Raw genomic sequence first — 67,465 nt, 5'->3', positions numbered from 1 at the left:
AGCCATATTTGATGGCTTTGAAAGGAATTACCTGAAGGAATTACTGTGTGCACTTCTTGCCAGCTGAATAAGACTGATTTGAACCCATGTCGCTGAATGTCCTGTGTCCAAATTGTTTAAAGGACTATACCAGTGGTTTAGCACAATGTCTACAAAATATCATGTTTCTTAGAACTGTGATATTTTCCTCCCTTCTATCGAGCCATTGGTTTCCATCCACGGTATGGATGGTATTCCATCATTGTAATAAAGTCCTCCACATTAGTTTTCCTAAAAGCAGCAGCACTGTTGTGTTTTGTCGACTTGAAATTGGGTGTGAAACGCTCCCTCCTCTAGGGAAAATAGTCTTCACAGAAACATTTGCTTTCCATAGATAATTATCCGTCCTGTGGTTTATGAATGCTGATGACTTTGTTAGCCACAGAGGAAGAACATTGTACGGTGGCTATTTCAACCAAACATTCAGGATTTGAAAATTTGATAATATGTTTTGAAATATTTAATACCCTTGAGAGATTTGCAAATGGTTTGTCGCGATGTAAAATGTGGGGAAATTGTAGTAAACAGGCCAAAAATTCTCAATCACTGGGATGGTCCTTCAGCCTTTTCACATGACAAACAGGTCAACATGGTGTGTCCTTTTTGTGCTGTTATCACATAATGAGGTGAAGAAATGTAGAGCTCACATAATTTTATCTACAACACATAATCTTTATTTCAGAGTTCATGCTCAGTTCTCAAAATATCACGAGGTTGATACAGAGGATGAGGCTGACAGCACAGCCCAACATAATGAGAGAAATTTAAGCCAAGACTGGAGTGTGGATTCTCTCTCCAGCATGAGGATCATGGTTTTGACGGGCAGCTCTGCTGTCTCATGGACACTCAGGAGCTGCCACAGAAGGCTGTCTGGAAACTCATTTGATCAGAGAGTGATGCCAGCTCAACTGGAACTGCTGACACTGAGATACTCCCTCATGTCCACATGGCTGACCGCCTGTACACAGGGCCTTGTCGTACAAACTAGAGTGCATACTTGGAGAGGAAAACCGTATTTTTGAAAGAATAAAAAGGCAAACTACTAAACACATGGACATTTGCCTGCTGTTTTTAATTTTACCACAGAAATGTCACAGCTTTCCAAATATCTCTTCAAACCTGTGTTTGAGATTTAGATTTTCTAAATCATAGATGGAAACAGTAGATGAAATTATATTTATCCATTTCAACTGAAAGCTTGTTAGCCTTCTCTGAGACCCCCCAAAGAAACAGAACATGACATTTTTGGGCGAAATATGGCAGAAACTATGCATGGTTTCACTGGTTTATCCAAGAGACAGAGACATGGGTCAGGCAGCTGAGGCAGCCGTGCCTCAAAGAAGCTGGCAGCCCGAGTGGATGGTGCAGCTGGAAGGCTCGCTTAAAATTCAAAATGGGGAATTACAAAGCAAAGCTTTCGATGTGCAGAGGTGTCACTTAATGCAGGAAAGAGGAGCAGAAACAGCCCTGACAGCAAGACGCCCTGCAGCAACATTATGAAATCCAGATGAGCTGCACTGAGCTACCTGCCCAACTTTTTGAGGCAAGGAAGTCAAATCAGTCTGGAGCAGCTGAGACTAACAGGTAGGAGAAGAAGCAGAAGAAGCAGAGAGCTGCCTCATGCAGAAAACCTTGGCCCTTCATTGTCAAGACATCATGAAGCAAGAGAGTTCTCAGAGAAAGATGGGTTTTTAAACATTTTTATGATGTGGACCCCCAAGTTGACTATCAAGAAGCTGCAAACCCCATGATGAACTGATTTTGCCCTATAGAGACCCTTTCATCACGAGACATATATGGTTTGTGTTCAGTATTAAATACTGGTGAAATGCAGCCCAAACACAAGAAATCTGATCCAGCATCACTGATCTGGCCTTAAAATATGTCATTTTAATCATTATAAATAGAATTTTCTTGTAATTTGTTTGTTCTCTCTCTCTCTCTCTCTCTCTCTCTCTCTCTCTCTCTCTCTCTCTATATATATATATATATATATATATAAATTCTATATAAATACTCGTAATTAATATTATTTATTATTAGGCGAGTATTTTTGCCTATATTAATAATACTTTCGGCAAATAAATACTGTATATTTCTATTTTTTTATATTAATTTTTTTTACTTTTTCTCCATGCTTTTGAAAGAAATCAAGGGAATCTGCTCAGGTTTCAAACAAATAGATTCTTTCAGTGTCATACTTGAACACAGACTGATCATGGTGTGATTAAAAAAAGGAAATGTTCAAATGATCCTTCATATGTTTTCTGCATTCCAACAGTTTCAGTTTCTACAGAATTAAATTACTGTGAAATTAAACTATCCCTCGTTTTTCTGAGTTCCCCCTGGAAGACCCTCAAGGACCCATGGGGTCCCCAGACCACACTTTGAAAACCAGTGTCTCAGAGAACTGGCCTTCCTTTCTCTTGCATTGAACTTTTCTTGTTTGTCTTTAAGTGTCTTTGAGTGTGTGCAACCTTCCACTGCATTACTAACATCAAGTTGTGGACTACTGGCCGACAAACACCACAGATGCTGGCTTTTTACCGCCTTTCACCAGCGGCTGAGCATGAGCAAGACATTTGAGAGGATAAAGTGAAGTAAAAGCTGAAAACATGCTCTGCATGTTTACCTTTTGCACAGAAATAAAAATGGTTCAGGGTTGGCTGAACCAAGCCACGATGATCACTCATACCTGTCTGTCACCATCTGTCTTTAAGTGATTTTCAATGACAATGTGTTCATCCCCAATGGATTTGGGTCAATTTTGATGTACAGAAAAGTCTGCAGAGGCTGAACATTTTGGCAACTGGCAAGATGCCATATCATGTGTTTAGCCAACAGCTAAAAGATATTTCCTGTTGTCCATGTTGGTGTGTTCTTATTCTGACACTATCAAAGGAATTCCATGGCGTGTTTTTTTTTTTTTTTTTTTTTTTTTTTGAAGGGCAACTGTTAGAGCGCCCAGTGTCATTTCACCAGGACTTACACTTCTATAATCTGACCTATAACAGCACCGACTCACTCTCACTCTCACTCTCTCTCTCTCTATACACTGTCCCATTAATTTAATTTAATTTAACATCCCATTAATTTATGCCACCACCCACCAATGCACACTGACAGTGAATAAAAGTGAATAAAAGAAGCATTCATCCACTCAGGGGGGCGACAAATTTTTCGTTTACGTAAAAACACGACTTGGCTGACATACACAAATACTTTTCACATTTCGTCATCTTTAAAACCAGGTCAAACGGTCGACATAATAAGACAACAACAAAACAAGCCAGCAGCAACAGCTGTAAACACCGGCCGCACACGGCTGCTGTCCGTGGTGCTAGTTTTGTCAGCATAAACAATCGCAATAAACAACAACTTCAGTGGACTGACAGCTACAACCGGGCGAACAAGGCCACAACACGCAATATATTCACATCAGAAATAACACACATAGCTACATGCGCACTTCAGTAATCAGGAAAGCCTCCAGAAATAATGTGTGCATTCTACTCACCCTGTTTGTAGAGGAAGGCCATCGTCCTGTCTTCCATGGTGGCGAAGCGGTCAATAACCATGTCGTAGAAATTCCCAATGGCCCTTAGGTTCTCCTCAAACGCTGAAGTTTAGCGTTAGCAGCTAGCCGCTCCGTGCAGACATAACTCTCCTCATTGAAAGTCAAGTCGAAAACCTTTCTTCCTCTCCGTACGCAGGTCAAGCTGCGGCGCTGGCCAGCCGTCACTTTTCATTTTAAGTTGCCGCTGTAGTGGTAGCTTAGTAAAAATAGTTTTTACTAAATACTCCAAATTTCCACCTTCCAGAACTGCACTTGCTAATTTCCTTTTTCTCCTTCTTCTTCGAACTTGCTAATTTTGCTAACGAGTTAGCAAAACCTGTCTATCTCGCTTCATTTGATTACGATGCTATGATTTAATTGTTGTGAGGCCAAGCAGCGCGTGGCTTCCCTTGGCACAGGCCTGACTAATCACAGGTGTGCAGTGCCATGACGGCCTCTCCTGATTGGTTGATTGTTTTGGTTTGGTTTGGTTTTTTTTCACTAAGGGATGCCAACTTGGCCTGGCCTCCTTGTGGACATTGGGGGTCTGTCTCAATCGAAGGGCTAGATGACTACTAGGTCGCAGCCTATGGTGCCCACGTAGGAGGCGTCCGACGGAGGTGCCGATATCAAGTTTACCGGAACTAAAAGTTTAGTGAATTGGGACGGTGTAGCCTGCGGAGGATTCCTACGTCATTATTATCGAGGCTTCCCGAAGCTCATTCGAGTGATGCAGCGTAAAATGCCGATGTAGTTTCGGAGGTGTGTCAGTGAACACCTGTGCATGAAACCAAACGATAAGCAGCTTCAACTCTTTAAATATGGACAACATTGATTCTGTAGTTTTATGTATTTTATTTTATTTTGTCTTCGTGAATATGCAGCAAATTAAGATAATTGTTACACCTCACAAACTGCAACAGACTATCCCAATTAAAGTAATTGTACACATGGCTACATTGTAACATACCTGATGCGCTGATGGTTGCTATGGAAACATCATGCAAAATGCCTATCTAACTCATCTAACTAAACTTGCATTTACAGGCATTGTTCGGATACAGTTAACAGCTAAACCCAATCTATGGTGGTAGTTATAGGCATGAAAACTTATCAAAATGTCATGATATAAACATGAAGACGGTCTAAAACATGCTTCATAATTCCAGCAATGGTAGCTGATCCAGAAATTCAAATGGACCGAAAGGTAACCTGGGAAGTAGGCTGTGATGTCGGCCGTGAAGCATCGTGGAGGTGTATCCTGCAAATTAGTCAAAAATAGGCTGGATCTGTCGGCTGCATTTGAAGGACCCTGCGCAGTAAAATTGAATTGGGACAGCACTTGTCGCGCCACCGTGACGTAAGCAGCCTACAAATACGGCCTCGGTAGCGTACAGCCTTTGAATTGGGACACAGCCACAGTGTGCAGTCACGTTTCCCAGCTCATTCACCACGGAACATGTAGGGGGCGCCATTTTACACATGGTAAAATGCTCAGTAAGGAAGAAATGACGGTAACACGGCACAGAAGTACCTAAACTTTTAAAAGAAGGATTTTATCAAATAACAACAAGGCTACAATCTGAAAAAAAAAAAAAAAAAAAAACAGAGGAAGCCTGCTTTCCCTTGGCCTCCAGCAGAAAATGCCACTGCCATGTTGTCTCCTCTGAGAAATTGATTTAATTTAGCAAAATCCGAAATTCTTCCTCAGGCAAATGCAGACAAGAAACCCTTGTCACAGCGGCCATACTGACATGAAATAGCAGGTAAACACAGCTGGTACCAATGATATCCATAAACGTTCTGTTCCACGGAGACAGGAGAAGCAGAACCTGGTTCTGTTGGACCGAAATGGAGCAGAACCTCAGTCACATGTCAAAGTGGCCACTGTGAAAAAAGTTCAGGAGAACAAACATTTCTTACTAAGGCAGCAAAGGAAGCAAGGAAAAAACTCCACAAGATGGAAGCCACAAAAAATATATACATATTTTATGGGAGAACTTCAGAGAATACAATCACAGAAATATGTTGTTGTTTTTTTTTTTGTTTTTGTTTTTTTTTTGAATGAGTGAGTGATTGTCAGCCAGGACTGAATTTTTTTGTGCATCAACAACAACTCCATTTATAACAGCACATAGCAAAAAAGAAATGAAGACATAATACAGAAAATGCATACATTTTCATAACACTACAATCACAGATGACAAAGTTTCGTGCAGATGTCAGGGCGCTTCAGCGTACATTTGATTTGGAGTTGCTTTCTTCAACTGATTGACACACAAAGGAGTGTTTCAATATGACCATACTGAAACGTGGAACCCTGTATCTCCGGTTTGATGGCAGCTGTACATCATCATTGTGCAACATGAAAATGCAATAAAATAAATAAATAAATAAATAAATAAAATAGGACAATGTGTAGAAAAATAAGTGGAAAATGTGTAGAAAACTAAGGCTGATGCCTTCACACTATGTGTTGACATTTTTTGTCTTGCACCTGGAAGGTTTGGCTAGATGGTTCCACTTTCTCATTTAGCAATAGCCAAGTCTGCCTTTCGTGTGTCAACAACCAACCAAATGCCACCAGACTGCAGCCCAGTTTTCCATAGTATGCGTACAATCTTGCCAATCATGAACAGGCTCATCACGCCATCTAGCCAAGTGCTGCTGGACCCGTCAGAGTCCTGGAATATTGCAATAACATGCTCTATTTCCCACAGACAAACACAGAATGGAGCCAGTGGCCTTGACATGGAAGACAAGTAGCGATGTGGCAGTCATGGGGCTGCTGGATCTGCAACGTTTGACATTACTGAAGGTTCACCGCACTGGGGCACTGGACTAGCATGGAGTGTGTACATATACAAACGCACAACTTTATTTGCGTCTTTAAAGCAATTAAATCCACTCAGGATGTTAAATGTTACAGAGGTTCACCATGTATTCAGATTTCAGAAGCCAGTTTACTGGAATTAGTCGCTAAAAACAGCCTGGAATCTAGAGGGTATTCCTCAAAATGCAATATCTTAGCCAATTTCAGCAGTGTGGGGAAAGTGGTAAAAAAAAAAAAAAAAAAAAAAAAAAAAAAATCCTTTTATTGGTTTTCAAGATTTTGGTCATACTTCTGGGCCTTAGGGTTACAGAACTGTAAACGCTGAAATAACCATAATGCCTCGCCTTACCTCTGCATGACCTACGGCCTTAGGGTCAAGATGTTTTATGGGTCAAATATTGTTTTAGGGTTTCCTGCAATTTTAAGCTGAGCAAAATTTACAAACAAATTTCATTCAGTCAATCCGATCTTCTATCATAATTCAGAGACATGTATACCAAAGGAGAGGTCAGACCCTAACCCTAGCTTATAGTTGAGTTCAGACTGCGTTCTCACTTGAAACGAACCGCACCGTGGTTCACTTGGAACCGGACCAAGTCCCAACTTGTCAAGCAGACTGCGGTTGTTTGGCCTGAACCAGAATTCAAATGCATGCTCTCACCTCTCCAAACAAACCAACCTATCCAAGAAAACGGACCAAACAGAGCATGCGTGAAAGTCACCTTATAGGATTGTGTCAAACAAGACATAAGAAACTCTTCAGTAAAGCAGCTGATGAGCTGTTGGTCAGAATCCGTCGATGGGATAAAAAATAACGGCACAATCAGTCAAGGTTGAAAATTGCCAGAGTTATGCTTAAGGGAAATAAGGCATTTCCATTTTCAGCGGAAGCCTACACCATGAACGGACACTGGACACACAGCCCTGCGTGACAGCTGCTGATCCTTGCCGTGAGCCAGTTTCCTCTACTTTTTACCCCAACCATGTATATTCAAATGCACAACGGCTAGCTGTGCAACGTTATTTAACTCATTTAGGTTAAGCTGAAGATAATTGTAAATTCATGGAACACAACAAGCTCATTATGACATTAATCCCATCACCCAGTGCTTGAGCGACACTTCGACCATGCTTGGAGGTTTTGTAGCTTTGTGGCCTGTTGCCGGAACACACAGTAAGGTTACCAAGTGCTACACACAGTAAGAGCTGATGCCAGGTCAGTTTGTCTGAGCAGGCTCGCCCACCAGAAAGGTGAAAAGGCCAGAGCTATCTTTGGTGAGAAAAAATGACATCAGGACTGCTGGGAATACTGGGAGAAATAACTTGAGTGGCTCCGAGCCATTCTGATATCACACATGAATGCACTGACATACACACTGGTAACAGTTCTCTGACAGCCGCAGCAAGCACATCATCATACACACTCACACACACACACACACACACACACACTGTATATACACTTTGTCAGGACTTTGTCAGAGACAGATACACCCAGGCAGATAATATTTATCGAAAGAAAGAAAGAAAGAAAAAGAAAGAGAGAAACTTTGAAGTTAGATCTGTCTGTTCCAGCTCAGTAGTCATGACTCTCAGCCTCTCGGTACTCTGGGTTCCCAAATTGACAATTTTGTCAAAGTGTTATCCTCAAAGACAAGAGGCTGCTATACGAAGGCCTAGAGAAATGGCTTTCCAAACATTAAACAGGCATTTACACACACATACACACACGTTTGGTTTTTCTGTCTTTGTGGGAACATTATAGCCTACTGGTTGCCATTCATTTCCTGTGGCCTTCCGCAGCTTTTGCCTAATCTTAACCATAACCAACACATACTGACCTAAAACCCTACCCTAATCTAATCCTAATTCTGTAATCCAACTCTAATTCGAACCTTAACCAATGATCTGAAATTTGTCTTTGTATTTGTGAGGACTGGACAAAATGTTTCCCAAAATTGTCCCCACTTTGTTCGTTAAAAATGTGCTCTGGTATCAAGTACAGGAGCAAACACACACAGTAAATTCATGAGATAAAATGAAAAAATAAGTAAATAAATGAATGAATGAGTTGGTTTTTGAAGGCAAACAGAACAGGCTTCTTGTCTAAAATTTGGTTGAAACAACGCCTGTGTGTGTGTGTGTGTGTGTGTGTGTGTCCAACAGGATGTGTGACATGATTGCCAAGGAGAAAAGATGAACAGTTGGCTAGATTTTGCTTGCTTCTCCAACTAATGACAGTTGCTATATTTGCAAAAGGCTGTCATCACAGTCTGTGACCACTACAACTGCTTCTGTAGCACTGTTGAGTGCAGCCTGGTTCTGCAGTGGAGTTGTGTATGTACGCCGGTTACATGTAATATGGAGAAAATGATTCAACTGTGTGTGTGATTGCATGTGTGAGTGGGAATCTTAAATTTTTGCTTGTCGGCAAGTGAGAGGTAGCTGGACTTCATCACCCAGTAATCCTATAAGGTGACAGAAGAGAAGGTAAGATGAAGAGGACCATACCAATGGTTTTTCACGTATAGCATAATATATACAAAATGTATTCACATTTCTGCTAATCTGTACCCAAAGCAAGCAGTCATGTTCTCCTATATCATTTTTCCTCCCTTTTATCCAGACGTTGGTTTCCTTCATTTCACTATGACATGAAAATGAACTTTCAGAGGCTTCAAACTTTCTTCATACCAGTATTCCATCACTATAATAAAGTCGTCCACTTGTGTTTTGATGACTTGAAATTGTGCGGAGTGAAACAGTCTCTCTGCTGGAAAATAGTCCCGGGGAAACATTTGCTTTCCACAGCCAATTATCAGTTCTGTGGTTTATGAATGGTGATGACTCTGTTAACCGCATAAGCAGAAAATTACAAGGTGGATGTTTCAACCAAAAATTCAAAATTGAAAATGGAGGGCTTCGGATTGTATGTTGTGAATTCTTTAGACTTGCAAAAATGGTTTGTTGCAGCGTAAAATGTGGGTCAAACTTTCAAACTGACTGTCCTTTAACAAATCTGGCATGCGGACTGAATCCATTCTTCAGCAGCTGGCTCTCAGAACCTGGGTGTTACAGTAACAGGTAGGTGGCGAAAGCCCTGATTAACATCAAAACAGCTAAGAGGAAGAGATGTTGTATAACAGGTAGCTTTTATTTGAAACAGAATAGAAAGTGAGTGAGGAAGCATAAAAGCAGCCTGGCTCCCTGTGGAACTTCTCCCTTTAAACTTGGTTGGCTCTTCTGCCTCTGAGGATCAAACATTGAGCAGTTTGATCAGTTACCGTAATGAAGCTCCAGTCAGGATTAATCGGGCTTCGGTGGGGTAACCTGAAGCTTTCACTTTGTTCATACCTGGTAGGTTTTAGCACTGTGCACTTTTTTTTTCGAGCCGAGCGAGGTTATGCATGAAAATAAACATTCAAAACACACGCCGCTGTCTTTTCCCATTGCTCTTGACAGATTTTAAAGGGCGCGGCGTACGTCAACGGCTTTTTTCCCATCAGAGGGGATGATATCCAGTGATGCTGTCTGCGCTTCTCAGCCTCTGGAAAGCTCTTGACTGAGGAAAGCCTTGCTCTTGACAGGCAGTCTCATTTAAAGTTATAATTGGCGACATTTTCAGATGAATACATGTCTGCTTTGAATATAGTAATATTTGATTGGGCACACTGACAAATAACATCAGGCGAAGTGAAGCTGGTCGCACTTTAAGTGGTGTGAAAAACATATCGCATATACACAGAGCATAGAAAAACAGTTTGGAAAAATATTGCATGTTTTAAATATTTTAAATGCTGATAAAAACATCCTTAAAGGGAAAGTTCACCCAGTCTGAAAAGGCTGATAATATTTCACATCCCCCTAGCTGTTATGTAGGACAGTAGTGATGCTATCATCCTCTCATTGTTACTGAGTGCTGAATAAGGTGGTTATCTTCAAGACTGTTAGCTGGGGGGATGTTCACCTCAATGGCAGGAGGCTAACAGTTAGCATTAGCCAGTATCCAGCACTCAGTAACGAATCACCACTGTTCTACATGACAGCGAGGGGGGGAGTGAAATAAAATCACATTTTTCAAAATGGGTAAACTATCCCTTTAACTGCTAATTAAGAAAAGAGAGATTTCCCTCAGCAGTGCACGTACACTCTCTGCTAAAATAAAGATTATTCATTTGTTACATCAACAAAATTTTGGAAATCAAGCAGCATCTCATTTCCAGCCGCATAGTCGGTAAATCACAGCTGAGCAGCAGTTTGAACGAGCATTCACTGGAGCTGAATGGGCCGTGCTTAATGACAGTGACTCCGTTTCCATGCACACAATACACTAATCATTGCTTTTGCTTTTGATTATTGCAATAATTAGCTGAGGCTGTTTGCATGCACCGTAGACGGCGTTTCTGCAAATATTCTGCTTTTCATTCCCTCTCGTTTATTGTTATTGACTGAATGGTTTGCTGTGCGCCTTACCGCTAGAAGCAATGTCAGATGCCTCCTTCCTGGCATAAACTGCAGATCTAAAGCAAGAATGCGGAATGTATACGAAATGTGGAAAAAAAAAAAAAAAACATCATTGCATCTTAATTTATGTACAGACCATGCATGAACCATATGTGTGTTAATACATTTTTAAGACAGCCATGCAACATTTGCACATTTTAAGGAAATTTAGACATTATAATGTCAGGAAAGACATCTTACAGATGGTTTGTAAAAGTCTCATGGAGAGCATTTTATCTTTAATCCGACAGTCTGCCGTGGTAACCTGGGGGCCAGAAATAGAAATAAATTAACCAGAATTATAATACAGCTAAGAAATTATGGGCAAAGACCAAAAACAGTTGTTTTGCATTCATCAGGGCCAGAGCAGATGCAAGACACAACAAATTATACACACCCACTGTTTGTTGAAATGGAGATGCTGCCCCTCTGGGAGGCGTTACAGAGTTAATATAAAACAAATCACATCATAGAGAGTGCTTGAAATTGTGAGACAATCATGCATCACAGAATCAAAATAAGAGCCACCTATAGACATTCCTGCTGGGATCAAAGCAAGTGATTAATTAATACTGACAAAGTTAGGTCTATTTGAGCTGGAAAAAACCCTCCACCACCAATGATAATGGTAATGACGATTATAATGTCTCTCATTTTTGAATCAGTTTCAGTTCCCTGTTGAGGAGGCAGGTCAGTTTTAAATGGTTTCCATGGTTTTCATAGTCAAAACAGTCCCATCATATCAGAGCATAGTCCCAAAATAGTCCCGGAGATATCAGTTCTCCTTAAGTAAGCGCTCTCAGAGTTTAGGGGCCTTACAAATGCTTTCTGAGCTTCTGAGACTTTAAAACAGGCAGGAACTGAGTGAACTGGTTTCCGAATAGAAAACTGACCACCATTTTACAGTTTACGATGCACAAAAAAACACTAGACGTCCACTTGACAGAAAACCTGGACCCAGAGTAGATTAGACCAGGGATTTTAATTATTATTATTATTATTATTATTATTTTTAATGTTCTGGACCCCAATTTGACATTCATTAAGCCTTGGACCGCCATTTGAGGGGATTTTGCTCTATGGACCCTGATATGAAAAGATATTTTGGTTTGTGTTTAGTATGAAATTGTTCCAATGTTGTACCTGAGCACTGAAAAGTAGATTCAAAGTGGTGAGAATAAAGTGTAATAAAGTGATCACTTAGACATTTTCTTGTATTTAAACAATTTCACTATACTTGTTTTAAAAAATGTGGGTGATTAATAAATACTAAATACTAAATACTAAAACAATAGTGGAAAATTATCAAAAAATTACAAGAAACTGACAAAAACAAAAAACTTCAAGGACTTCAGGGGTCTCCGGGCCCCACTTTGAAAACCACTAGGCTAGACTACATCCTGAATCCCAGCTGCACATTGAAATGAAATGAATTCAAATGAATCATCTCTGATTCATATCCTCTCAAGGTGAGCACTGTGAAATTGGAGAGGAAGTAAAAGGGTCTCAGTGCTCATCTGGCTCGTCTTCCTTGATCATCTCAGCCAGGAGGTGGCAGTCTGTCCAAGCAAATTCCCGTCAGCTGAGCCAGCCCTGAAGCCACCCTGCACGCTGTGACGGCTGCTCCCAGGTCAGTTGCACAGCCGCTGTGCACACAGCAGAGCTGCTGCAGCCTGGGAGCCAGTCTGCTGGACAGTCACTCATATTATATCATATTATAGTTGTGTAGTATAGTACGGTATAGTATAGTGTAGTTTAGTGTGGTGTAGTACAGTAGGCCCTACGGTACAGTACGGTACAGTCCAGTCCAGTCCAGTCCAGTATAGTACAGTACAGTATAGTATGATTAAATTAGGTTACATATGATTATTTTAGATTGGATTAGATTATTTTAAATGGGATTACATTAATTATTTCAGATTAGATTAGACTATTTTGGACTTAATTAGATTAGATTATTTTAGATTGGATTAGATTATAAATTTGATTAGATTTAGACTGGATTACATTATATCAGAGTAGATCTGACAATTTTAGATTGGATTAGATTATTGTAAATGGGATTACATTAATTATTTCAGATTATATTAAAAAAAAAAAAAAAAAAGATCCAATCTAAAATACAATTAAGATCATTTTAATTATTCCAGAATAAATTGGATTATTTTAGACTGGATTAGACAAGATTATTTTAGATTGCAGTACATTACTTCAGATTATATTGCATTGTTTTAGATTCACTTTGATTATTTTAGATTTCATTATATTATAAATCAGATTAGATTTAGACTGGAATGTCCAAAATAAATTATTTTATTTTGGACAGATTAGGTTGTTTTATATTAGAGTATTTTAGATTTGGTTAAATTATATTATTTCAGATTGGACTGCATTAGGTCAGGTTATTTTAGATTGATCATATTAGATTATTCTAGATTATTAGGACATTGGAACAGTACAGTAGGAAAGAGCAATTAGTACAGTCAGGAATACAGAACATAAATATGAACAGGAGAGAAATGGCAATAAAAACACAAACAGGAACCAGTCTGGAGTGATGGATGGATGAGAGACAGAAGGACTGCTGACTGGTTTCTGAGCAGAAGAGCTGCCCTGTCTGGGAAAACCCTGCATCTACTTTCACCTCATCTTGAGACCTTTCTTTCTTTGATCCTTTATTACTTTTGTACTCTTTGCTCTGCAGTGCCCCAGTTTCCCCACAGGGATCAATAACGTTAATCTGATCGTCCAATCACAGGTTTATGACAGAGCATGGAAACCAGCTGAAGCACTTTGCCAGCCTTGCATGTAATGTGATGTGTTAGAGCCTGCCAGCTATTTTCTTCACACAGATGTAGCAGTGAAACCTTCCTCATCTGCTTTTAAGAGCCGCTAACCCATCCAGGAATTACCTTTGCACCACAAGAATACAATTTTTGGACAAAGAGTTACTGTCTGCTATCAGAAAAAAATTACCCAAAAATATCACAAGTAGCCTTCAATAACCAGCATCCTACCAGCTTGCTTTGGGCTTGTTGCGCCAGTGGTGTTTGAATTTTATTTTTCTTTTACCACCAAAAGAAACTGCAATTCAAATACAACTGTAGAACAAGGCAAGGTGGAAATACTGATAAAATGCTTTAATTTGGAACTGATTATCAGTTGTCATTACCACTTTAAGTATAACCAAACCCCGAGCAAAATCTGTGTGAAGCCTGACCTCTAATGGTAGGGTGTCCGGTAGGTGATGTCACCAGAGACCGGAAAAGGCCACACAGTCAACTCAGGGGCCACTTACACCACCATTTCTGGAAAACAATAAGGGCCACTCGCCAACTTTGGCCCCAACACTTAATTGGGGTGGATGTATTTTTTCTTCCACCAGTAAAACTACATGAGACTTATTTGCATGAGTAATGTCTTATGTATATGTCATCACATGTTCTCTATGGGTGGTGACATCACCTGCCACCAAAGACCAGATGCCCTACCTTTTACCATTAGAGGGCAGGCTTCACACAGATTTTGGTTTGGGGTTTAGTTATCCTTTAAAGAGACTGTCCTCAACCAAAGAATGACCTCACAGGTCACTAGTACAGCAACTTATTATGACAGTTACAGTTACATTTTAAAGTTAAGCGGCCTCTACCAATCATGTAAATAACAACAATGTGGAGTGTCGGGAAATGAGGTGATGTGCCGTAGTATAACAAAATATAACACACAAAATCCACATAAGTTGGTGGCTCCTGCAGTGGATGGATCTTTTGGTGGCAACAGAAAAATAAAATTTCAAACAGACAAATGGAACAACAGGCTAATCCCTGAGTAAGCTGCAAGAAGCTCATCTTTAATGGCAGATGATGTTGTTGGCCAAATTTTTTTCAGAAGGTATTTGCATTATTTTTCTAGTGTTCACTGTTTCTCCAAGAATTGTCTTCTTTTGGGAAAGGCCTCTGAAACATTTAGACATGGGATCTTGGGAAACTACAACTGTTTTGTAATGAAATTCCTAAACGGGTTAGTAGCTCTTAAAGACTAAATGTGTGTGGAGAAAGGGACTAGCATTTCTAGTGGAAGTATTTGTTGGGGAAAACAAAACTAGACACACACACAGACCGCTATTTTAAAAAAAGGTTAATTTATTAAAGAATTGACAGGATGGTTTGTTTCCATATATTCTATACATATGTGCTATACAATGGTGAGGACACAGAGACAGCATTAAGTGAGAATCCCAGCGTAGGACTGCCGACCCAAGTTCAGTTTTGTTTTTAACGTGCTGTTTCACTTTGGTAGAGCAGTTTCTGTTAGCACTCGTGCTTCTACATGAGTTCATGAGTGGTCAGAAACCAGTTACCTGCTCTGGTGACCACAGGCAGCACCAATTTGTTTCATTAAAAAAGGAAGTCTCTTAATCAAACTTGTGACACCACTAGACACAAGTTTGAGTATATCCAAGTTACAATATGTTATTCTGTGCACTGGGTTTACACAGTGGCTCCCATGGGAAAAATGTTGGAGGTTTTCTACTCCCACTGCAAAGTGAAAATATTCTACATACGTGAAGCTTAGCTTCAAACGGCAATTCTGCAGAACAATAAACAATCATGTCACTGAATAGCTTTTCCTGAAATGGCAGACAGAAAAATTATGTGGACAAATTTTCCTCTAATTTCACTAAGCACCTAAAATGATGAGGAAATAAAAAAGATGTTTGATAGAGACACCAGAGCGTGAGTTAAATCAGCCATAGGATTGCATTGTCTTTGATCTCGAGACAGCATTTCAAACTGGCCCCTGATCCAGGAGGGCCTAGTTGTCTTTGATCGTCAATGCTTTTCATGCTGCGTTCAGGTCATATGGGAATAATTGGATGGCTTTGTGGTTAGAAGCAAGAAAATCTAGACTGAATTGCTATAGTTGAAGTTTTTTGTAAACTTTGGTTGCTAGGATTTTAATTTATTTCAAATGAATCTATCATTCCCTACAAGGACAGGCTTTTCCTTGTTGGGGACATTCAGAATACAGGCCAAGTTCCCAAGCAGAATTCACAATCTGACAGCTGAGGTGGTTAGTATTTGCTAGTAGGAAGCTCAAATCTAAGATCTCTCTCATATGACATGAATGCAGAATTAGTTACAGTGATGCAGCTGCAATACGAAACCACAGTACAACCTAGCCAAACTATCACTGACTTGTCTGAGCTTGACCTTTATGCCTTGACAAGAATGGACCATGGGCAAACAGGTTGGCTACATTTCTCAATTGTTGCCATTTCGGTTCAATTTCTTTTGGAAAATGCTTGCGTTTGCATCTCTTTTTGTGATCTGAACATAATTAGTCTCATATGAGTCTTTGATCAAGGTGGCCTCAGTCAGAAACAACTACAGTCAGGTTTGATTTAGGCTTAGATATTTTTGGGTTGGGCTTACATGTTCAGGCCAGTGTCGAGGTAAATCTGTTTAATGCACTGATGATCTACTACTATAATACCTTTGATCTTACCTTTAAAATTTAAAAAGGGACAATGCACCTCAGTACAGAATCCAAAGGTTACTGTCATCTTCACCATCGTAATCTACTTTTGGGAGCACAGACAGATGTTCATGTGTGACTACAAGGAAAAAGTACACTGGCAAGACAAACAACTCAAAAGCTTTACAGTGTCATACACTATTCTGAATCAATCAATTATCATATCTTAGTTAAACGGTTGCTTTCCTCTTTTTCGACTTCAAACAAACTTGCCAGGACAATAGCTACAACTCTGCAAAGGTGGACTTTCAGTTGGAGAAATATTTATAATATTTCAAGAATCATGTCTCCTCCAATGGTTTACACGAAGACCACAGTTCACGACGTGTAACATTTTGTTGGGAGAGTCATCTGTGGAGCGAGTAGGTAAACAGAGGAAGACCATACATAAATAATACAAAAATCCCTCCACAAAATTCTTTACATCAGCCATCATTCAGTCAACGTGATGCCTGAGTCTGGAGTGTTTGCACAGTCCAGAAGCCCAACATCTCATTACAGTTCATGACTCTCTCATTTCTACCTACGTGAAGACACATCGGTAGATTGGTAAGACACAAAACAAAACTGGTTGATAAAATTAACAAACCATCTTAATTCAGATATTTATATACGGATGTAAACAAAGCAAAAGGGTAACTTGGGGTGGAAGTTTGTACAATATAAAATTTTTAAGAGTTTGATTTTAATGTGTGTAGGGGACATTTCCTAAGGAGACGGGTAGCAACAACTAGGGTTAGACAGATGTATTGGTTTGCTGATACTGGCCAATAAACAGTTCAATTTTTTTTTTTTTTTTTGAAAAACGTGTGTTGAGTTAACTCTGAAAAAATTCATTAGTCAAAGAATTCTTGTTCAAATTTCATAGTTCAGGAACGCCATTTCAGAAGCTTTTCTGTTCTGACGAGTAAAATTCTGGGGAACACATGGAAAACCTGTCTTTTTTATTTTTAATCAAGAAAATTATCAAATTTAAACATGTTAAATGCCAGCAGAAAATACTGGCTATCTTCAGCAAAAACTACTGGCCCTCAAAAACCCATATCGGTCGAACCCTAGTGAGGAGATGCAAAGCTACAGGCCTGTGTGTTTCATGTGTAGAGGAACATATATATACTGTATATATACATACATACATTTGTACATATATGTACATACATATGTGTGCGCTTTCATAAGTATGTTGGGACTGGTAATTTGGCAACCACACTGAGAAAAAAGGCTTGTTTCTTCTCTTATTTCATTAAAATGTAAGGCATGCCATGGAAGGTAGCACTGGTTGACATGGGGAGCTCAGTTCAAAACGATCAGACAGCAGCTTTTAAAAATTCCTTCAACTCGGCTGGACTCGGACAACCTTCGCAAAACTATTTCATATCATTCTTGCTGTGGTTTGTATTCTCTGAGATACATCTTCAAGTCACAACAAAGTCTGAACGGTTTACTCTACTGTGACACCATCACATAGCAAGGTTTAGACTCTGATGACCTACAGGATTTCAAGGCCATCGCCGGCTCTCTGTTGTGATGTCATCACTTGGTGAGCTCGCTCTAGCCTCCAAGGCATGACATCATTTCCACACAAAGCGCCTCTGGACTGTCGTCTGCCCCCCACATACTGTGATGTTGTGCCTCATCCTCCTGATCGATGGAAGTTCCGCTAGTCATCGTTCTAATGGTGTCAGATGTTGGATGATCGTCGCCCCCTGGTGGCGCCCAGCGAGGCTCGCAGCCTCGGCTCTCTGGCCCTGTAGTGGATTCGCAAAAAGAAAATGTATTGATACAGCATCAAATCAATTATAAAATGCTTAGAAAAAAAAGGAGTTTAATAATAATAACTGAGGATGACCTTTGACATGAATAAGGAACCCCATACCAACTTAATAAAATACCCCAGGGGTGGGGAATATATTAATATTATATCAATATTACATTGATATCATGGTATGAGACTAAATATTGCCTGGGATTTTGGATATTGTAATATGGTGATATGGCATAAGTGTTGTCATTTCCTAGTTTCAAGGGCTGCATTGCAGTAATGGGATGCAATTTTCTGAAATTAATACACTCTTTTAGCTCTTCTGCTATTTGCCTCAACCTGCTTGTTCGTCATATCCACATTACTAATGACTGTTTATCAAAAATATGAAAGCACCAGTTGTCATACCTGCAATATCACCACAATATGGATAGATATATTTAATCAAAAATATTGTGATATTTGATTCCGTCCAAATCACCAAGCACAATAATAAAATGCAACTCAAGGACAATTCCATTGTGATTGGAGTTTTTGTTTATTTCCTGCATTCCTTACTGATTTACATCATTATAAGTCATTTTCCACTGGTTTTACACATTGTGATATATTTGCTGTTTTGCCTTCATCTTGGTTCTTTGTTGTCCTTCTCAAATTATAGGTCAGGACCAAAAATGGGTCATGGCTTCTGATGCTCTATTTGAACTAAATACTTCCACAGGAGAAGGACCTGTAATTGTGATTATTAAAAATCATAGTGGTCATTTATCATAATTTTACAGTCCATTATTATACGCAGTGGATACTTAACAGGACGTAATCCAGTTCAAATAGGAATGTAACCATGCTGGGTCCCAGAGAAGGACTATTTAGTTTGCTCTGAATCTTGTGCTGAATATTTTTTTTTTTCAAAGCCACACCTGTAGTGCTCATTGAAGTCCAGTCTGAAGCTGAGGAAACGCAGACTCTCATCTGAACTGGTCGTCAGCAAAACCAGGAACTGCTGTACAATGCTCTGTGAGGAGGAGGGGAGGGAGGGAGTTTGCACATATAAAGGGACTTAAAAATAAATAAAAAAATCTTCCCACACTGAAGCAAGATGATCAAAAACTGGTTCTTGGGATGGAAAACCAGTTAAAACAAGGGATTTAATCATTTAGCGTTATTCTTGAATACTACCTTCATCACCCACCAAGATTGGAGAGTTCCTGAAAGTCAATAACTGTAATAAAATGGACTGTTCCTACTAGTATAACGTAACACTAGTGAGACCAACCAGCTGTAGTGAAAGTATCTTGATTTGTTAGAGCTAGCGCTGCAACAGTATGAGCTCAAATGTTTTCCTAGCTAACACTGCTTTCGAGCTCATTAGCTAAAAAACTTACATGGAGTCTTGTCGTAGTAGAGCTGAAGTGGGAAACCTCATGACTGACGCCATCTAGCTAAAGCAAATGGCAGCATTTGCTAGCCCTCACCTCCGATATAATCCTTGGCGTGCCTTGCAAGTATGCTGTTTTTTGGTGTTTTATTTTATCATTTACTAAAGACAATGCATGCTAGCACAGAATATCAGGTGCATTTTAAGAGGTAATCAAATGGGGTGGAAGGAATGAAAAAAATGAGGTTGTGTTCTGATTGGATTGCTCCACTCTTACATGTGAAAATAAGTTTTTAATCCTCAGCCACAATGCTTGCTTGAGTCAGAAAAAACAACCAACAGGTGTCTTTGCATAGAATGAAATTTAGATATCTATTTTCATCATGATGTCTACAACCAGACAGTAAAAAACTTTGTAATCAGAACTTGCACATTTTAGTGTAACATCCCATGAGGTTGAAGGGTTTTCATTACCGCCCCTCCACCCACCCACCCACTCTCTCTGCTCCCCAACTCTGACAGTAGCTGTTTGGCTGCTTTAACCAGAGTGGGAATTATGATTCATTTGGAAGATTCAGTTCATTTTGGTCAGTTCATCAAAATGATTCATTCACTAGTTTGTTCAGTGGTCCTGCGTGAGTGCTGTGTCGCTCCTGAACACTGAGTCACTCAGTGAGCAAGTAACCAAACTAAACACACCTGATCCTCAGCATATTCAGCCTCCATTCTCTTGTTCACTGAAAGGCACTGATTCAGTGAAGGAGGGTTCAAGAATTCAAAACAAAGTGACTCAGCTATCTTACCCATTAGTTCAATCCCAGTCGTATTGAAAAGATGTTGAAACTGCTGCTTCCCACTCACACAAATTTGGAAATTATGCGAAGATAACTCATTTTGTGAACTGGGACTTCTTGTACAGATTTATTTGCATGAAAAAAACAAAAACAAAACAAAAACATACAAAAAAAACTCATTTCACTTTCTTGCTCAAATTGTACCTCTTCCTGGACATTGGGTTGAAAACAAAACCGGACATTTGGGTGTGCTTGTTGTTAAACTAAAAAATGGCCCAGTGCACTGAGGGGATAATGAGTTCTTTAGTTCAATGGTAGCTGCAGCCTCGCTGGCTGAGTTAGCTCTGTTTTGAATCAGGCTGCTTCACTGAATCATCAAATCCCGTCCGGTGAATAAGAGAATCAAGGCACTGTGTCAGCCTTACCAGGGAAAAAAACAGACAGCGTCCCCTGGATGCATCGACGGTGAGATTACTGCCTCCTTTCGGATTTCAATGCGTCAGGGACATAGGATGTGTACCATTCAAAATTACTACTATCCCTTTGTAAAATTTCCCATTCAAGCAAATGCAAATTAATAATTACCATCTTGAGGCTGATGGGGCTGATACAGTACCTGATAGAAGTGGGTGAGGATGCGGAGTTGGGAGCGCATCTTTGGTATGGTTTCCTGGAACTCCTGGATCCTCTTCTTCTCCTCTGCTTCCTGTTCGGCTGTCACTCCCCACTCGCCCTACGTTCAGAGACAGAAAGACAAACTGGTTTGTCTCACTGGCTGTTGACAGTCAAATCTGATCAGTTCACCGGTTCACGCTCTACAGGGTGTCTGCAGCTATCACAGTTATAGTTAATATGTTTTGAGACCTTTTAATGACTTTTTAAAGCAAACATTTAAGGCTGATTTGTGGACAAATTATCCTTTTCTTATTCAAATAAGCTTAGCAAGTAAGTATAAAGTTAAGTAATGATTGAGTACATAAATACATTTTTAGCTTTGAATATGGTGGGTTATTTACCATTACTTTTTTCATTCATAACTTGGTACATTAGATACATCAGAAATGTTGACTGAGGCCCAAGAACTCATTTTGACCAAAACAACAACAACAACAACAAAAAAAAACAGATGGATAATTAAATGAGATGAAATGTTTGGTGAAATTAAGACATCATAAGTTCAAATTTACTTTTAACGCCTGATATTCATAAAACTGGACTGAGGACATTTTTAGACTTTTTCAAGGACCTGCAGACACGCGTCTAAGTGGGCATGATGACTTGTCCATGAGTTGTGAAAATCAAACGTGGTGATCGTGCCAACTGGATCAGGAGGCAAGAGATTAAAGTTGTAACTCATCACATACTACAAGATTTAATAGAGAACACCACAAACAGGCACTGATGTGCTCTGACTGGAAAGTCCCTTGTGCGGCCAAAGGGTGGCCTAAACATTGTGTAGACATTCTGCCCATGCCGTTGTTTTGGTCATTGAGCTTTGCATGCTGCTGAAACCTCCCACTCTCTACCTCCATCTCCTGCCCTACCTCCTCCTCTCTTTGCTTCTTCTTCTCCTCAAACTGCAGGCGAAGACTGAGCTCTTCCAGTGCAGAGCGGTACAGGGAGTCCTGGGCACTCTGAAACTCGATGATCTGATCAAATATGGCCCTCAGCTGGTTCAGGAGAGACTGAACAAACACAGAAATAAAGAACAACAGAGAGAGGAAGACAGAGAGTGAAAGGGATTGTGAGAAAGTGTGGAAATAAGGGGGGAAGATCAACTTTATAAGGAAACACTTCAATGGACAATTTCAACCTGACAAGTCCACAAAATTAGCCTGTGCATATGAGTGTGCATATACCCTGCTGTTATTGTCCAGCAGGCATCTAGAGATGATGGTATCCAGGAAGACGTCGTGGGCAGCAATGATATGGTCGAGGTCCTGAGCCTGCTGCACTTTGTTCCACAACTCATCCCAGGAGCACTCCAGCACCTACACACACGTACACACAATTAGGCAATGCTAAATGAGACTCTGCTATTCTTGATGTGTAGACACCAGTGTTGATTTTGACAACCAATTTTGATATATTTTTACCCTTTTGACAAAAATCATTTAAAATTTTAGTCATGTTTTAGTTATTTGATTTTGTTAGCCTTAGTCTAGGTTTTGCCATTATTTACATTGGATGAACCTCTCTGGGACCAGTTCTGGGTTTGATCCAAATTTTTGCATCAGATATTGGAGTGGTGTTACTGATCCATGCACTGATACACTATAGACGTGCACACACACACACTGCTGCCTGTAGTATTTCTACAATATTTCTGCAGTTAATCTACTGCTACTACTTTCACAGCAGACTGTTAGCCAGGCTGTAGCTAGTGAACACAGAGGTCTTCTTCTTTGGCAGTGCCTCCCTGAATGCATTGTGCTGATTATGGTATAGCGCCACCATGGTGGGTGCCGGTATTGCGAGGGAAATGTACTTATTAGTAGCTGGTAATGCATCGCTGTGCATTTAATTTGTTCAAGTTTTTCAACAACATTGAAGGAGTTGCCACTGCAACTTGCACTCCTACACCTGTTGCCATGTGAAGCCGCTTAACATAAAGTTAAAATGCTTTGGAATACATTTAAACTTTATGCATTTTTGTGTGTTTTTGGATTAAGAAGTTTTGTGTGGTTTACTACAGCCTACTCTAACTTTGCACATAACACCAAGATCTATAAAAATAATGATAATCATCATCATCATCATCATCATCATCATGAAAAACGTGTCATATCAGACTGGTACTTGGTATCGTCCGAAACCCAAAGCCCAGAAATCGGAATCGGATCGGAATTGGAAAGCAGCACCAAAAAAAGTGGATCAGTGCATCCCTACTTGAAGAGCACATCACTGAACACCTGCTGAGTGCATTACACTTTTAACCTTTCACTTTACTTTGCCCAACTGCATTTCCCCAGCAGGTCTGGGGATTTGAACCAGCAACCTTCTGATAGCAAGCCAGCCTCTTGAACTCCTAGACTTCTTCAACCCAATATATCATCATGTTGAATTTAAGCAGTAAAAGCTGTCATGCACTGCTGCATCTATTGGATGGAGTAGATCAACTCTGAGAGTATTACACTGATGTCAGTGATTATATGGCCTGTGGTAGTGATAGTGCTGCAGGTAGTCTGACCTCGAAGGTGATGTAGTACTGCATCTGGTGGATGAAGTGGACCATCTCCGAGGCCAGGATGTGACACTGATGCAGCACGCCTGATAATTCTGTTGGGAGAAAAAAAAAAAAAAAAGATAAAAATAAATAAATAAATAATACTACAAGAGGTAATATTATTGAAGGGTACTTTTAAGTTTCACCAAAGTCTAAGAAAATGTCAATGTCAGTTGGAATGGAATGTTAAGACAAATTTTGCAAGTGAAATAAACCTGGAAATATGAACTACTGTACCTGATTTTCCAGAGTATGGCTCTATGTTTTTACCTTTTGAGCTTTCAGGAGCCAGACATCTTGTTTTCACTGTAACATTATAGAGGATCTAACAACATGGCAGTGGTGGAGCATAGCTGATATCTGTGTGTGTGTTTTTATCTACCAGGCATGGTCTTGAGCAGCTTGGCGTTGCACATCTGTCCTTTCCAGATGTCGGTAAGTGTGTACTCCATCCTTTTCGCCCTCCACAGGAAGTTAAACACCCGCAGGTAGTGGCCCATACACTCGCGTGTAAACACCTGGAACGCACATACACACAGATCAACACTGAGATATGAACACACAGGCCACTCACATGCCTCTTCACCAGTAGATAAATGCTATACAGTTTGATTTATTTTACATCGTGCGTGCGTGAGTGTGTGTGTGTGTGTATGTATTACTGTAGCAATAGGTCCATCCACATGGTAGTCCAGACTGAAGACATCCCAGCCTGTATCACCAGGAGACACCTGGAGGTAACAAAAACACAGTTGCCAAAAAAATGAGAACACAATGAAGTCAGATTAGCAAAAGAAATGACCTTTTAAACCAGAACAGCAATAAAACATCTTCAGCCAATCAAATCAAAGTTCTAAGAGAAAAGGGGGCAGAATATTCAGTCAGTATGAGATGCTAATCTGTGCTTCCTTGCCACATGACCAACCTTTCCTCAAAGCTCAAAGTGTCATGCAAATCTATTCATAACTTTTTGAGATATCCCGCTAACAAACAAACAGACAGACAAAATGAGGTGAAACATAACACTCATCCAACTCCACTAGTGAAGGTAAAAATGTGCTATAATCCATGATAAACTCAGCTTGTGGTCTACAGCATGGTAAAACAAACAAACAAACAAACAAACAAAACTATTCACACTATAAGCTGCTGCCAACTAGTTTGAATTTCTGACTAGCATGCTTTATGAACTAGCATGCCTTATGAACAGTGCATCACCCAGAATTAGCCACATTAGTCCTGAACTGCTGATCTCTGGTGTCTATTCAGAATGTGCAGAATTTTCATTTATATTTGTGTGGTGTATTTTGGGTGGCTCAATGGTTTAGTACAGTTGCCCCACAGCAAGGAGGATCCTAGTTCTCCCAAATGTAAAAACCTGGCTGTTATTTTCACACCTTCAGGTTAGTTGACAGATCGGTGCAGTTTGTATGCCACAGTGAGTTTTTGCTAGTGCTGATTTTTATTGGCCTTTACCATGAACACAAGAGGCCAGGAAATGGTTCTTTAGAATTTCAAAAAGCTCAAAAAAATCTATCATACATTTACTCCAAACAATTCTTGCAGCATAAACCAAGTATTCTGAAGGCTACCCAGACTCCAAAAGACCATTATTTACCGTATGTCTTTTTATGTACTCCTTGCAACTATGCACCTGTAGGTTTTATAGCTGTAAATACAGCTCAGTGCGTATTCAAGTACAATTTAGTCCAAAAACAGATGACTATTTTAGAAACCAAGTCGTACAGAGATATTTTTAGCTACAACAGCAGAACTGAGAGAAATATATCAGGTTCAGTTTTGTGTGTACCTGGTATTGCTAATGTTGTGGGGACATAAATCTGTTTACAGTCACGTTGTGGGGACTCGCCTCCCTTATGGGGACAAAAAGCAAGTCCCCATAAGTGAAAATCATTAATTTTAGGGTGAAGACTTGATTTAAAGCTAAGATAACTTTAGGGTTAGGTTAAGGTTAGGGTTAAGGTTAGGATTAGGCAGGTAGTGGTTAGGGTTAAGGTTAGGATAAATCTCCAGGAAATGAATGTAAGTCAATGTAATGTCCCCTGAAGTGATGGAAACCAGCTTGTGTGTGTGTGTGTGTGTGTGTGTGTGTGTGTGTGTGTGTGTGTGTGTGTGTGTGTGTGTGGGTGTGTGTGTGTGTGTGTGTGTGTGTGTGTGGGTGGGGGGTGGGGGGCTAACCCTAACCTGCCATTTGGTAGAAAAACACTGGCAGAAAACACTGGTGGGAATTCATTTCATGCAGGACATATATCCAAATCAATTAATTGACTCTGAAATTAGCTACTGCTATTTTTTCACCTGTCTGTTGATGTGTGGGGCATTCTCACTTGTTCAGATAAGTCAAATTGATAGGTAAACTAATGAGAAAAGTGCTTTACTAACACTGTTGTTGTATGAGGAGGAGAAGTTGGAATCTTGATGCATTCAGAGGAACAGCAGATTCGTCAAACCAGTAGAGGTTTAACACTTACGGACGATCTGTAGAATTTTGTGGAATGTTGCATTTATGTTGTTGTTTATTGTTGGAGATTTTTCATGGTTTACTGAAAATTAAAACATCCAAAACAAAGGTCATGCTGGTTAATTCAGCAGCAGAATTTCCCATGTATCATAAGTTGGTTTGGCTGTAGAGAGAACGCTGTCACACTTTACATCATAATTGCTATTATGAGATCAGTACAAAAAGGTGCATCTGGTGAGGTTTCAAAGTCATTTGCAAGGAAGTCTCAGGTACCTGTGCAATTATGGGACGGAGAAGAAAACTTCAGTCAGAACGAGGTGAGCTGAAGTCTTTGGAATGTCTTGCATTTGTAGTTTGGTGCAAGTTTGTCCAAGTTGTTCACAATTTTAATATCAAAAATTATTTGTTTTTTCCCCCAAAATATTTAGTCCCCCCCTCATTTTTTTTTTTTTTGTCTCTACAGTGAACTGAGTATGCAGTTGTACTTATCAGCTGAAATCTGATATTTTTTGTTCATGCAATCACTTCACAGGTGCTGAAACAGTAAAGTACTTGCTCTGTGAAATCCCAGCAGCCTGGGATACCCTGCCTGTGTATCCTGGTCCTCAGCTTCTTACATCTACATCAAGTATTGCTGTTTATGATGTGAATGGGGCAAATGCAAACCTCAGTTATGCAGGTTACATCCTCCCAAACACCTGCAAATTGCCGCATATGCCTGAAGAGTCACAAAACCGTAAAACACTCAGAGGGACTAGGCATTCTGCCTTGCAGACCAAACAAGAAAGGCTCACAGAGAAGTACAGGAAACTGAAGATGAAAATCGAAGCTCAGGAGGACGCAGCAAGCAAAATGACTACATACTTCAGCTCTCCACTGAGAGAAGAATACCTCGGGGAGGAGTACAAAAAAATGATGGAAAAGATTAGAGCTGAGGAGGAAGCAGACACAAACTCAGGACAAAGTGTGGAGACAGCAGGACTACATACAGAGGCTGCCCTCAACCATGAAACACCTCCACCATCATGGCAGGATGACCTGGAGACAACCCTTGTAACGCCAGCTGAAGGAGAAGCAGATGTAATTGCATTTCTCCTGAAAATGTGATGAAGCCGACAACTGCTGAAGGCATTTTCATTGTGGCTTTTAAATAAACCTTTGAAGCAGAATTTGTAAAGTGTTTCTCTGACTGAATTTGTGCTGCATATTGGACCAGATCCTCAGTGTGGATCTCAAGCTATGGAAGTTGTAAGAGTTTGTGACAACATTCATGTTGGCTTGCAGAAGAAATATCGCAATTTGGGAGACTCCTTCCCTATAGCGCCACCAACAGATGTGTTACAAATAGCACACTTGTTTGAAACAATCAAGATATAAGGAGGTAAATACTGCATTTTTGGGTGCAACATACAATTGTTTGGTTTTGAAACACTTGCACTGTGCTGCACAATATGTTTGGAGCAATTCTGTGGTAATTTTTGCCCTTTTGAAACTCAAAAGAACCAGATCTCAGTAGTGATGATCACTCTTTTAAGGACATCATTTTCCAGAATTTTTCAAACTAGTGAGGTAAATAAAACTGTGGCTGTTATACGGCACAGGTTGCCCTTTAAACTCACTTTTAGAGAGCCATTTAAGAATTCACATGTGCCAGAAAAACTTTTGATTTGTGAGAACAAGGAAGTTGATGTGTGTTCAAGACCAATGTTTTGGTGCCTCCATGTGGCAAAAATAAAAACTGAGGTTGAACACAGCTGGTCTCTTGACAGCTTGACTCTACTGTAAATGTAAGAAAAAATAATTACATAATTTTGACCACATATATATTTTTCAGAACTGCATATTTTTCTAGCCTAAGTTCACTGGTATAATGCTGCATTCGCTAACCAACTTATGACACGTATGAACTGTTATAGTTTATATAGCAAATCTAAAAGATCATTTGGCCCCATCTAGGATAGCAAGTATCAACAGTGGAGCACAAACACACACACACACACACACACACACACACACACACACACACACACGTTACCTCCAGCAAGCGCACATCGAGCCTCTTGAGGATCTCTGCGTTGTCGTACTGGGCGTTGGTGGCTCTGACTGCCGTCTCTAAAATGCCAGTCAGGTTGTGTTGGTACAAAGTGGTGGCGGGGCGGGCTAACTCCGGTCTGGGACAGGTCAGAGAGGATTAGGTGAAACTTTATTGCTGGTAGGGATCAACCAATTATCAGTTCCAGATGATTATTGGGAGTTGATAGTCTGCATTTTTCAATAACTGATATCATATTTTTGATTTACATGATGGTCAATATGAAAACCACTCAGATGCAGAACAAAAGCAAGGGCCTGGGCAACATTGCATGTAATAATAATAACATGGTTACAATTTTCATCTTCCTTTTCACTGGATTCATATTTTATCTAGTTTTACATAAAGATAAAATTACTAATTTGCAGTGTGTTGCCCTCACTTAATTGCCTTAGACAGAAGGGTTAAAATGTCAGTAGGTTTTACTGGATTTATTCAGTTTTATTCAAAATCTTATGAAAGGCACCTGAAGGTAGCCTAATTTAAACATAAGAAATCTGATGTCAATCCATCATCACTGACCTGACCATTAAATATATTATTTTAATAATTTTCTGGTCATTTTCATTTTGCTTGTTTTAAATAATTTGATCATTTTTTTGTTTTTACAAAATGTAATTGTCTTGAATTTATTATTATTGTCACCATCATCATTAGTTTTGTTATTATTTTGCAAATTTTGCTAAGTAAGTTTAAGTTTTTTATTCTCCATTTTTTTCCTCAAATAATAATAATTGTAACTGGTGTTTGTAATACTATAAATTTGGACACTGCAGTTTTGCAATTTACTGCAAAGTCAATCCCCAATTTATTGATGCCAACAATCACAGCCACCAGCCAGTCACAAGTGCTCTAACAACATTCATAAAATGTACTCAAAATTCTGCCTTTCGCAGGTCCATCAGATGCCTGATTAAGGAGTGGCGGTCTCACTGATGTGTGTGTGTGTGTGTGTGTGTGTGTGTGTGTGTGTGTGTGTGTGTGTGTGTGTGTGTGTGTTGGACTCACTTGAGCAGGTCCATGAGGTGCCTGATGAAGTCGCCCTGGCCCAGTAGCAGGTATCTCCTCATGGCCTGCAGATGCTCCAGCAGCAGGTAGTTGCGGTTGAGAACATCCAGCAGGTACTTACTGGTGTCAAAGTAGGCGGCATCGATCTTCCCCTGAAATCCCCCCTCCAGGTCTGACAGCAGCTCTGCAGCTACGTTTGAACATACAGAGGAGAAGCTTCTTACTTGGTTTGACGTGTGTGTGTGATGTATGCTGCTGATTAGACAAAGAAGATGAGGGTGATGATGAAGACGAGTCCCTGCCTGGCCTTACCCACCACACTGCTAATCAGCAAACCTGGGTGAATTCTCTGCGTCTCTAGCGTTTTCAAAGAAACCCCTGGACATACAAAAGTGACTGAACAACTGCAGGATTCTTGAGTGTATGTTAATCATGATTTTTCTCTCTAAAGGTTTAGATCACAACTCTCTCACATGATTCTTACTTTTTCAGCAAAAATATTTATTGCTGTCTTTGATGCTCAAGTAAAAAAGTGTCTCTAGTAAGTAAGTGTCTTATTTTATTTTAGAGCACATATAGTGCGTACGGCGATACACTGTGCAACATTTGCATTACTGAGGTTTGTTTGCTCTGGTTGCTGGGATTTTGTCATGTGGTTTGTTTATCCTTGACTGCAAACTCACATTGGATCTGCAGTGCTGTGATGATGCCAAAGCATTGCTTGTAAATTATGACTCCTTGTATATCATTGTTGGGTTTAAACCCAAAAAGTTCCCTTTCAGTATGAGCACGACATCACTCTCGCCATTGCAATTTTCCTCAGTGTCGCTATTCTTATTTGTTTGTTTCGCTTGAAAACTTGGCTCCAACTCTTCCAAATAGGCTGGCTAAGTTTCTGACTGCCTTTTCCCAGCTTGTTCTATATGTGCTCTTTCGGGTTACTATGGCAACAGAGTGAGGAAGAGAAATAAGAAAATATTGAGTTGTATGCGTGAATGTTGAATTGATAGAATGTTTTGCTTTACACTATGTTTGTGTAATTGATACAGCAGTTGGGATTGGTCCAAAGCACAGCAGTCAACAAGTGATGGCAGTGTGCCAAATCCATAGGGAAACAGGAGCGAGTGAACTGTTGTTATTTAGAAATGAGGTCACACAGATGTTTGAATTCAGATCATGTTTTTTTTTTATGATTAATAGTGTAGCCATGGACTGAACACAACATTGTGCTTAAAAACTGAAACCTAAAACTTGAGTGTCTAACCACCACTGATCTCTACAAAGGTTACTGGCAGGTGCCACTGACTCTGCAGTCCCGGGAACTAACAGCTTTTCATACACCATGGGGTCTGTTTCAGTTCACTGTAACACCATTTGGATTGCACAGCGTCCCAGTGACATTCCAAACATGCATGTATCATTGGGTTTTTCTGATTTGACTTAATGCACGAAGTGGGGTCTTCAATCACAACAGGGAGAGAGGCCTCGCTTACTTTATTCATTGTAATATTACATTATCGACAAACAAACACACAGACAAGAGCAGATGCTGTCCAGCCCCACAGTGCCAAGCAAGCTGTGCTGCATTAGCTGTCGCTGTAGATCTAACCACATCATTCACAGTGTATTATCAAGTCGACGAGATCCACTCTACTACTCAGCTATGCTCTGATAGGTTAGCTGTCAGCATGATAGTAGCCTGATGACTATTATGACTACACAAAATGTGTAGCGGCAAAAACAAAATTGGTTTGCAGTTCAATCTGTTAAGTGAATTTCTGCCCGAACAAATGTGGTTTGGCTTGGGATGCACGTGGACTGTAAATCTACTGAAAAATTTTTCCTAGGTCCAACAACACTTCTGGACAGCTGGACAAAGAACTGAAGATGCTGGAAAGAATGAGCAGACAGAGAGTGAAACAGAACTATAACCCTCAGCACATAAAAGCTAAAGAACAGGCACTTTTAAAATTAAGTCCTGAAGTGGAATCAATAGAATATGGCTAAATATACCTCCTTCCTTTCCATAAGCAAGAGGATAGAAGGACAAGGCCAAAGAGCGGTAAGAGCATCGATCACTGACCGTCTAGTAGTCCATATCAATACAGCCATATCAATACAATGATGAGTTAGAGACTGGCGGCAATACAAATCGAGCATCTGGGAAGTTAAAGTGTGAGGAAAAGAAAATGGATTCTTGTGGCTCAGTTATAATTAGGGTGCTTGATTCAGCAAGAACAAAACTAAACTCCCTAACTTATCATCATCTTAATAAAATCAAGAGTAGCATGCTTGGCAAATCGAGAACACATTCAAATAACCTCATACTTAATGATAAATCATTGTTCTTTGATGCACATTTTGGCGTTGTGCAAATGAAGCTAGCAATAACATTCAAACCTTCTGATATTGTGCACACTAAATACTATGTCTCTTTTGGTATGATTTGTATTTTTAAAAATATTTAAGTTATATACACCTACCATCTTTGGGTGTGTCTGTGGACTTAGATGCTGGTGTGATTTTGCCTGGCGGCGTTCTGTCATGGCAAACCTGATGCAGGAAGTTGATGGATTTACCAATCAGCAGGACCTACAGCAGGGGAGGGATGAAAGAAAATGATGGTGACCCAAACTTACCCTGTTGAACTCTATGTCAAATTCATCAGCACTCACAGATAACTGTCTTGGTTCAACTCCTGTGGTGTTTGCAATGAAATGTGTAGCACTGTTGATTTTAGTCATATACTTTAGTCATTTACTATATTTTGCCACTCTTGCAGCTTTAAATGATTTGTAGACTGTAAAGGACTCCACCGGTGACTTTGAATATGTGGCCCATTTTCTACACTTTCCCCACATTTCACATGGCTACAAACCATTTAACAAATCATTTGTGGGTACTAAAGATTTCATAACACACAATGAAAATCCCTTCATTTTCAAATGTTTGGTTGAAAAATACAGCTTACAATGCTCTGCTTTAGTAAAAAGTTGTCGCCAGTCAGTGTGCGACATTACCGATGGCCCAGGGCTGGGCAGGCAAATTGATTGGCAAGTGATGGCCGATCAAAGTCATGGGTAAGTCCCTTTAAACATGGTCTTTCCCATCCTAGCATCATTCATCCATTGCTCATTGTCATGGGGAACAATGTGTGTGAACATGTGTACAAAAACAAATGCCACAATGTTTTTCTGTCACTGTTCTATTTTGATGTGTACATTTCTGCAGATCTCTCAGTTGTGTCTCAGTTATTGACACAAGAGTTTATTATCAAGGTCATCCATTATCACTGATATATTATTATCATAAATTCTGTTCTCCTGAGAGTTGTCTCTCTAAAGCAAATGTTTCCCAGGGGACTATTTTCCAGCAGAGGGACTGTTTCACTTGCCCAATTTCAGGTAATCAAAACACAACAGTGCTGCTGCTTTAAGGAAAACTAATGTGGGGGACTTTATTACTGTGATGGCATGGGCTAATGCAGCCCAAAAACCTTTTTTGTGTACAACCATACAAAGTTGCTGATTATGTTTAGATAAAAACTGATTTGCATCTCAAAGGGCAGGCCTACAAAGTCTAGCAGAATTACGAGTAATCTTATGAGCACAAATCTAAACTGAAAATTTTCAGTTTATTCTTACTGTGAACTTGTAAATTTTGTAATTGTTCAGATAAAATGTACAATTTTATGAAAAAATGTTCACACAACAGATTGTGGTAAAGATCTGTGTGAGTGGTTTTGTGTATTGTGTATTGTATGAATGAACTGAATGAATGAAGAAATCCCTGACCTGTTGTGTGTATGTGTATGTGTGCGTGTGTGTGTGTGTGCACACCTTGCGAGCCTGGTCCATGGTGATAAATGAGGGGATCATGGACTTCCTGAGGGAGTATTTGTCGTGCCACAGACGGTCCGTCTTTACATTGGGGTCCGATGCTACGAAGAACTGTATAACAAACACAATTTAATGATCCCCCGCTGGGAAAATGCAGTGCAGCGGCAGAGAATAATAGAATCATAACAAAGACAAAAAAGGATATAAATAAGAATTGAGCAAGAGAGGTGGTGTCAAACATTAACCAGGCAACCAGTCCACTCTAAGATTCAGTGTGGTCCACCTCTGATATGATGTTTATGATGCAGTTTGTTATTTATTGTGGAGCAGATCAATATTACACTGGTCGTCTATGGGAAGACATTAACCTAATTCCTCTTCTGTGAGTTATCATTTGTCCCATTCACTTTAAGTGTCCATTTACATCAACTGGCAGCAGGTTCACTCTGGGCTCTGTAATAGGCAAACTGAAGGCTACTCTACTTCCCTCAGTCAGTGTTTCAGTGTGTGTACACTGATACATCACTGAACTGACTCCAACAGGTTGCTTGACTATAAATCTATTTCTGCATCCCATTTCCACACAGCCTTTCAGCTACAAGAGCTCTTCAGAAAAAGGTCACTGTAAAAAACATAGCCAAGGTTGCAATGCAAAGGTATTTTAATTTTCCATTTTAATAGACTGACAGAGATGAGTATCCTTTTATCACTATCACTTTACGTGTAGTAATAGCAGCAATATAAGAGGTAGTAGTAGACATAGTAGATGAACTGGTAGTACTAGTAGCAGTAGCCATTAGTAGTGGTAGTCTAAGTAGTAGTAACAGCAGTAGAGGTAGAATTATTAGTGTGTGTGTCAGGAAACACCGTGCCATTTCAACATGGTGTTTATTCCATATCTCAGCATCGGCTGTATCAAGTCAAATATCTATATAATCTAGATGTCAAATACAGGCAGTTCTGATCATACCTCCAAGTATCCAAAAGTTTTCAGTTACCCAAAAGCTGAACATGTCTGCTATGAAGCAGTTGCAGGCATTTGAGATCCATGTCTCTGCAATGAGCATTACGGGCTTAAATCACCTTTAAGTTTCATCACGATATGATATTATACTGATTCTTTGGACAATGATGTGTCATTTGCTGATATCACAAATTCAGCCATGATACAATATTGTTTCAGTTCAATTCAGGGGCTTACAATTGATATGAGACAATATCATTATGTCCATTTAATGCAATCAGTTACATTACAATGCCTGGTGCTAGCACTGTTTGAACATTTAGGGAGGCAGTGTGCGTGGATGGAAATGGTGACTATACATGTCATGGGAATTTCAAAATATACGTCCAAGATGGTGATATGGATCGATATTATATTGTATTGTTAATCATTAGATTAATGTATCGATCAAGATCAACGTATCATTATACCCCTAATCAGCATATGCAACCAAAGAATGTCTCAATGATGATGTTAGCATTAGCAAATTGAACTGTTTTCATAAAAAAAAAAAAAAAAAAAAAAAAAACATTTCTACAAAACATTTCCACTCTGAGGACCGTTTTCATTGACCAAAAGCAAATATCTATATAATATGGTTAGATAATAAAGGCAGTTCTTAGCTCTGGCTCATATCTCTGGGCTAGAGCTCACTTAGTTCTGTGAGGTACAATTTTTCTGGCCAGTTAGAACTCAATAACCTGGAAAAACCTGTAATTTTAATATTTCATACCCCAGCGGTGGTAAACGCCATGCTCAGAATAAAATGTGTGTTGTATGAGCTAAAATACTGTAACCACTGGTAGACTTATAAAGGCTGAGTTAAATGGCTAAGTACCCAAACCAGATGTGATTTTCTGCATGAGGACATTTCAAAAATGGCTGCTAACATTTCCAGTGATTTGGAAAAGGGAAATATAAATAACATTATGCATTATCTAATGCATTTGTTCACAAACTGCCCATTAATTTTCCAATTCCAACTTTTCAGGCTTAAATATCTGTGTTCCAAGACTGTAAGTCATATCTTATAATACAGATACAACATATTCAGACAGTTTTCTTGTTGCTAAAAATATGAGTGTCTTCACAGAGTGTGGTGCGATCTCCTTGGCAATTTGCCTGCCGTATGGTGCAATAACATTTTCTATGTTCCTGAATGCAGCACTTTAGACTGGAGCACAGCCATAACTACTGGTTTAAGCTGGACACATTAATCCTGTGTGTGTAAGAGAGAAGGGGAAGGAGAAAGAGAAAGAGGCAGGGGGCAGGGAGAAGTAAAGGAGATACATTTATCAATTGGTTTTCCATTATCCTGCTCTCATCACTCCTCATTTAAGAAGCTGCCATCTCTCTGTCCTTCCTTTCCTCCCTCTCTCTATTTCTTTTTGTCTCTCTCTTCCCTAGTTTTTCTGAATCCCTCCTAGGACCCCAGTAATATTTCCTGTCACTGAGGGGTCATAGGTGAGTGTCAGCTGAAAAGTACAATGTTCACTAAATGTGTGTACAACCACAACACATGGCAAAAAGACAGAAACCAAAGATGTATTTTGTAAGCAATTATTGTCAGTTTCATAGTTTGATGGATTTACAAACAAACTATTCAAAATAGTGATTGGTCACACAAAGAGCTGAATTTATGGCAAAGAAAAATGGGCAATTGACAATTGTGAGCAATCTCTGTGTGTGCTTACCTCATGGTAGGTATCTTCTAGCTCTCCATCATAGATCCACCTATAGAGGAAGTTGAGGATGGGATGTGACACCAGGCTGAGGATGTGTTGGACAAGCGCTCTCATCTGCGGGTCTCCGGTTTTGCCATAGGCATGGACGGCTGAGGCCAGCTCGCCTCCCTTTCGACCTGGACAAAAATATGAATGAGCAATGACAAACATCAAAGGAATCAAACCTTTTACCTGAGCAGTTAAACACTGTGTCACATACTGATGCCATGTCTACACAGACATGGATATCGCTGACAATGCCACTTTATTTCTTTTTTGAAAATAAATAAATAATAATAAAAAAAAACCTGTCAACACTGGAGTGTTGCCAAAATATCTTGGTAAACACCAGAACATAAAAATGCACAAACCTCCACTGTATGAGCATGCTCAAATAAGCTGAGGAGTGACTGAAGTAGTTTGTTGACACTGCTGAGTAACAAATACAACGAATTAGGGATGAACAATAATATTATTGAAATCAAAATATAGCCAAGTGCAAAATCCAAACTGCTTGAGCTACAATTATTTGATAAAACAAAAATGTTTAATTGTTACCCCAGCAAAAAAAAAAAAAAAACAGCTTTTTCAGTGAAAGTCAAAATTAGAACACAAAAATTATCATTATCATTGCTAAGAAATTTGTGAATCAAATGGAAATTGCAATATCTGTAAAATTAACTGATGATGATTTCTTACTGTATTGTTTATATTATGACTATAGTTAAAACATCTTAATAATATCTAAAACTGTGGAAAATGGAGTTTGATGACAAAATTTGGGTGAGCCATTTATATAGGAACAAAGTAGGGGCTGACTAGTCACTTAGAAGTACCCATAATTACCCTGAAGTGTTCAAACAGTTGACAAAATGTGCTCAAAATTACATCCTTTGGGGTGATTTGTAGGACCCAAGGTAGAACTCCTGATGAAAGTTACAAATGAATGCAAACTCTTGAATTAATAGTGAAGAATGTCCGCAATGATGAAAGCTGCAGCTGTGCAACGTCTGTGTCTCCACTATGAGCATGTGCATGGAGAGAGAGTCTGAAGTTCGCATTTACTAACTGTATCATCTTCACTGTGCACAAGGGGGAATAAAAACATCCACTGAGGGGACCGTTTTCCAAAAGTTAAATTTTCAGTGACCAAAAATATTATTTTGGATACAGCAGGCCAAAACGAGTTTGTTGTGTTGCTGCTGCCATGTGGATTTTTTTTTCTGCTTTATTTGACAGTCACAGCAGAGAGACAGGAAAGGCAGGAGAGAGAGAGAGAGAGAGAGAGAGAGAGAGAGAGAGAGAGAGAGAGAGAGAGAGAGAGAGAGAGAGAGAGAGAGAGAGAGAGAGTGAGCACAACATGCCACAAAGGGCATGAGGTCAGATTTGAACCCAGGATGCTGTGATCAGGACTCCTCTTCAACAAATGGTACCCGCTCTTAACCAGAGAACTACCAGGGTGCCATGTGGATGTTTTCTCAATGACCCTGTCCTTCAACCACACAAACACACAACCAACCTACCTTGGCAAAAATCGACGAGGGCGGCCAGTGTTTTGAGTCGAATTTTGGGATCATAGGTCCAGACCAGCAGCCTCCTGAGGGTCAGACTGCTCTCTACACCCAAGTTCACACCTTGGTCATCCTCCACCTGCAGCTACAATAAAACACACACACGTCAAAATTCAGATGTCCACCCCCAAATCTGAAGTCCCCAAGTGGAACTGGCCATCTCAAAAAGGAGGTGAATAATATTTCTAGTGGTATTTACCCACTGTAGCATGAGGCAAACAGGAAGCTCGTATCAACCATCCTTCCCATCTGATCTAAACCCCTGTTAGTCTATACCTGCAATCATCAGTCAGTCCATGTGTTGTTCAACCTGTGGTTTAAGTGTAGTTACCTGAGAATGGAGGACAGAGAGGAGTCTGTAGTACTCCTTCAGCTCCTGGTGGAGAGAGGCACAGAAGCTCTGCGGGTGGAGAGACAGAGAGTGAGAAAGAGACAGAGAAAGAGAGACATTTGAATGGTGCTTTAAAAAAAAAAAAAAAAAAATAAAGACTAGATATGTGACTGGACAAGAAGCATTCCATACGAGCTAATATAGCCCACAGTATAACAGCACTTGGACATTTTACTATTTAGTAGTAGTATTCTGTTTTACTGGTGTTTAGTAATAACCGTTATTTGCATGAACAGCTATAATCTACATTATAACAAAATTCACACCACGGAAGACAGACACATTTCTAAATACTATGTTGGAGTTAAAGTATGAATGGTGGTCAGAAGTGGACAAGAGGGAGGATAGAAACCTGGATACTGTGACTTTATTTCTTGTTTTTTGCTGCCACTATTGACTGCAAGGCAGCGCTGCTCCCAGACTGTGGCTGTGGTTGTGGCTATGGGTTGAGGGATGAGGATCAGTAACAGGAAGAACTTTCTGGGCCACAAAGCACCATGAGCAGACACTGCAGTGGAAACTTCCCGGAAAGCTAACTTGTGATCAGGAAACTGTTTATGTTCAGTTGAGTTGCTTGAATTCTGACTGAACTATTTGTGTTGGAAGAGTTGAATGTATTAAATATATAAATCATGATCTGTTGTTGGTTATTACCACGACTTGTCTGTAGAGTATTGTACAAAAGTAATATCACACTCAAGGCCATGTTGATATCAAGTATAACAGCACTCCCTGTCGTGCGATATTAATTACATAAAAAATACATGCATACAAAACCCAACAACTAACCCCAACCAACCAAGCAAACTCTTTCAACCCCAGCAAAACAAATACTTCTGTTTCCATTTTATATGCTAGACCAGTTCCATAAAAAATTCATTCACTGTCTGCCATTAAATGGGAAAAATACATCAGCATTACACACATATTATCAACCCTGGCTGTATAAACAGCTCCTTCCAGACACCAAACAATTTGAAATCTATCAGTATCACTGACCAGACAACATGCATATTCAGTGAGCGAGAGGGAACACGCCCCTAAACATAACACCAGGTCAGCTGGCCCACTCCATCTCATCTGATTTCTCCTAACAGCCAGTTTGGCCTGACCCAGCACGTAGGCTCCAGAATATACAATCTAAGGGAGAAAGCCTCACCCAACAACAGAGATCACAAAAAGGACATTCCACTATCACAGAAGTTTGTTGCCAGAGCTCCATGTAGGACTCTGCATTGTAAATCTCCTGACCTCTCCCAGACTGAAATCTCAAAGTTTACTCCTCAACAAACATCCCATTTCAATGGCTCTTCTTCTGATGTCTTGTTTCTCCTGAGGCATTTTAGGAATAGCTGTATCAAAGATGATAGTCAAATACTTCACAGATGAGAATCACAGTTTTTTCTGTATGTTTTCATACATTCACGGATGCAATTCTGCTTCTTTATTCTTACTTCTACTTTTTTTTGCGCTTACATTGTCCTATCTGTGTGTATGTTGGTATAATCATTTTACCAACACGGATTATGCAAATGTTTTCTTAATTTATTTTAATTCATTTTACCTTTAACATAAACTGAGGAATCAAAGAGATTTATAGTTGCAGTGATGCAAAAGTGAGGAAAAATTTTAAAATTTAAAAGACAATTACAAATATTTTTAATCTGGGCCTTAACTTGAACACCAACCAAGGAATGAGAGAAACCTCAGACAAGAGAGAAACCTGGGGCTGTGGGCCAAGTGCGTACAACAGGTGGTAAACGCTTGGAAATGAGGCTCAGGCTGAAAGAACATAATTGTTTTTTTAGTCCTTTTAGTTAAAGTGCAAAGGAGAAAAAAGAAAAACAAGTTCCAGGGTCCAGAGTTGTGTGCGTTACTCAAAGTCCACAAGCAGCTCGTCCCAGTTCAAACTGAAATCCACAGGCAGATTCATTTCTGCAGCAACTTCTGCAGCAGCCTCGTTGTACAGGTCAACTATCAGGTTGGAAATCGTCTCCTCTGGAAGGTGAAGCCAACTTGAAAACGGTTTTGACCTGTGCTTGTTGACACGCTCCTCTGCCTCCCTCTTGGATGAGGGTCCGGCAGACTCGGCTATCTCAGACAGGTTTGGGCATGAGAAGGACAATTTGCACGGTCCAGACGTGGTGCCGACATCTCCTTTGACATCATCATCGTCGGAGTGCTGTGTGCCAACATCTCTTTTGAGATCATCATTGTCACTGCACTGTACACCAAAATCTTGTCTGGTCCTTCTACGACGTCGAAACACAGAGCGGAACCTTGAGGGGGCAGCCTCTGGCTGGGGGGCAGCCTCAGCCTCTGGATCGGGGGCAGCCTCAGCCTCTGGATGGGGGGCAGCCTCAGCCTCTGGATCGGGGGCAGCCTCAGCCTCTGGATCGGGGGCAGCCTCAGCCTCTAGCTCAGACCCGACCTCCTCACAGGCCCAACAGGATTTGTGGTTTTTGCTCATGTTACTGACAGAACAGAGCAAGATGTTGCTCCTCTGTGTCAGAGCTGCTTATGGAACCCTTAATGACATGTTGACAGTTTGTGTCTTGGTGTCTTTGCGCTGTCATCACCAAGTCATGACGTCACAATCTGGCATCACAGTGTGCCAGAGAGAAGGACTGATCTCATTTCATCAAATCCTAATGTTCATTAGTTTTATTGTTTCATTTCATCAAATACTGACTGGATTGTTTCAATTTCTTTTGTCTTTTCATTTCTGGTATCATTTAACTATTCTTAATAAGTTGTTTGTTATAGAACTCTACAAGAGCTCTATAACAAACAACTTATTAAGAAAGCAACCTCCATCCTGTCTCACTGCTCTCATCCTTCACACCAACAGTTTCAGTTTTTACCATCAGGTTCACTACTTAGACTCCCACTTGCAAAAACAAACAGATATAAGCACTCCTTTGTACCCTCTGCGGTTTCTCTTTTAAATGCCAGGAGGAAAAGGTAGATGGGTGGAATAGTCTCCCAAACTCGTAATGTCATCTCTCAAATTCAAGTGACCATTTATTTATTCTTTTTATTTATTTATTTATTTTTTTCCCTATGTCATGTGTGTTTGTATTTTTGTTGTGTGTGCTCCCTTTGTTGCAGAACTAATTGCCCCATTGGGGACAATTAAAGATATATAAAGATAAAGATAAAATGTACGTAATCACATGAAAATATATTCACGCTTTCACAATACTTTATAGCAAATGTTATGTCTTGCCAATAACCTTGTTTAAATTGAATTGCATTTATGTTCACATTTTGTTGTGTAAGTCAGTGTGCATTTTGTTTGAAAGGAAGCATTGTTAAGGACATAGAATGATGTGTTATTATGGAATAAAAATAATAATAATAAATAAATAAGATATCTGTGACAGAGAGAGAACACAGGAAGGAAATGTATTGGTGGAGGATGATGCACACATGTTCAAAAGATAACTGATAGGGCAGACACTGTAGTCTCCACACAGATACACACACACACACACACACACACACACACACACACACACACACACACACACACACAGAGAGAGAGAGAGAGGAGAGAGAGAGAGAGAGAGAGAGAGAGAGAGAGAGAGAGAGAGAGAGAGAGAGAGAGAGAGAGAGAGAGAGAGAGAGAGAGAGAGAGAGAGAGAGAGAGAGAGAGCACAACACACACACACACACACACACACACACACACACACACACACACACACCTGTCCAACCAGTCCAAAGGCCCGGTCGAGGCTCCTAGCATCCGTGTACTTCCTGACTTTGTTGTGAAGCCAGCCCAGCTCGGCCAACCGGCTGCTGGTATCCCTCAGGGACTTGCACAGCACCACCTAGTGACACACAGCACACATTACAACAACAAATGCTTTAAAAACCTGAATTTAGACAGAAAAATAAAGGAAAAACTCTTGAGAATATGGCAGAAATAAATGTGCATTAATGTCAGAGTCAAAGTGGGAAACTGAATCACGCATACACTGAAAATGCATTGTTTTAAATCATAATGACACTAATTTACTTCAGTTCCTGTTGCACATGTAAGAAACTGATTGTTACTCTACTTCATTCTACATGATACCTCAGATACCATCAGCCCAATTCCAATGAAAGTTAAGGAAAAAATGCACCAGTCTAATATCCAAACAAAATGGTCAGAGGGGGCGCTATGTAGCCCATTCATTTGTTTATCCCTCTTGTAACATCATAGACTGCAAAGGTCTGATTTTAAACAAAATTTGGATAATCATTCCATGTGAGTGCTATATTTCTGCAACTATTTCTGCTTGACAGTAACTAACCGGTCCAAAGGGAGTTTTCTATTGCCACGGTAGTTGAAAGGCATTTTGAAGGAATTAAAGCACCAGATTTGTAACCTAGTAGAAAATGACTTTGCATTAAGTGATGCATTACATTTTTAATCAGCTGAAAATAGTATCAAGAGACCTTGGCAAAGAAGTGAAGAGGCAAAAGAAGAGTCCATCCTTGACTCCTCATCCCTGACAATCACAGGTCTGAGTAGGTTTATGTCCATCAGCTTGGTCACAGCAGCTTGACCAGAGAGCAAGGACAAATCTACTAGTGGAAATATTAGAGCTATGGCCTTCCTATTGATGATAAGAGACGAAGGGAGAGACAGAGAGAGAGAGGGAATAAAAGAGATTTGCAGGAGAGAGAGAGAGCGAGAGAGAGAGTGGTCGATGTGGCGGGGAGCCAAAGAGCTCCATATTGATTTGTTGAATCTTTCTAAGGCTTTTAAAGCCAGATCAACAATGATGTGCTTGATATCAGCTTTACTCTGGACATATGCTTTGAGTGAGTGTGTATGTGTGTGCATGTGTAGCAGTCCATATCTCAACACTACTTCATAAGAAAAGCTGTCTGTCATGGAAACAAATTCTCTCCAACAGATCATAGTGAAAAGGACAATCAGCATCACAGCAGGGTATCAAAGGCCTGGCTTGCAGCGGTTTCAGGCCATATCTATTTGGTAGAGCGATAAAATTTAAGCGGCTGTAGGGAAAAAAAAAAACTTCCCTTTCCACAGGAGGCTAATCAGAAATGAAGGCCTTCACACTTTCCCCACAGAGCCCCAGTATCAAACTTTCCATGTCAATCTCTATTTTGGCACTTATAACTTGGGACAGGACTTCTGAGGCAAATACAGCTGTGATTTGCCCAATACATAAACAGGTCCAGGCAACACAGTCAAAAATATCATCACAGTAATATTTATCAGATCAGTCTATCGATAATTACATCAATATATGCTGAATAGTTATCTATGTCACATTTACAAGTGACTTTTTGCTTCTGAGTGAAAGCTGAAGAAATCAAAAGGTTAATTATGGTTCAAAATATTCTTTATTCTCTTTATTGAAAATTCTGTAGAACCATAAATATCAAACCACACATCTGAGGTAAAATTTGAATATTTAAAAGTTTGTTTAATTATGATATAAACAAAATATTATACATAAAATCTAGTTTCCAGTAAATAAAAATATCTTGTACAGTTGCAAACTGTCTTTAGTGTGTGTACTTCAGTGGAAGAAACTTAGGTGGAACTGAAATTGACAAAGTTTGCTTAGTGGCTGACTTTAAAAAGCAAAAATATCTCATTATCACCAATGTGAAGAAAATTATATCATGCTAATTACAGTTTGCTGTATTTCATAGCCACACAGATCATCTTATACTTTTTGACTCATGCAAACGTATCCTCTCTAACTTGAACTTAAAATGTGGTCTGATTGAGAAATGTAGAAAGATGACAATAACTATCAACGCAATCTACAACAGTGGTTATGTCACTGTAGTATACTGTAGCTTGTGTTATCCTGGCTGTTTAACTTGATGATAAAGTATATGGTTAAATTATGTAGCAGCTCTGGGACCTGAAGGATTCATGCAATTTAAAGCATTTAAAACACTAAGAAACTGCACTGTAAAGAATGTACCGGACTAACTGAGCCTCCTGCCAAAATAATTCAGTCCATTAATGGCTGCACAAGGTTTGTTACATTGGGGTACCTTGCTGTCTATTTTGTAGCAGTTATCCTGGGCGCTCATCTTGATGAACTTGCCATCGATGCCCTGGAAGACATAGAGGATGTCTCGCACCAGCGACGCCTCGCTCACCTCCGCTGCGCCCGCAAAGGACAAGGGAATAAAAATGACAAAGAGATGAATTACGCTCATGTTGGGATCACAAGTGATGCTTTGCACAAGTTACTCTGCAAGAGAAATTCATTCTTTTCAAATGAATTCACTTACTGAATGCATTTGTGCTGCTTGCAGTCACAGAAATGCATTAAGGATTAAGTGCGTTGCCAATGCTAACACAGCGGGCTGCTGGGAGCCAACAGATTTAGTGCCGCTGTAGAGAACTGTTGACACAGAGCTGAGGCAGATAATATCTCTGATGACAGAGATGATCTTTCCAACACTTAGTTTTTAAGGGCACACTATGTAGTTTGAAAGGGGATGGCACACCACTTTGTTTAGTAATGTAAAGGATGAGTCTGAGGAGGGATAAAACCCCACAAAGCCATGGTCTGAGCTCCGGATGCCAAGGCTGATAACTGAGGATCTTTACATTACAAATTTTTCAATAATCAGTATTGTGAATAATAATAACGATTTGATTACCATTATGAGGGCAAGGATGCAATTATAAAGCGATTATCGATGCATCTTTATGCATCTTGATGCATATTTTTGTGATTGTCATTGAATTATTTTTTGCATAATTTTTCAGACAATTTGTTTGTTTTTTTACTGTGCGACAACTAAAACAAGGTCTATTTGTAATGAACCATGATTAAAAAGAACGCTAAATAGATTCATTTACTGTAATTTTGTGTTGCCAAAATATTTCAGCGTTGTGTGACATAGCTTACACACTATTTGGCTCTTATCTAGGTCTTTTGTCCCTTCCTCTTCATAAAATCTGAAGTGTTTCCAAACACTTCAGCACGCTGAACGCTTAGCACGCTTTTAATGCAAAGGGTGCCGGTTTGATGTTTCTTTCAGCTTGTTCAGCCATCTTCACGTGATTGTTTTCTGTTGTGTGTGTTCTGCAATTGCCTGGCTGGACGCTGCTCTCCCACACTTCAGTTCTGCGTTTTTTAATCATTTTATAAGCATCTATTGACATTAATGCACTGATGTTGGCTCGCCACACATCCGCATCGCAATGCATCTAAAAATCGATTTTTTTCTCCCACCTTTAACTTAAATGTTTTCTTTTTCTAATTTTCTGGTAATTTTCTTGTTTTTTTTTTTTTTAAAACCTAATATTATAGCGTTAAAAATGCGAGATAATTCAAAGCATAGTAGAAAGACAGTGAAGCAAACAGCAAAGCAATGTTTCCAATATGATAATTAAAATTTTCAGTTGTAGCACAGAACGGTTGCGATTTTTGTTTGTTTTAATGGGCATAAATGCTTGTAAAATCTCTAACTTCAGCATTATAAATATAGGTTTCTTGGTTGTTGTTTTTTTTAATTTATCTATTTTATCTCTTTTTTCCTCTAAATTTTCAAATGATTTTTTTTAGTTAATGTTCAAGTTCTTTTTCTAATTTTCTGGCAATTTGTTGTATTTTGTATTTTTTAACTAATATAACAATGTAAAAAATGTGTTAATTCAAAGCAAGATTTGTGTTGTCATTTCTAATATTGTAAATTTTAACACTGCACTCTTTGGGTTCTATGTTTTCAATCTGAAGGCTACAGGCTGAAGTTACACTTGTCACTCAGAGTCACTATTCCAAAGTGCATATTTCTATAGTGACACATATTAGGGCTCAACAATTAACTGAAATTTTATTTAAGTCACATAATTACAAAGTGCAACATCTAAATTACAGGAGCTGCTATTTTTCAGATAAAGGTAAAACGTGCAACAAAATAACTTTATAAATGAACTACTGTGATGCTATAAATTCCAACTAAAGTAACTGTGACATGAAGACAGAGACTACCCAACTACAGATCCTGAGCCAGATCTGCAGCTTCAGAAGAGGTGAGGAACATTCCAGCTTTTTAGCTCAGATATTGAGAGATCAAAAGGGCACAGAGGTAATGGGAGAGCAGATCAGTGGCTTTGAAATATTTCTGGTCTTTTGCCGCTAATGCACCCTGAATTGCATTCGCTGTAGGAAACATGCTTTGAAAACCAAGCTTCGATCGATAGGGTGAGCACTGTGCTTGGGCGATAATTCTTGTTATTTTCATCCTGGGCCCCAGTACCCTTGTTTTTGCCTTTTTGCCAATCTATTCTGAGGACAAAATAAATACATTAAATAAAAATAACGATGCCTTACACTGTATGCAATTACTTGATTGTGGATATCATGTCATTTTGTTCTCTGCAGCCTGTCTACAAAAAACTCTTACTAACACATTTTTAGATTGATTTTAGACATTTTTTTTCTTATCTAAATAAGCATTGCAAAGACGTATAACATAAGTAAGTAAGTACTGTATATTTGGTGCAGGTCAGAGAGAGGTTTTAGGCAGGAATATGGTTGGTCATTAACTAGATGATTTTATCAGCTGTCACTGTAACACTTTCCTTTTCATTAGATAGCAAGATCCTAACCATTACTTTTTTTTACACAGAGATTGTGAAGTCAAGTTTTTTTTTTTTTTGTATTATTATTTCTCTGTACATGACAGGTAAGTATCAAGTGAGTGGGCATTTTCCCACAGGCAAGTGTACCAGGTCAGTCTAAAGGCAGTAACAACATCAAAAATATTGACTCTGATGTAGAACTTGATTCATTTTGACAGAAACACAGAGATGGATAAATGACATCACATTTATGTTTATGATGTAATTAGGACCTTATGAATTCAACTGTGACACTCACCATTAGCGTCTCCGTCTCTGCGTGGACGAAGCACCCTGTTTGAGAGGGCAGGTGGTCCGAGTGGGGGCCGTGTGGTGGGCGGAGCCAGAGCAGACGAAGGGGAGGAGCTTACAGGAAGAGCCCAGGCCAGACGAGAGCCCAGGGGCTGAGTGCCACCCACTGCCGACTGAGGTGGTTGACTGAAAAACACAAACACACCAAATGACTTTTGTTTTGAGGGTTGTGGCTGATATTGTTCTTTTAGCAAACAATGGTCCCCTGGTCTAAATTCTTTCAGAATGTTTTCCACACTGCATGTTATACAATTTAAGAGGAAACACTGAATACTAGAATATCTGCAGCATGCAAATTGTCAGATTTAGTTAAGTTAAATCTACTGGGAGCTTCAGTAAAAAAAAAAAAAAAAAAAAAAGGTATTTGTAGGGATCTTTAAAAAGTCATACCAATGAAATTCTGGTTGCCATCTATCCTTCCAAATTGAGAGTGTGATTTCATTGTGTTCCAGAGTCACTGCTGGCAGTTCAGCATTTCAGGACTTATTTTTCAATCAGTTTTTATTCAAGTTCATGCAGAAACACAATATAAAGCAGCACATTTTCTTGAGATGTTAGACTGCCTAGACTGTCATAAACGTTTTGAGTTTTACTTTGATGATGCATCAAATCAAACCAGGACAACTGTTTTTATTGTTTCTCATTTATGGTTTTATTCCTTGTTTGCAGCTGTTTTTCTTGTGTCTTCATTTTCTCATTTATATTGTTTTTATTTTGGCACTATATTGCCTTTATATACCCTGTCAACAAATGATGCATAGCAATGTGTGGGATGATCCACTCACGATTACAGTTGGACTCAGCAAAAAAAAAAAAAAAAAGAAAAAGCTGACAACATCCCTAGGAAGTCTTCAAACATGCATGTCTATGCATAATTAAAGGCCCAATGTTGGATTTTTCAGGATCTTTCATCACAATTCAATACCATTAAGCCTTTTTTAAGTGTTTGGATTGGGGATCAGCCCTTTCGCAGCTAAAAGGTGAGTCCAGACAGCTCAGTGGTCATTTATAAGTGGAGGACTACTACATTATTAATATGGATAAATGGAATGAAATGCCCTTCTAAAGTTAAGAGCTCCATAAAATAGGTTTATGAGAGACCAGCTGAATGACATGTTCATTTTCTAGTGCTAATTGATGCCCCCTTTATCTAGCATTGAGTGTTTTTATAGGCCAAGCGTTAGATAAATAACCGTGTTCTCTCAGGTGAAGGTGGAATGGAGCTTGAAAGTAGGACTCAGTAAAAAGGTGGGTTTGCCTCTGATTAAAGCAACCGCACCCCCTATTTTATTTTCTTTGTTTTTTAACATGGACAGTGTTAATGTGTGATATTAATATCTGCATTTGGTGAATTTCATCATTTGTTGATGGACCTAGACATAGTATAAGACACACAGTGTCTGCTGGCTGGTCAACTGGGTGGATGAATTCAGCTCTGGTGGAGGAGGCAGGCGGGCAGGCATGTGCTCAGTACGTGAGTTTTTTACTAAGACGGGCCCGTATCCCGTCCCACCAGCAGAACTGTCTCGCCCCATGTTGTTCCTCCGCTTGCCTCTCATTGAAAATTAATTAACAATGATGAATTTAAATGAATTTAATTAAACAAATTAGCACCTAAAACAGTTGGAAGAGCAGAAGAACTGCTCATGGTGGAATCGCATTAACTGTTTGACTTTTTCATTTGAATTTTCATATTGGCTCAGGAGCAGATTATTTACTGGATAGAGATTTGTTGACTTTGTTTTGCCAGGTTACAGATTCTGCCAGTATTCAGTGGCTTTAATTTACATTCTCTACTGTTCAAACCAGTTAGGAACATATGAAGAAACAGATGAATAAGAGCACTGTGTCTGCACTGTGGTTTGCCCAGTTTGTAATCAAGCATGACAAGCTTCTGGCTATCACATCTCCTTATAAACATAAACCCTTGTCTCCTGTAGTTGGTGCTGATTATGTTCTCACTCCTAACAAAATGTACTGCAATTCTCTCGCAGGATTCCTGCAAGCTCCACAAAGTCAAATTTAAGACTTTTTGAGACATTTTTAAGACCACTGAGGACACAATTTCATACTTATTTCACAAACATATGGATCTAAGTATGAAGGATAAGCAAAATTGACATGGAATGATATTGGGAGACAGTAGGTGTTTACTGCTGTATGTTTTTCCGATTCATGACTCTAAAGCCTTCACACCCAACTAACTTGAGCATTTTACAGATACACTGAGAGGTTTCATGCTTGCTTCCCAGAATTGGCAATAAACAAGAACAAAATGCACTAGAATCCATCCACATCTTGTTGAATGTACATTTTTCGATTGTAGCTGTGCTGGATGTGACAGTCAGTGACTGAGGTCAAAAATTTAATTAATCCACTGTTCACACTGCACATGCTTCACAGTGCTGAAAAATCTAAGGTTTCCTGTTGCAGTGTGTTTTCCCATGGCATGCTGAACTTGAAAAAAAAAAGTAACTTCATTATCCCGTCAGTTTTTATGACTTATGAAAATTTTAATTAAAAAATGTTATGACTGTTTAGGCCAGGTCAGAGAGAAAATGCCAGTTAACTTTGGATTGATATTTAGTCACTTTGCAGACAACCTAGAATGACAGGTTTGGTACCAACGGAGTCCATATGTGGTGTAATTTCATATAATACCAATATCTTTACTTTAAAATCAGCTCTAAAACACTAAACACTAAGAAAAAAAAACAGTGAAAAAAAAAAGAACTGCAACACTTAAGTTGATCGATTTTGTCCCACCCCTATTGAGTTTGAGAATTTTTTTCCAACATAAATGAAGCAGTGATAGACAATACTTCTGCCATATCACATTATTGTGATATCCAAAATCTCAGATGATATTTAATCTCATATCATGGTATTGATATAAAATTGATATATTGCCCAGCCCTGCCTGATGTATCAGTCCAACTGTAGGGTGTATACATTAAGCGGTGTGCTCTCCTTTAAAGGATTACGCACAGTGTGTGTGTGTGTGTGTGTGTGTGTGTGTGTTTCTATGCATCTTCTCACCCAGCCAGTAGTGACTGTGGCGTTGGTGTGGGTCCGTTCAGTGAGTACACTCCCAGGCTGGAGACGCCGCTGGTGCCCATGCTGGCTGAGAGGCCCCCGCTCCTGTCCCCATAGCCCAGTGCCAGGCTCTGGGGCCGGGTACAGTAGAATGGGGTGGAGTGGGCGTCCCTAGGGAGCGCCTGGGCAAATAGCGCCCCATAGCTGCCAACCTGGGAACCATAGTGAGGTAAGAGAAGACAAAGGTGGGCCAAGTCAATCACACAAAAAGAGCCACAACAATAATTACAGCAATAAATTATAATCATCATTATTTCATCATTATTAAAATAGTGTTTACCAAAATGGATGCATACTATTACTTGACAAAAAAGATGAAACAAAGACAAGTAATACAAATATAACCAATCAATCAACAAAAAAATGCATATCAATTCTATGAATGTTTTAAAGGTGAATATTGATCCATAGTAAAAAACCAATCACCTCCGGTTTTTAATCCAAACTCTGGAACAGCTAATCAGAACCTGCCTGAGAACCTGAGGCTGGGATCTGACTTGTGTGGGCCAATATGCTGTCAGTATTACCCTCACAAACTAACATTTTTAAACACTGATGACAGCAACTCTGTATGCGTTTCAGAAACGAATTAGATGGTCTGACAATAAACGTAAGATTGTTTAATGTGTTTGTACAGCTCTGTAGTGTAATAACTGTAACATTAAATCTCCCTAAATCATAATAAATGCTAATAATGTTATGACATGTAATGAAATAAATGTAACAGACTGTATTATAATTTTTTTTTTAAAGTTATGTAACAAAATCTTGAAATAACAGCATTCTAACACTTTGCCAGTATGTGATGATTCATTATATTATGACCATTTTGGGGTTGAGATATGAAATCTGAAATCTCTTTAAATGTCTCTACATCAAGTAGGATGTGCCTATGTTTAAAGTATGTTGCTGTTGGCTTTACTACCGTAAAACAGGCTTGTGTGCAGAGCTGGACGTTAAGCTTTTTCTTGCTGTGAAGCAAAGGTTTCACAAACTGTCAAAAAAAATTGTTCCAAGATTAAGAGAGACTGAGACTTAGATCAATTATGTGTGTGTGTGTGTGTGTGTGTGTGAGAGAGAGCGCGTGTGTGTCCCACCCTGCTGGATGGTTTGCGGGGGTCTTCACACAGGCTGAGCAGCAGGTAGAGGACAGACCAGCGATGTTTCAAAACCCCCTGTGTAGCGGAAACAGAGCAGAGATGCACAAAGTCCATCAATTAAACACACACTTCATTCTAATCCGTGTTGGCATGCTCAATTAATTCAGGCTACATGAGCAATGTTATACAACAAGATGAACTATTTGTTTCTTTGAGCAAGAAGAGTTCCCACTCTTTCAAGGGAACCATTTTCCAGGATTCTTTCGAGGATATATTGATGTACTTATGTACATGTGAGCTCTACTGTTATTAATATTTGTTGATCTGAGACACCCAAATATAAACATCATGTACCAACCTGAGTCTGAAGTTTTCGATGAAGCTCTGAGAACAGCGCAGCGTCTCCTTCTCTCCTCTGCTTCAGCACTGCAACAAAACCAAATCTGTTATTCTGTCTGAATGTGAACAGGACAGTTTCTGAACATCTGCTACGACAGAAGCTACCAGCCTATTTTGGAAGAACACTTAACAAAGTCGGAAAATTCTTGTCATCCACAGCAGTGTGCTTGTAGGTTTCAAATTTACAACTTTAAGACATTTTAATGCTATCTGGAACTTAAAAAGCCAAAGGATGCACTCCAAAAACAGCATATGTACAATTTGAACATAACTAATGAAATGGAAAGTGTAATAAAAAGGACAGGAAATTAAATGTTACTAAGAGAGCACATAAGAGATATTAAGTCTACTATGTTTAGTAAAGCAGATGAGATGCACTGTGCTGTAGCACAAAATCAATGCACATTGAAGAGATAAAACACCTGGTAATTGGATTTAAGACAGTTTAATAATTTTAAAGGCCTTAAATTTAGAGTTTTGTAACCTTTATTTTACCAGGTAAAGAACACATTGAGATTCAAAGTCTCATTTTTAAGTGATATCTGGCCAAAAAAACAACAACATACATGACACAGTTCCAAAGAATAAATGAGCAAATTATAAAAATAAAATAAGGTGAGAGCATTCTCCAGACAGAAAACAGTCTAATCAGTGAGCCGGTTAAAACAACAACAGGAGAATCTTGTTCCATAGCTCACTAAATTCACCCAGAGATAGGTACAAGGTACTTTCATTTTAAGTCCAATTACAAGCAGTGAGGGTGGCAACCTTGACGGCTTCTTTATCCAAAATATCTAAATTAAATGGAGATATTTTAAGACTTGTTCTAATTTTAAAGGACCTTGGGATTCCCTGCCTACCAGTGTTAATTCTGACAGCCAATCTGATTTCGTTTTAGTCTCAGCCTTTAAATAAAACAAACTTTAGTTTTAGTCACATTTTAGTCATTTGAATGGGGTTAGTTTTAGTCTAGATTTTGTCAACAAAATCCTCAGGTGGCTTTAGTCGATGAAAACAAAAGGTTTCATCTAATTCTACTGAATCACTTTTCATATTTTTTTCATTAAATTGTTTGTTAGTGACCTTTACACACAGACTGATCTCCATTCCTCATTATAGCTTCTTGTATTTTGTATCTAGTTTTCGTTCTAATACAGTATTTAATATCAAAAGTAAAGTCTGCCCATATGTCTGTTTCCCTCAAAACTGAGGTCAGGAGTTAGGCTATACTGTCATTTCTTTTTTATTCGTTGACAAAAATGTTATTATATTTCATCATAGTTTTTTTTTTTTTTTTTTAAACAAAGATTCACTTTATTTACAGTAGTTTTAGTCTTGTTCTCATCCTGGAAAAATTATGATTACTTTTACATACACCTGTGTTTACCTGCTATTCATGTGAAAAAGGTCAACTGTCAGTAATAACTAATCATGCTGCAGCATAATCTGGAATATCATTGGAACAACAATTGTGCAACCTTTGTTATGGTTAAGTCCTTAAAGATTTATTTAACCAAGGTCCGATGAGTCCTGGTCAGCTCTGGGGCTAAATAAAGATAAGTGCTGTCCATTTTTGTTTTATTTTCTACATCAAAGTGTGGGTCAATATTTTTCCACTAATGGCACTACTTTGGCTACTATGAAAGTCTACAGGGATTTGCTGTTATGGTGCAATAAAGGCTAGTTGCCAACACAAATGGAGTTTGTATAGAGGCTGTAACATAAAAAGAGAAATTCACCAGCATGAATACTCACACCTGTAAAACTACCTGGCAGCATGACAGAATGGCAGACTGCACTGCTCCACAGTTTCAACTCATCAATATACTCAAGTGAAAAAATAAGAGCAGCAGAACACATTGGTCTTAGAAAATGGGCTGAATGATATGGTTAAAATTTAGAGATATTTTGACTGCAATATCATTCACGATTTTAGTAAAAATTATCATTTTTGCATTACAGTTTTCATGTTCAGTGAAAAAGCTATTAAATAATAATGTTGTGATTTTTGCTGGGGTCTGTACCAAACAAACCTGGAAAATATAATTTGTAGGTCAGGGTATCTCTGTAGCACCATAATACTTTATTTATAACAATGTTTTGTCACACATTTTACCTTTGCAAAAAAACTGCACCACCTGCAATTTGAATAGTGCAGTTGGCCACCTTGAGAATTTGATAATATTTTGATTAATTGTTCAGTGCAATTAGAGATCTACAACTTGGGTAATTTACTACTTTTGCATTGTTTCATATGCATTTATTTTTCTAATATGGCCAGAGTGAAGACAAGCAGCCAGTAGTTGCAATTGTTTTCAGCAGCCAGTAGCTGCAATTGTTTTCAGCATCAGCTAACCTGCTGGATCAGGTTTCTCTGCAGGGTGACTGTTACACACTTTCCCTACATGAAGCCTTTGTAAGCTTTGGGATTCCCATAAGATAAACTAACAGAGTTCAGTTTCCAGGTGGGTTTAAATTTAACCTGTTGTAGGGCTGAACGATTCATCCAAAGATTACTAAAACTCCAGTGTGGCCAAGTCCAATTTCAAAACCACAGGAGTGGAATACAGAGGACAGTGTTAGTCCTCATGCCACTCACGTTCTTTCTTGATCTTTTCCGACACCAGGAATTCATCTCGTTCAATAGTGGGGGCGTAGTTACTGCCAATGACTCGCACTGCATACTGGAACTGGTGGGCAACTTCAGCTGGAGACAGAAATGATCGACAATGACAAAGAGGTCATGGCAGATTGACAGCATTTCAAGACGATGTAGAAGTGGCAAACTGTTATGATCAATAGTATTAGCTCTTCTATTTAAATTCTCACAGAGTCGCTGAAGGTGGACTCTGCGACTTCCAAGACTTGTATGTGTGCATTTGCTCCTTTTATCCAAATACTTCCCCTCATTAGCTTTATCCCACTGGGGATATTATATATCAGAATATAACAACAATGTATCTCTCACATTGTTCAAACATTAGTTCTTACTCATTTGGATTACCGTCCAGTGTGTGGTTAAGCACGTCAAATAAGACTTGGAAAAACTGCAGTTAGTGCAGAGCAGAGCTACATGACTCGTTCTGAAGTGTAACAGAAGAGCCAACATCATAAGAATGCCTGTAACCTTAGTCTGGTCATTGGTGAGGGACAGGACAGTTATTTGGCTATTTCTCTTCTCAGTTTTAAAACAAATACTTCACTGCCTAAAATCCCGAATGCTGTACCATCAGTTTTCATATAGTAGAAATGGCCATAACATTAATACATGGCACGCATCAGGAGGTTGTTTTTCCACTTCCTGTCTCAAAATGAATGCATACTAATGTTTTTTTAGCAGTTACGACGTAATTTTTTGCATTAGGATGTATTGTTTTGTATTATAATGTAATGTTTACTTGTGCGGACCCCAGGAGGAGTAGTTGCTACCTTGCTAATGACTAATGGGGATCCAAATATGCGTATAAATCTTGACTGCCTCAAAGTTTCCAAGGGTTTTGTTGTTCCGTGAATGGAAATCAGTGATTGGGACAAAATCAGTGTGTACAACAAAATAGCATAAGATTAGAGGCATATTAGTTAATAAATGGCACGTAATCAGAGTGGAAATAACAATATTTAGGAGTTTTTAAAAAATTGATACAAATTTCTGGCATAACTGCCCATCTCCAAAGCCTCACTGTCCTCCTAATATATCAAAGGCATGACGCTACAATGTTTAAGATCCAGAAACTGATGGAGCTGGGCTGACACCACTTGTACTGCTATCCCATATCAGACATGCTAACCTTCCACATGGATGCTTGCATCCAGCAAGGGCCTGCAACTAGCCTACAAGACACAGCCACAGCCAACAAGAGGCAGGGGAGCAGTGTTGTGCTCAGCATGAGAGCTAACGCTTTAGCCAGCTTACTAATTACTTAGACTGAATAGCTAATGTTAGCACCTGCTGTGCAAGCCAAAGCTAAAAACTGAGCACAGGTTACTAACAGCTGGAGCAAGCGTGAAGCTAACGCTGAGCGGGGGGTTGCTCTAGCTAGCTAAGCTGTCAGTGAACACAGACGTAGCACCGATACGTGCCGTCCATCTCTTCCAGACGGTGGCCAGCACGTCAAGCCAAACTCTCATAAAAAATCTGTCAGTTTAATGTGGCAGTGCTTAATGGCAAACGTGCATACCACACATACACGAGTTAATGCCTCATGTGAATCGATAAAATGTGCTCTTTATTACGGCATACACCCCAAATCATAAATAGCACCTTAATGCCATATAATCTGTTTTTTAGATTCGATTATCCTGTTCCTGCTACAGTGCTATTCCAGCCGCGGTGGGCGGGAGTGACAAATGTAAACCAATACAAAAAGTTGTCCTGCTTTTTTAATACACGCTGCGTAATGGTCGTTATATGCCGAATTTACAAGCAGAGGACAATCACTCGGAAAATAAATGAAGTTGTGGTCTAGCTTATATGTACATGTGTCGGAAAAACGGGCAAATACAAACTAATGGAATTTGTGGTGAAGACTGGCGTGACGTTTCCTGCACACAGGAGAGCGGCACGTATGTGCTGTAGCACGGACCAAGCTAGCATCAACTGATGTACCTTCGCTTTTCCCCGTGATTCTGCAGCAGAGGCTTTGGAGGAGCACGTTGGGTGATTTCTGGTCCAGAGCCGCCATGGTGTCCGTGTCAGACGCGTCCTTTCTTGGTCATATAACGGAATAAATTCTACGGTTTAATGGGAGCTAACTCCAGTCCGTCACTCGAAGCAACGCCATTTTGACAAGTTGCGTCAAGCTAGCTACATATAGGAAGACTATGACCAGACCCGAGGCGATTCTGCCTTCAAAATAAAGGCATAAAAGTTGTAGCACAGGACAATTCGCTATAATGGAATGAAAAACTAAAATATCCACCTGAACACAAGGTGACTTTGGTGAAATTCTGCCTAAGTAGAAGTTAAATTATAAAAACCTACTCAGAGCCTACTCAGAATAAAAGTTACTGTATAACTATTATTATTATTATTATTATTATTATTATTATTATTATTGTTATCATTATCATTATTCGACGTAGTCTTAGTAGAAATGGTAGTAGTAGTAGAGGTAATAGTAGTAGTATTTTGCAAAAAGCTACACTGTTAATAAAAATGTTTCCCATGCAAAGAGACAGAAGACATTTGGAATTACTCTTTTATTGAATTACAAAATAAGTACAGTAAGTACTCTACTACAGAGTTATGCAAAGAAAGTAAGACGACTGTATTTTATTATGCTTTGTTGACGCCTGTTAGAATCTGCGGTGAAAAACTGCCCATTTCTCTTCAAACAAGATTCTTATTACCGTTTACATACTTCAAATTTTCTACAAAAACGACGAAGCAGGTTCATTAAGGCTTTTATATTGAATGTTACAACCGGAAAAAGTGCTTGGTGTTGTGGCACGCTTGACGCCAATGTTTAAACAGAACCCGCCGAAAAGCGTCTCCAGGAAACACACAATGGACAAATGAATGAAAACATTTCCCCTCGGAAACACGGTATCATCAATAAAGGTTCCGACTTCATGTGTTAGAGTTAACTGTTACAAACTAGTGGCAAACTATTTTAAGCATTATAATAATATACTGCGCTAGGCCTAATAATGAATGAAACATCTTTAGAATGCATTTAAATGATCAAAACCTGCTATACTGAGGAAATGGACACCGGATGTTAAAAGAAGAAAATTATTCACCTCTCTTCTTTCTCGTGTTTTCTTTATTACCAGTGCAAAATGATTTCTAGTTTTCAAAACAATCAAAATATCGGAATCTGTCATTTTCATTAGGGAAATAATACAATTTCACACCAGATGCTTATTTTTATGATTTCAGCACCAGGTGGGTGGACAGCACCGCTGTGTCGGGGTGCTTCATGGGCAGCTCCCCTTAAAAAAAAAAAAAACGAACGAACACACACACACACACACACACACACACAAACACACACACACACACACACACACACACACACACACACACACACACACACACACACACACACACACACACACACACACACACACAAATAAGACTTTATTTAGAAAACACTTTTCATACACACATACAAAGTAGGCTACTTCAAACAATAAATCAGCGGTTATGTTTGATTGGATGTTATAGTTCATCCAAAACAACTATAGCAAATGTGTGTAAAATGGTGCTATTTCTCAGCTGAAAAAAGCCTGGGGCCAATTTTATGTGTACAGAATGTATCCCGGACACTGAAAACATATCATCATTTTGATTTTATGTTTACTCACTTTCATGGCCCTATTACATTCGGAAAAATCATGAAATATGAAGCAAAAAAAAAAAAAAAAGAGAGAGAGAGAGACGTTAATCACTAACTAGAGTTAAATTGATCCCATAGGAGAGGTAAGAGCTTTATAAACCAATCAAAGAATCTTAAAATCGATTCTGAAACAAACAGGTAGACTTGACAACTGGCGTACAGTGCGCTCTCTCTAGTCAGAACACATCAGTGCCGCTCATCTTGTATGTCACCCAAACTAATCAATCCCCTAATTAACTGATACAGGGAATCAATTGCCCGCTGACAACGGCCCAGTGCGCATGCGCGCACCTCCGGGAGCACCACCTGGCTCCTGGTGACGTCAGATGAAAGAAAAGCTCCTTTGGCTGCAGAAGCAAGAGGCTTAGCAGACGCGCGGGTAGAGAGAGAGAGGAGGGTAGAGAGACACTGACGGGACACTGGCGGGGTCCCAGGCATATAGGAGGAGCGCCTCACTTGTCCCAGCCTTTATGAACTGTCACAAAACTAGAACAGAAACCTCACATTCACACCGCCTGTCACTAGTAACGTCTCTTACCTTGTTTTTAAACCGCTGCTGTAGGTGAGTAGCACACACAGGATTACATTGTATCGGGAGTTGTTGTCGGACAAGCCTTTTTTTACTTCAGGAATAAGAAAGGGGAGAAAAGTCATGGGGGAGAGAGGAGAATTAGAAAGAAGCTAGTAAAGAACCCGAAAAAAAACGACTCCGAAAGAAGAAGTGTCCGGAGAGGAAAGGGGAACAGGATGGGGATGGATTTCAGCACTCTTCGGACCCTCATCAGCAGATATGTAAGTTTTCCCAGCGCTTTTTTATCGGTTTGCTGCTTTGTTTCAACACCGCTTGTGGATCATGCTCAGCGGCTTTTGACGTCTTCTGAGAGCTGGATATGTATTTTAAGGCTTTATCGTTACCTCGGCTTTCAAATTGCGCTAAAAGACACACTCATCCGGCTTAAATCCCACTCCTGGGGAAAGGGAAAGGAAGAAGGCTCGTTAGGAAATCGATAAGAAATTGCCTGCCGCCAGTCATTACGGACCCATGCCACTTTTTAAGGAAGTTCTAGTTTTGTATAGGCGCGGTACTTGCTGTTCTGCCCCGACCGGGAAAAGAGCGTGTCGCCAAATTCCGTTTAAAAAATGGCATTTTATAATAGTTTTCTTGCTTATCCGCAAAGATACACACTTCATCAAAGATATCCATATTCATCCAGAATTGATAGGAGCCACTTGTAAATTCGGGGTGTGAGTGTTCCACCAATCAGCACCTTTTTCATTAAATGTGCCACTTTTACTCTTGGTTTGCCTGCTGTAACTAATACCGCCTGTCAACAAAATACACCACTGGAGAATAGTTTCAGTCTATTCTAAAAGTTGAGATATTATTGAAATACGCGCTGCCCAGTGAATTATCTATATGCCGGGTTTAGCGATGACTTCTGATAATTTGCAGAGGTCTTCAGTTTCATCCAACAAGGTAAAGAGGATAAAGAGGATTGCTTGAAAAGGTTTGGCGTTTGGCTTGACTTATCACCTGTTATGAAACAGCTGTCAAAATACATCAGCTTTCAAACACAGGCAACACCCCAGAAAAAAATATAACACTTTATTAAGTGCAAGGTGGAGTTAGGCGATCATTAAATGTAGAAGTCTGAGGAGTAATTATCTACTCAAGACAGAACACGCCAGTGATAGGCACAGCAAAACAAGTTATTTAGTACAAGTCATTTAATAATCAATAATAATCAGTGAAATCCTGTTTTTAGTTACAAAATGAAGTTTTGTGTCCAATGGAGTGCTCCTTGTTTCAGGAATTTGCCAGAAACAAGTCTCAATAGCTGTCATGCAAACCAGTGTAGACTGTAATGCACATTCCATTATATATATATATATATATATATATATATATATATATATGTCTGAAACAAGTGGATTCAGTGTGGAAATACTGTAAGTGCCTGCCTGAACTGCACTTTTTAAAGAAAGTAAGAGTTTAATCCTCAACAGGCACTTACATGCTGTGCACTGATTTTCTTCAGCACGGGGAAATGATTTCACCTCAGTTCCAGTCATGCACTTTGTTTCCCATTCTCTCCCGTTTATTTTCTCTATTTCTCCCAGTTGTGCAGAACTACAAATGGAGCAGCCAGTCACATGAATTATGTAATCTAGTTGTTTTCTCCCTGCTGGTCAAATCGATGGGCAACAGTGGAGCCCTGGCTCGGCCTATATGGCTGTGGCTTGCATTAGGCTCCACAGTAATGCGTTTGGCAATAATCCAGACAGAGCAAACGCTGCTCACATGAGAGCCCAAGTTTATATCCTAGCTGCATGCTCAGGGAGGCTTAGACACGTCCTACCAACTGTTGCAAATGGCTGATTAAATAAAACCCCTACTGTGTGAGAGCGAAATGGAGGCTTATAGTAAGGAACATGCAGAGACAAGCCTCTGACTGGAAGATGCGGGGCACTGATGAGGATAACCGCTTTAGACAAGTGGGGAAATTGATTGTATTGCTCCTGCACTGACCCTAATGCAAAGCCTGTTGTTGCAGCCTCTGAGAACTTGTGAAGTGAAAGATCTGAATACATTGGATTAGGGTTGGACTGATACTAGTTTGCAGACCAGGCTTTTATCTTTTATCAGGCTTTTATCACAGGGGGTTTTCAAAGTGGGGTCCGGGGAACCAGGTCCAGGGGTCCTTCAGGGTCCTCTTAGCAAAATGAGGAATAGTTTAAATAGCTGAACGCACAAGAAACAATAGAAATCTGATCCAGCATCACTGATCTCACCTTTAAATATTTCATTTTAATAATTAGAAATATATTTTTCAGTATTTATTTATTTGCTTTTTGCCGTCTGGCAATTTGGCAAGTTCTTTGCAAATTTTCTTTTGCATTTTTTCTTGTAATAGTTGTTTTTCCTTTTTTTTTTTTTTTTTAGTAATGCTCAGGTGAATTTTTGCGAATTTGAAATTCCTATTTTTAATTGGATGAAGGAGCAAATGGGCAAAAACTTACCAGAACATCGCTGAAGAAAATATTACAAGAAAATGACCAGTAAATTAGCAAAAACAAAAAAGAACAAAAAAGAACATTTTCTTTCACCAGAACTTAATAGAAGCAGACGTATCTTATCTTGTCAGGGTCTCCAAGTTGAAATCATTTCAGATGGGGGTCCGTGTCTCATTGAAAGTCAACTTTGGGCTCCAAAACATGAAAAACTTTGAAAACCACTGAACTATCAGACATCAGCCAAGTCAGTGTGGTAAACAGATTCCTCCATGAGCAAAGGGACTTAAAACTGAGTGTTTTGTGCTTTTTTCTGCAGTTTCTCTCCCCTCTTTTGCATTTATTCATTCCACTATCCAATTATGTTTTTGAATTCTTCATTCATTCAAGCCTGATGTATCCCAGGGAGATTCCCCATACTGTTGAACACAATAGGTGTGTTGTGTGACCCTCAGCAGCTGCACCCAAAAGTGATTCCTCCGTCTGGGTTTCAGTGACATCCTAAATGCCGTTTCAGAAGCTCTCCCTCCCTGCAAAGAGGAGGAAATTAATTGAATGGTTCAGTTTAGATGTCAAATATTGACACAAAATATGTTCTATTGGCAGCTTCAGTCTAAAAATAGCAAAAAGTCGGTCAAAACCTAATTATAAGTCTCACAGGAGGCTTCACATGAGGGTAAAATGCTTTAATCTAGTCCAGATAGTTCATTATAACTATTATCTGTCGGTGATTTGCCTTGCTCAGAGGATGTTTCAGTTTTTGAAGTCAAACTTCAGCCTCGATAAACCAGTTTCCAGCTCGCGGTGTGTCTTTTTCTGTCCACAAGTTTGTTACATTTCAGCCAGTCGAGTGGCTCGAGTCCAGGATCCACTCACGGCCATAATGCCTCGGGCGTGTTGAGATTTGTGTTTTCTCAGCAAACAGACTAGCAGATTAACAGCTGTGATTCACTGGCATACGGCCTTGATGGAGTGATAGACAAGGTACCACACACAGAAAAATAAAGGAGCGAACTGGAACCAAAAACCGTTCTTTGGAGTGAAGCCCTAGAAGAACCATTTTTGGTTCCACAGAGATCCTTTTAGCAAGAGGCTCTTTAAAGAACCCCCAAAGGTGCCTAAAAGAACCGTCAAAAAATGCTTCCTTTAGGAACTGTAACTGGTTGTTTAAAGAACTTTAGCAAAAACAGTTTATTTAAAGAACCATTTTTAAGAAAGTTCTTTGTGGACATAACTGGTTCAGTAAAGAACCATTTTTTATAAAAATGGTTCTTTGTCATTTTTCAGAGGCATTTTAAATCAAATTATTATGGGTAGGTTGAAAAACAAGTACACTTTTTTGCACCGGTTGAGCATTTTTCTCAACAGTTTATTCTCTTTTTCATCAGAATGGAGTCTACCATTACTAAAAACAATCAGTGCTTTGTTTTTCGTAGTTTGCCTCCTGATGATCAGGACTAGAGAGTGAAGTTTATGTTACAGTTCACCGCTGCAGTGCAAGTGACACAGATTAGGCTGGAGCCTACTGGAGAGAGGTGGGTTGTATGACAGGGAAAAAAAGAGAGTGTGTGAGATAAAGAATGAAGGAGAGGATCTCTGTAGTAAGAACATCTGCGATTAAATTACGTTGTTAATTTTGTGCATGACTGTGCAGCGTCCTTGGGCACCATGAAGGGCCTTAAAATAATATCTGTAATTATTATAAATGTTGCACTGCTGCTTGTGATGAGAGGAGAGGAGAGGAGAGGGAAGTTGAGGAGAGAAACTGGAAGGAGAGAACGGAGAAGAAAAGACACACTCTATTTATCTAATGCTAAAAAGCCAAGAAAACTACCAGAGAAATAGTAGGAAAAAACAGAATATTAGCAGGAAAAAATTACCTGAAAATTGGCAAAAACTAAGCAACAAAATGACAAGAACACTATATTTACGAGCATTGATACAGCTTAGTGTTTTTGTCTTTGTGCAATAAAACAAAATGTTGCCGATAATCATCTTGATAATCATTCGGGGCTGATAATTGGTCAATTCCTGTGTTTCACCTGTCAGTCTTCACACATGACACTAAAGAGAGTCAATTAGGAATCTACTTTGCTTAACAGACATAGATTTTATGGAATGTGTTGAATTATATATTTAATTGAACTGGGTTTTGGCCTTTATAAAAAATAAGAGTTTAGATCATTTATTGGCATGAAAATGATTAAAAGTTACGATATTTCACTTGCATTCAGAACTCCATATTGGTTGAATTTCCTGCACCCAGATGCATAACAACTCTTCACTGAGAGTACGCCGATGAAGAGCTGGAGGGGGTAAACACTCGGCTCTAATTAAGTATAATTAAGGTGGTACTGGGATCAGTAGGCTGTGCAGATACCAGTTGGAGGGCTGTTTGAACTTGTAAGCCATTCTCCCCAGTCGCTGCCGTCTCTGATTAGCCACAGAGGCGCAGGATGTTATGTAAGACTATCGCTATCTGTGAGAGCCTGGCACTCGAGCATGTAGAGTTGTAATCTGTGGAGCTGTCGTCTCCGTCCCGGCCCTCTGACACTCAGACACAATCACACTGACAGTGGAATAGCACCAAGACTTAGTGTACTTTTACTGTATCCACTCTGCTGGCTCACGTCCCTGTGTGTGTGTGTGTGTGTGTGATTTTTTTTTTTTTTTTTTTGCTTTGAAGCAGTAAAGTTTGACAAAGCATTTAACAAAAGACCTCCAACAGGGCTTGTCATGCTCTGGACCCCCAGGTGGACTTTCAGTAAGCCATACACCCCCATCTGAAGGGATTTTGCCCCATAAGGAGCCTTTTCACAAGCATCTAAACACAAGAAATCTGACATTAACAATCCAAAATCAGCTTCTCTGATAATTAAATATATTGTTTTAATGATACAATTGTGTTGTAATTTTGTAAAGCATTTCTAGCAAATTTTGAAAAAACATTTGGCAATTTTTTTTATTAGAAATTTGCATTTATTCATTTATTCATTATTTTTTACTGGTGTATTTATTTTGCTAATTCTGTATTATTATTACTATTATTACTGTTATTATTATTATGAATTGTAGATAGATAGATAGATAGATAGATAGATAGATAGATATTATCCTTTTTTTTCTTTGCTGTTTTGCTAATTGCCTTTTTTCCAGCAAATTCTATTGATTTAAGTGCTCCCCGAGAGTGTGTTGAAGTGCCCTTGAGCAAGACACTGAACCTCCTCACTGCTCCTGATAGGCAGCTTGGCACCTTGCATGGTCCATCAGTGTGTGAATGGGTGTGTGAATGGGTGAACATTGTAAAGCGCTTTGAGTGTTCAGTAGACATTAGAAAAAGGTGATGAGTAAATTACCAAGAAATGGCCAGAAAATTAGCAAGATGCAATGTTTTAAAATGACAAGAAATCTATGTTTATAATTATTAAAATGATCAGGTTGGACTTTAAAGGAAGGAAGGAAGCTGCTGGAAGACCCTCAAGGGTTCCTGGACCCCACCTGCAAAAACCATTGATCTAAAAAGTGCTTAATTTGAAGTTATTTGAAGTTGTTTTCACCGTTTAATGACTATGGCTATTTTATGTCACTAATCCACTATTAGATGAATCCGGAACGAGGTAGTTAACAGCACAATCTGCATCCTGTCCGCTTAATTAAAAAGACTTGCACTTCATGTCCCTTATCAGTTAATTATTTCCTCATTTCCTGTTCCCCCCATTTTTCATTTGTTGCCTGTTAGCCATTTCTGTCACTTTAAGTGAAACAGTCTCATCAGTGACATTTTTATTTTTTGAAAAATGCACCAGGGCTTTGCTAGGGGGCTTATGTTGTTGTCTGTGCTCTTGTCACACAACGGCTAAATGGTCCGAGTCTAACAGAAACTTGATGTATTCCTGTATTCTGACTGTGCTCCTCTGATTATAAACCTGATCTACTGGGGTCATTCCAGGAAAATTAGTAAAAAAAAAAATGAGGCGTACATTACAAGAAAACTATCCACAATTATTAAAATATATTTAAGATTCAATTACAAGAAAAAATACCATCAAATTACCACAGAATATCTACAAAAATTTGGAAAGTAAATTGAATGCAATTTAATTTTGAATATGTAAATATAATATTTATCAATATAGTTTTCTGGTAATTTATTTTGAATTATATTAAATCTATTAAGTTTATTTCATTAAATTTTTTATTTTAATTTTTAATGTAATTTTATTTTATTTCATTCTTTTTCTTTCTTTCTTTCTTTCTTTCTTTCTTTCTTTTGTCCCTTTTATCTTTCTCTCTCTCTTTGTTTATTATTATAATTATTATTATTTTATATTTTTTTCAGTAAATTTTTGGGACTTTGACTGTTACTTTCCAAAAACTTTTTAAAATTTTGTGTGTAAATTGATGGTGATTCTCTTGTAATTGCAGGAAACTGTCTGGACGACAGTTTCCTCGAGGTGTGTGTTGACCGTGGAGCTGCGAGTGCCTGTCACTAACAGACAGGGCCAGAGCTGCTGCTGGCTTCCTGCTGCTCTCCCATGTGTGTGTTTGCAAAACCGCATGTGTGAAGTAAGCAGGAAGCATATAGTGTAGGTCCACATAACGCGTGGCCAGCACAAAATGTGCACGTTTGCATTACGACTGCGATGAATATTTGCTGAATTCACAACATTCAGAAACATATATCTTTTTTAGTGAAATAATACGTTTGAGAATAATATATAAAAGGATACAATATTACTTATAGTATAACAATATAATGACTTGTCACTGATAGACTCCAAAAGCAATTTTCCACTAAAATGAGGATTGTTGTCATTATTTTATTAAGAAATCAATGATCAGAATCTTACAGGGGGGTTGTCACTGCTGGACAACTGAACTTTATTCAAACCCACAGAGCTTTATTTTGAAATTCCAAGGTTTCCAAAGATCCCAAACATGTCCTGCTGAATTCCAGAGATATGCGACTAAAGTGATGCACAAGACATGTAGATGTCTGTTGGATGTGATGCTGCAGCCATAAAACATTCATTTTTGCACTATGCATTATTTAATCCTATTGGTGAAACACTGAAATGTTGAAAAAAAAAACATGACCTTGATTATCTGAATAATCAATGCAGTTATTTGATCAACAGTCGCTGCACTGTGGCGCATGAGTTCTCGAACCAAGCAGGAAAACAATGGAATCACATGTGATGTGGTGTCAAAGCAGCCCGTCCACATTCCCCTGCTGCTGACTAATGAGGATTTCTGGACAGGAAGTGCCTCTCGTCTCTCTGTCAGACTTCCTGTCTTCTCCTGGAGGATTAAAGAGTCACTGGCTACTACACGTTCTCCCACCTAATCCAGTTTACAGCTATATGTTTAAACCGTGCACCTTACTTAACCTCCTGCTCCAGTTATTCCCTGCGTCTGGTGTACTTTCTGAGTAGGTCATACCGTCATTTTCCCCCTTCTTCTCTCTTTTCTTTTTATGTCTCACTATATCTGACTGCTGTAGTTTTGTGCATACTCCTGATTGTGAAGTTCATTTGTATTCTTTGACCTAAAATGTTTGCTTATTGATTCAGTTGGGGGTAAAGCCACCAGTTGCATTGCCATTTCATTTGCAAAATGCATCCTTTCTAGCTGACAAAAATGACATTTATTGCCAGAATTCATAGGACACAACAAGTATTATCAAATGAATGTACAAAAAAACACAGTGGGCTTAAATCTTCTGTTCAGGCATGGACATTTCACAAGCCAGTGGTTAGTGCCTTAGAGGTTTGTGCTGTGAGACCAATGTCCACAGCCCTTCCTGGTTTCATGCCTTGCTATGGCTCTGTAATGTGTTTTGAATAGGGGCGAGTCAATTTCACTATTTATCATGTGACTGAGATGGGACAGGTAAAAAGGTCAGTGAGAGCAGGCAGGATAGGAACCACAGTAACAATACAGTAGCTACAGTAGTAAAAATGCATTTCTAATATGAATAAGCACTTCTCTTTATTTTGAACATAATGCTAGTAGTTTTTTTGCTCATTTTTTTATGTATTTACTTCTTTTTATGCTCTTCTGCTCTGCAGTGTGTGATGTATACAGATTGATGACCATTGACTGTAAACTGTGGGCTAACCTAGTGGCTCACAGTTTTATAAGTTTAGGCATAAAAATCATTTGGTTATGGTAACATAATGTAACGTATGCATGTAATGTTTTCACCAAAAAAACACCACCGTGGCTTCATGCAGGACTGGAACTTTGGTTGCTTAGGTAAAAGTCAGTTGTCTGATCTATCCACCATGCCGCCTTCCTCCCAGTATTGACTTCAGACTCCGTGATTACAAATGTTCATGTGATACGTTCCAAACAAACATAATCCAATTACAAAATACGTTCCCCTCGGAATGTAATCGAGAATGCAGTTTAGTTGTACGAGAACATAATTTGTAGGAGGCATGGCTCAGGTGGGGCATCAGCCACCAAAAAGGACACTAAAAACCCAAGAGGTGAAAATGTCTAGGCTTTTTGAAAAAGGCTATGTATGTATGTGTCATTTAACCTTGGAAAAGGGAGGATACACTCTAAAACTAAGCATGTTTAAACCTCCTCTACATCCGTGGTTGCAACATCCTAGCAGGCTCTATGGAAAGGCTGATATAACACCATGTTAAACCGAGTGTGCAGGCCCAGGAAAGCGTGAGTGTTAAGAATAAGTGAATAATGGGCTGCTGAGTGTGTTGTTGTCTCAGTAGTATTACTGTTACCTCACGGCTGGCCGGTAACTCGGGAGGTGGGATACAGTAGTAACCAGGTGACGCAGAGGGCAGCGGATCACATGAACGTCCCAGCGCTGTC

General features: G+C 39.3%; 2 protein-coding genes and 1 long non-coding RNA gene across 7 annotated transcripts in view; 1 reads left to right on the top strand and 2 right to left on the bottom strand.

Annotated features, from left to right (window-relative positions):
- LOC115371974 (uncharacterized) overlaps positions 1-3,984 on the bottom strand; it is a 51,461-nt gene extending 47,477 nt beyond the window's left edge. The window contains exon 1 of the long non-coding RNA XR_003929406.1: positions 3,557-3,984. This is a non-coding gene — a long non-coding RNA (uncharacterized LOC115371974). The remainder of the gene's footprint in view (positions 1-3,556) is intronic.
- An 11,069-nt stretch (positions 3,985-15,053) lies between these two features.
- tubgcp3 (tubulin gamma complex component 3) lies at positions 15,054-56,067 on the bottom strand. Of its 2 annotated transcripts, none has more exons than XM_030069613.1 (23): positions 55,876-56,067; positions 53,869-53,976; positions 51,229-51,296; positions 50,868-50,945; positions 49,714-49,922; positions 46,622-46,800; positions 43,776-43,888; positions 41,450-41,575; positions 37,680-37,748; positions 37,301-37,433; positions 35,748-35,914; positions 33,051-33,161; positions 31,695-31,803; positions 29,212-29,401; positions 28,147-28,282; positions 24,292-24,360; positions 24,012-24,147; positions 23,594-23,682; positions 22,263-22,394; positions 21,948-22,088; positions 21,020-21,136; positions 19,117-19,246; positions 15,054-18,222 (listed from the first exon to the last, which is right to left on the bottom strand). In XM_030069613.1, the coding sequence occupies exons 1-23, from the start codon at positions 55,949-55,951 to the stop codon at positions 18,134-18,136; spliced, it is 2,775 nt and encodes a 924-aa protein (XP_029925473.1). In that variant the 5' UTR covers positions 55,952-56,067; the 3' UTR covers positions 15,054-18,133. The 2 variants fall into 2 exon arrangements, with proteins under 2 accessions (XP_029925473.1, XP_029925465.1); XM_030069605.1 differs by having other exon boundaries at positions 15,054-18,217; positions 19,152-19,246; positions 55,876-56,066.
- Positions 56,068-57,996: 1,929 nt separating this feature from the next.
- Positions 57,997-67,465, top strand: part of atp11a (ATPase phospholipid transporting 11A) — a 74,115-nt gene continuing 64,646 nt past the window's right edge. For all 4 annotated transcript variants that reach the window (XM_030067012.1, XM_030066996.1, XM_030067005.1 and 1 more), the window contains exon 1: positions 57,997-58,402. In XM_030067012.1, coding sequence (XP_029922872.1) covers positions 58,358-58,402 — 45 coding nt within the window. In that variant the 5' untranslated portion in view covers positions 57,997-58,357. The remainder of the gene's footprint in view (positions 58,403-67,465) is intronic.

The sequence above is a fragment of the Myripristis murdjan genome, chromosome 2 (genome assembly GCF_902150065.1).
Source record: "Myripristis murdjan chromosome 2, fMyrMur1.1, whole genome shotgun sequence".
In the NCBI taxonomy this organism is placed as follows: Eukaryota; Metazoa; Chordata; class Actinopteri; order Holocentriformes; family Holocentridae; genus Myripristis; species Myripristis murdjan.
The sequence above is the reverse complement of the archived record's forward strand: the minus strand, read 5'-3'. Positions and strand labels throughout refer to the sequence as shown.

Bases quoted from the DNA above. Each gene is read 5' to 3' on its own strand.
- tubgcp3 (XM_030069613.1), bottom strand. From the start codon at position 55,951: ATGGCGGCTCTGGACCAGAAATCACCCAACGTGCTCCTCCAAAGCCTC. The intron at 53,977-55,875 runs GTACATCAGTTG...TTCTGTCTCCAG, and splicing joins AATCACGGGGAAAAGCGAAG to CTGAAGTTGCCCACCAGTTC. The intron at 22,395-23,593 runs GTCAGACTACCT...ACGTGTGTGTAG, and splicing joins AGTACTACATCACCTTCGAG to GTGCTGGAGTGCTCCTGGGA.